Source organism: Anomalospiza imberbis, unplaced genomic scaffold (assembly GCF_031753505.1).
Source record: "Anomalospiza imberbis isolate Cuckoo-Finch-1a 21T00152 unplaced genomic scaffold, ASM3175350v1 scaffold_69, whole genome shotgun sequence".
In the NCBI taxonomy this organism is placed as follows: Eukaryota; Metazoa; Chordata; class Aves; order Passeriformes; family Viduidae; genus Anomalospiza; species Anomalospiza imberbis.
Window position 1 is genome coordinate 13,263 of NW_027100303.1, and position 69,489 is coordinate 82,751.

The following is a 69,489-nucleotide window of genomic DNA, read 5'->3' on the forward strand; positions in this document are numbered from 1 at the left end:
GCACACATTTCTGGGCACAGCTGAGCTCCCAGCTGCGCAGCGCCCCAAGGCTCCCCGTGCCTGGAAAAGCCCCAGCCGGGGCTGCAGCGTCCCGGAACCGCTCAGCCAATCCAAACGCAGCCAAAACGCGCTGCAGCCAATGGGAGCGCGAGGAGTTGAGGAGTCATCGGTTGTGCGGCAGAGCCTCGGCAATCGGTGCCCAAAAGTGCTCGGAGCCAATGAGAGCGCGCGGCGCTGCTGAGCCCGCGCTGCTCCGGACTGGTGCTGCCAGCGCAGCGCGGCCGCTCTGGGGCTGGTGCTCCCTGGGCGGCGCTGGCCATGGGGCGAGTGGCGGCAGCTGGGGCCGTACTGGTGGCACTGGTGGTGCTGGGAGCCCCCCCGGCTGCGGGCGCGGAGCTCTCGGGAGAGCGGGGGGGGCGGGAGGCGGTGGGACAGGGGGGAGAATGGGGAAAAGGGGGCGGTGGGAGCCCGAAATTGCAGGGGCAGGAGGAGGAGGGAACCCCGAAAGGAAGAGCGGGAGGGGCTGAGGATTGGGGGCAGGTGAGGAAGGGTCGGGAGAGGGTGGGAAAGTGGGGAAAAGGGGAGGGTAGGACCCCAAAACTGAGCGGGAAGGGGGCCTGGGCTTTTGGGAAATTATGTTTAAAAGGTTGGGAAAGAGGAAAAGGAGTAAATGGGACCCCAAAACTCATCTGGGGAGAGGCTGAAAGTCGGAGCGGAGAGGATGTGGAAGGGCAAAGGGGGGAAGAATGGAAAAGAGGAAGTGGCAGCTCGGGCAGGAGGGATCCATGGATGCACTGGGGCACAGGGGGTGTGGAGTGGGGATCTGGGGTGGATCCCGGAGCTCTGGGGGTGCTGGGGGGGCACTCCCGGACCTGTGTCCTGCACACACAGGGGTGTTCCAGTACGTGGAAAAGTCCGAATGTGACTTCATGAACGGCACGGAGAAGGTGAGGTACCTGAGCAGGTTCATCTACAATCGGGAGCAGTACGCGATGTTCGACTGCGACGTGGGGCACTTTTTGGGGTTCACCCCCTATGGGGAGACAGCAGCCAGGTACTGGAACAGCGACCCAGACGGTATGGAGCAAAAAAGGGCTGCGGCGGACTGGCTGTGCCGGTACAACCACGAGTATCTCAGCCCGTTCCTCACGGAGCGCCGAGGTGAGCGCGGGGCAGAGCGTGTCCCCTCGGGCCCTGCCCTGGCAATGACCCTGGAGCCCCTCAAAACCTCTCTGGGATCGGCCCAGAGCCCTCAGCCCTCCTTGTGCCCATCCCCGAGACCTTGTGTCCCTGCCACTGAGCCCCGTGGCTCTCCCAGTCCATCCCAGTCTCTCCCAGTGCCTCCCGGCTGTCCATCTCAGCCTAGCGTGGTGCTGCCGCCTCTCAGCCAATCAGAGCGCGTGTCTCTGATGACTCATCAGTTGCCAGGCAGACCCGCAGCGCCGAGTGCCCCGCACTGGACTCGGCCTCCCAGTGCCGCGCGCTTCGTTCCCAGTTCCTCCTAGTGCCGCCCCAGTCCCTCCCAGTCCATTCCCAGTTCATTCCCAGTTCACTCCTAGACCTCCATCCTCCCTCCCAGTGCTCCCCATCCCCTCCCATCTCTCTGAGTGCCACCCCAGTCCTTCCCAGTCCATTCCCAGTCCCTCCCAAGGCCACCCCACCCCTCCCCTTTCTCTCCCAGTTTTCCCCAGCTGATCCCAGTCTGTCCCCGCTCTCTCCCAGTGTCTCCAGGCGTGTCCATCTCGCTGGTGCCCTCGAGCTCTCAGCCCGGGGCTGCTCCGTGATGGATTTCTAGCCTGTCCACACCCAGCTGAGGTGGTTCCAGGGCCAGCAGGAGCTCTCTGTGGTGGCCACCGACATGGTCCCCAACAAGGACTGGACCTACCAGCTCCTGGTGCTGCTGGAAACACCCCACTCCCAGTGCGGGGTCACCTGCAGCTGCCAAGTGGAGCACATCAGCCTGGAGCACCCCCTGAGCCGGCACTGGGGTACAGGGGAGGAATTGGGGGCGCTGGGAGAGCCACTGGGATGTGCTGGGAGCAACTGGTAGGGAGTTGGAGACAGCCTGGTTTCAGCTGGGAGAGGGGCTTGGAGGTGTGGAAGGGCTGAGAAGTGGTTTCAAGGATGCTGGGGAGGGTGGGATGGGGTTCTGGGGGTCCTGGTGGACACTGGGAGGGAGTTTGGGGGCACTGGATATGACTGGGAGGGATTGGAGTGAGCCTGGAGGAGCTGGAAGGAGATTGGGGATGGAAAAGCAGAGGTTGGGATGAGGTTGTTTGCGCTGGGAAGAGACTGGGAGGGGTCTGGGTGAGTCCTGGTGGGGCTGGGAAGTGACTGGGAGTGGGTTTGGGGATCCTGGGGCTGTAGGGGAAAACTGGAAGGGGGTGGTGGGATCCTGACAGGAATGGGAGAGGCTTTGGAGGGTGCTGGGGGGGTTGGAAAGGGATCTTGGGAAGGTTTCAGGAGGTCCTGGGTGGCCTGGGGGTGACTGGGAGGGTGCTCGGAGGGGCGTGGGGTGTCTGTGAGCGGTTTTGGGGGGCCCTGACCCCTGCAGATCCCCCAGAGATGTCGCCAGACGCTGCCTGCAGCAAGATGCCAATGGGGATGAGGGACTCCGAGTTGGGCTTCATCTTCCTGGCGCCGGGGCTCGGCTTCTACCTGGGCAAGAAGGTCAGGGGGGTCCCGGGAGAGGCGTCCCCCCTCCCCCAGAGCGTGTATGCTCCTTCCCCGGGGCCCCCAGCCCAGTGTCACCCCTTTTTCTCTGCACACAGAGCTCCTGAGCCGCAGCCGGCCACAGCCCCTCCCCGTGGTCTCTGTCCCCGCGCTGATTTCGGGGGGGTTCTGTGTCCCCCCAGCCCTGCTGTCACTCTGCCCCCGGCACGGGGGCAACAGACCCAGCCTGGGCACACGGAGGGAATTTATTACCAACCAAACACAGCAGCACAAGGAGAAGGGAAAGAAATCCCTCCAACACCTTCCCCCCACCCAACGGGGATCACCCACAACAGGGCTTATCCACGATGGAGAGACGGGGACAGCCGAGTTTAGACCAGAAGCCAATTTCATTGAGGGTACCAGGTGTTTATACAGGGTTTTACTTGGGTGGTGCTCAGACAGGGCTCGATGTTTGCTAACAATTTCCCATTGGTTACGCATTCTTCATGACATCACGGCACCTGGGAACATTATCTTATCACAAAGTCTCACAACAGGTTGCTTGGTCACTTCTTGCCCAGGGAGACTTAAACTGTGTCTGTATCTCCCACAGTTTCTGCTCAGTCAGGCCTCAGATCTCGGCCCCTTTATCAGCTCCATTGTTTTCCTCCCTGTTTTATTCCCCATTCGGGGGCACCAGGGCTCTGCCCAACGGGGGTCACTGGGGATCATCCAGCCTGGATCCTCCCATGGGGGACGAAGCTGGAGAAGACCATGAAGCTCTGCCCTCACTCCAAGCTCTTCCTTCACTTGGGGCACTCACAGGGCTTCCCTTAGTGGTGTCTCCGTTGGTGTTGGGTCAAGTTTGAGTTCCTGGAGAAGCTCTTCCCACACTCCCCACACTCCCAGGGCCTCTCCCGGGTGTGGATGCGCCGGTGCCTGGTGAGGTGGGAGTTTTGCTTGAAGCCCTTCCTGCAGTTGGGGCAGCGGAAGGGCCTCTCCTCTGTGTGAATCCGCTCATGTCTGAGGAGATCGGAGCTGGTCTGAAACCTCTTCCCACACTGGGGACACTCGTAGGGCCTCTCCCCGGTGTGGATGCGCTGGTGTCTTCTCAGGTCTGAGATCCACCCAAAGCTCTTCCCACATTCCAAGCACTCGTAGGGCCGTTCCCCAGTGTGGATCACCTGGTGCTGCATCAGGGTGGAGCTGTGGCTGAATCCCTTCCCACACTCCCCACACTCGTAGGGCCGTTCCCCAGTGTGGATCCTCTGGTGCTCGATCAGCTTGGAGCTGCAGCTGAAGCCCTGCCCACATTCCAAGCACTTGTGGGGCTTCTCCCTGCCATGAGGCTTCTCCACCAGCTCCGAGTTCCCGCTGGATCTCCAGCCACCTTCCTGGCTCAGGGGGGCTCTTTCCTCCCCACAGCTCCCTGGGCTGGGTTTGCAGCCCCTCCTCCTGCAGGATCTTCGGGGCTTTTCCTCCTCCTCCATCCAGCCACACCCTGAGAATGACAAATCCTGCTTTGAGGAAAAAACATGAGGAGAGCACCTTGGACTGGAGGTTCCTCCTTGCCAAGGTTCATATCAACATATCATTGGGAATCTTGTGTCAGTAAGAACCTCCAAAACACCAAGATTCAGCCTAAAAAATCCTATAGACTTCCAGACACAGATCAAAAACTCCCCAAACATCACAAGTCAGCAAAAACCTCCTGCAAAAGATAAAGATTCAGCTGCCACATAAAACCAAAGCACCAACATTTGGCCCAAGCAAGCTCAGAAACACCAAGATTCACCCCGTGAAACTCCTGGATCCCCCTCCACAGTCACCTGCTGCATGTGGGGGGAGCAGCGCTCCTGGGGCTGGGGGGAGGCTGCAGACACAGGGAGGGGTGGAACCTTGTGCTGCTTCCTGTTTCTGCTCCTCCTCCTGTGACTCTGCTCTTCCTCACACTCCTCTTCCTCCTGCTATTCCTCCTTCTCTGGCACAATCCCACCTTCTCCTGCCACGTCCATCCTTTGACCATTTTGTTCCTCAACCCTGCTTCTCCTTCCCTTCTCCTCCTGCCCCCAGGCCCAGCACCCACTGCCGGCTCCCTCTTCCCCCCAAACCCACAGCATCCCAGCGCAGGGGCAGGGATGGAGCTGGGGCAGGTTGGGCTGGGGCAGCGCTGGGCTCTCGGCCGCTTCCGCCCGCACTCGGTCCCCACTGCAGCCGCTCCCGCCAGGACAGCGCGGGGGGGCCCGGCCTTGGCGCTGCCCCACTCCCACCTCCCCAAATTCCCCTCGCGGGGGCGATGGGGCCGAGGGGGGGGCGCAGGTGGGCTCCAGGTGGGGAACGCTGGGAGCTGCGAGTCTGCCTGGCAACTGGTGAGTCATCAGCGCCGTGCGCTCTGATTGGCTGAGCTCTGCCTGAGGGCTGGGGCTGCAGCAAAAAGGGGACACCCTGCTCCAGGGGGGATGTCCCGAAAACGGGGGACCCCCATGAAAGGAACAAGAGGAAAGTGTCTTTACAAACAGATGCTGTGAATCTGCTCCGAGATACGGCCAGGGACCTGCACATAAGGAAGTGACAGGAGAAGCCATCGGTTTCAGGACATGTTATCAATTGATGACACAGACTGCTGCTCAGCCAAGGTCCTGCTCATTCATGAACTTCCCGAAGAACAACAAAGACTTAACAGAGCCAGGAATATCGTTTGTTTTATAAAAGCAGGGAGCAAATTACAGCGGCGTGTAGCATGTGGATTGGGAAGTCTGCACCTCTCAAGTACTTCATCCAATGGGGAAAGGGAGAGGGAGATGTGGCCAGGAGAATTGGGATGAAAAGGAGGCTGTGTCCTCCAACAACTGCAGAGATCCCATGGGGAATGTCCCATGGCCTCTCCCATTTCTAGGAATGAAATTACTTTTACAGGACTCCTCTGTCTGCTTTGTGGACAGAAACCTCTGCTGATGTCAATTTTCCCACACACCCTGGGGCTCATCCGGAATTCCTTCCACCATCCGGGGCGGCGGGCAGGGAGTGCAGCTGAAGGTGCCTCACCCACTTTGGGTGATCGGCTCCCTTGGCTGGCGGCGGCACCGGGGATCGATTGGGGACCCGGGAATGACCAGGAGACAGACAAGGGACACATCAGGGGGGTCTGTGAAGAGTCAGCAGGGAGAGAGCACTGAAAATCTCAGCAGTGAGTGCACTGGGATCTTCGGGGAGTGAACATGGCAGGGCACCCAGGGAGGGGAGAAAAGGGAAAGCCAGGGAGGGGTCCTGGCCAAAGGGATGATGATCCCAAAATGTCTCTGAAGGGTCCCTTGGGAGAATGTTGAGGTAGTTTGCATATTCCTCCAGAGGTAATTAAGGACATGGACAGCCAGGGGGGCAATAAGGGAAGTGGAGAAGGGATTTGGACAACAGGGGATAGATGGTGTTGGTGTGCTGGGAAGGGATCGGGTGAAGGGCAGTGGGCAGCAATGTGGTGAAGGCAAGAAGCAGCAGGAGGAATCTATGTGGTAAGAAAAAGGATGAACGAAAAAAGAATGAAGAGAAAAATACAGAGGACTGGGATGTATTTCAGCACTGTTCTATGCTCAGAATTTGCCAGCTGATCCAGATCCTTTCCATCCCGGGTTTCCAGGACAGGAAAAGAAGGAGGTCAGGATGTCAGGGGGTTTCTCTGTGGTGGGCAGCGGCAGCACCGGGCGCAGAGGTGCGGGACCGGGAGCACGGGCTGGGGGCCTGTGGGGAGCTGCGGGGCTGGGCCAGGGCTGTGGGGCAGCCGGGGCTCAGCGCCGGGCGCTGCCTGACCCCACCAGCCCCGGGCAGGGCCGGCAGTGGCCCCCGGCCCCCAGGAGCCTGCGGGACGCCCCGGCCGCTGCCCGGCCCCGTGGAGCTGCCGGCCCTGCCCGCCGGGGGGGCCGCCTTTGGACACTGCGGCAGGACAGGGACCGGCTCTGGGATACGGGCTGGGGAGGGGACCCTGAGCACAAGGAGGAAAACAAAGATACATCTGGGAAATGCAGATTGTACATGGAAGGATCAGGATTTTCTATTAAGCATTTGCTTTGGGTCGCTGGAGAAAGGAAAGACTTTGCACAAAGCTCAGCAGCTCTCAGAGGATGAGCACCCACAGGCAGTGAGCGCGGCTGCAGGAGTGGCAGAAGAAGGCCCTGGAGCACTTGGGCACAAAGGCACAGCAGCTGAATGCAAGAAGGGATGAGCAAAAGGCCAAGCTGAAGGCAAAGGCCATGGCAAAGCTCCTACAGCCCCTCAGGGATCAACCCCAGGGCCCAAGGGGGCCCCGGCACCCAGGGGACGGGGTCGGCCACAAGCACCTGGCAGAGGCATTGCCCTCCTGGCCAGGGGAGAGCCCACCCAAACAGCCCCTGGGAAGGAGTCAGGGCTCCAGCTGCAGGGCACAGGGACGCTGGAAGCAGAGACAGCAGCACCCTCAGGAGGAGCAAGCCCACCCCTGGATGGACATGGATTGTCAGGGCTTTCACAGCTCCCATCCCACCGGGGACCCACCACACTGGAGCCCTGGAGAACATTCAGGCTGGGTCTGCAGCGAGAGGAGGCCACTACTGATGGACACAGGGGCCTCTCCATCCACTCTGAATCTTAGACCTAACGGGGGAATATTGTAAAGGAATGTTTTATTATTAAGGGAATAAATATTTTATTATTAAGGGAATAAATAATACCAGCTGAGCTGGTATGATTTGTCCAATCACTATTAGGAGCTGTGGGGGATAGGTTTGAAATAAATTAATTTCTTTTTCTTCCTACTATGATTGTAATTAACTAGGAAGGAATTTGACGGTGGCATTGTCATATTGTACAAGGTGATACAGAGGCTATTTCTGCTGCACCTTTGTGTCAAATGTCTGGCAAGGCCTATGCTGAATTTAACCCAGAGGTGTGGGCAGCCCCAGGGAAAGAGGGAAAATCTGATATGGAGCCTCTCCAAATTACTTTGAAGCAACCAGGACAAGTGGTGTCTACAAGCAACACCCTGTTCCAGGGGAGGGAAGGAAGGGCTCACAGCCTGGTACAGAGTCCCTGCTAAAGGCAGGGCTTTTGGAGCCAGGGATGTCTCCCTACAGCTCTCCTATCCTGCCAGTCAAGGAATCAGATGGCTCCAATTAGGAGGACAAGAAGGAGTGGTAGACAAAGCCTCTGTGAAATGGCTGAATTTTCTGGCCAAAAATCATCTAATGAGTATTTGAAAAAAAAAAAAGTGCAAGTGGTGGAGGAAAAGGTTAAATATTTGGGACATATTTTGACTGAAGGTTTGTGGTGGATTGACCCAGAGAGGGTCTAGGCAATCTCAGAACTAACGTTACCCAGGACAAAAAGGAGCTGCGACAATTCTGAGCATTAACAGGGAATTACAAAACCTGGATTGAGGATTCTCTGCTCCAGACAGAACATTGTAGGACTTTTTAACCCCAGACAGCCTCAACATTCTGGTATGGACAGGAGAAATAGAGCAAACCTTGAGAAAATGAAAAACCAAAAATATTGATGCCTCAGCAGTGGCTCTTCCAGTCTCAGTAAAGAAACTGGAATTGTAGGTGAATGTTAAACAGGGCCATGCCAAAGGAATTCTTGGGCCAAAATGTTGAACCCAGTGGCCAGAGTGGCCTCATTGTCTGCAGAATTGTGCAGACACAGCTTTAAGGGGAACCCAGGCCCAAAACCTGATGACAACAGGATCTCCAACTGTTCCAGTCTGCCATCAAGTTAAAGCTTTGATAACCAAAAGAGCCTCTAAATGGATGAGCAGTGCTCAGTTATTACAGTATGAAACTTGTTCAGTGGCACAGGAGGATTTAGAACTGAGGGCAGGGGAAGGGTTTAACCCAGCCTCCTGTTTGAACAGCCCACAGAGGGGCTGGGAAGAAACCCAGGACTGCATTCAAGTGACAGAGCTCCAGACCCAACCTGGGAGAAACTGATGAGACATTCCCTGGCCTGAGGGAGAAAATGTGCTCCTGGATGGCTCTTCAAGGGCAGCAGAAGGGAAAAGAGCTACAAGACACGCTGTTATTAAGGAAGGGAATCAGACAAAGCCCAGGTTACCACCCCATGGTCAGCTCAACCGGCACAGCTGTGTGTGCTTGTAAGAGCCTGGCACTGAAATGCCCTGAGCAGGAAGGCTTCAATATCTTCTGCTGACACCATACCACCGAACAGGGGGGCAAAAGCAATTCTGATTGCTCAGCAACCACTAGATCACTTATTCAGGGATTTCTAAAAGAAATAATTCCAATAAAGGGATTGTGGAAGCAACAGACTCAGACAGCAGAACTCATTTTACAGGAAAGATCCTCCAGGGGGTTATGGCAGCTTTAGGAATACAATGGGACCTCCATAACCCCTGCACCGCCAGAGCTCAGGCTGGGTACAAAGAATGAATGGGGAAAGAAAGAGACACCTTTGGAAGCTGGGGATAGAAACCAAGATGCCATGGGTACGGCTTTTGCCGTTGGCTTTGGCAAGAGCAAGGGCCAGACCCAGGGCAGATATTAAATTCTCTCCCTTGCAATTGATCTTGGGAATTCCTTACCCTGGTAATTCTCCACCCAGTGCAGGGTGGGGATAAGGGATGGACATTTAAAGCAGTCTGTGGCCAGAGTCCTGTCTCTTGTGAAATCTCTCCCACACGAAGCTGGGCTGGCACAGAGCCTGCCTTGGCACTTTGCTGTTCCCAACATCCAAGCAGGACATCGGGCCCTGCCTAAGGAGGGCAAAGCAGCACCACTGGTGGCCAAGTGGCGTGGCCCATGCCAAGTGTCCCTGAGGCCAGAAACAGCCCCCAGCACAGCTGAGCACGGGGGGACCCCTCAGCCTGGGCTCCAGGGCTCTGAAGCCCCGGAGATTTGCACTTCCTGCCTGCAGCAGGAGCATGGGAGGCCCCCACGGAGCCTGCACTGAAGGCAGCGCAGCAGCAGCCAGGGCTCCACAGCGGGGCAAGCCCCTGGGCCTGCCCACACATCCTCTGCTCAAATCCTCTGCCTGGGCACCCTCCTTGGGCATCTCCAGCCACCGGGGCCAATACTTGCTGCCACTGCTGCAGCTTCAGTGCTTTCTGGGCCTGCACTGCCACAGCTGCTGGCGAAGACAACGGCACAATTCCACTCTGGGTCTCAGCCACACTCACACACTGCGCTGCCTGGGATTGCACTGATGGAAAATACACCAGGTCATAGACTTTAACATTTCTAACATTTTATTTCTCTACTCAGCCTTGGTTTGCCTTGGCCTCGGGGAAAGAAATGGTAAAGGTTTTTCTAAGGGATGTTCCACCACTCAGTGGAGATGAGTTTAACATCTCAACACACTGGGAATGGCCCAAAAGATTCCCACAAAGATAACGCCCAGCAGCAAACAGCAACCAACACCTACCCCAGACACTGCCCCCGGCAGAGCTGGAGACACCTGCTCTGGAAAAGGCTGAGAAGGAAATCCAGCAGTTCCGACCTGATGAACACCAGAAGCCAAGAAATCCGGGTCCAATAGGAACCCAAATACTAAAAACTGCACAACTTGAAACTACAGAACATTAAACCAATGGATTTAGATTGGTTCAGACTGTATCAAGTATGGGAAAAATCCAGTTAAACCCACGTGTCATGGAACGATTTTCTCTGCACACCCGGGCTATGTGGGGATGGAATGATTTCTGTTGCAGATCCTGGCCAGAATCAAGGAATGCCTTGACTCTAACACTAAACACATTGGTGGAGTTTTGGTTGTTTTTTTTTTTTTCTTGCACTTTCAGTGCAAAGTTTATAGCAGAAGAGTATTTTTGGTAATAATCCTACTTCTATATTGCCGGTTAGGTTTCGGCCAGGGATGAGAGAATGAGTTTTTACTCCGAGGAGAAGTAGAAAAAACTTAATTGCCTTGGAATTTTTTTGTGTATGTTTGTGCATGGCTCTTAGTGGTGGCAAAGTTTTGGTCTGGGTTTTTCGACGTTCACCTTTAGGCTGCAATATGGAAAACCAGAAGAGATTTAAAGGTGACTCTTTGACTCATAAACACTAAATAGACGATTTGAAAGAAAAAAAAGCAGCAGGTTCTGGTGGGGCCACATGTGAGGCTGCTGAAGGCTGCTCTGGAAGAGAAGCTGCATTCCAGGCAGCCAGCAGAGGAGCTTTAGAAATGCAAATTAACACTGCTGGGGCAAAGTGGGGACAATGGACCTGGCTCTTCTTGCCTGGGGCAGGAATTGGGCTGATTCCCTCTGCCCCTCACCCCAAGCTCTGCCTGCCTGCACAGATGGAATCTGCACAGCTGAAGGCAGAGCCCATGGTGAGGATCTCTGACTCTGCAACAGAAATGGGTGAAGCTGCAAAGGGAAACAGCAAATGGAGAATGCTGTGAAAACTTCACTAAAATAAGGGGGGATCATCCCTGTGCCCACTCCAACATGTGCTGGCACTGTCTATGCTATACAGGGAGTATCAGAGCATTGGGGTTTTTGCTATAACAAGTTCTGGGAAATCAGTTGGAAATCAAGTATTTGATGATGTAATTAGACAAAAGCAGTCAATTGATGCAGCCCCAGCTGGAGGGAGCAACCAAAAATGGGGAAAAGATGAACGGCCACCAGAACAAACCCTACAACATCATGGACCAGCCCAGGGGAACCTGAACCAATTCATATCAGGAGACACAGAACCCATTTATCATTTCAATGTCACCATTAGATTACAAGCTGTCCTCGAAATAAGAACCAACCAGACACCTCCAGCTCCTGACCTTCCTGCCGACCCATCCACTGAAATGAGGAACACAACATTTCACCAGGGGATGGGATCAGGTTATCTGTTAACAGAAAAAACAAGAGTTTGTGGAAAACTAAATGACTCCAACTGCTGTTAGCAAAGAGACGACCATGGAAAAGTGGTGAAAAATGTAACAAAGGAAATAGGAGAGCAGTTTATATATTGGATCAAACATGGAAAGGATGGGATTGGGACACGGTTTCGCGGCTCCCTGGCACACCATGGGTTAAACGAATGCTGCTTCTCCTCTTCTGTGCTACAGCAACTCTCACCTTTTTACCATGCTCCACACCTTGGGAGTGCAGCTCATCCAGCAGCTGAGCCAGGGGATGCAGGTGGCAGCCAGGCCTCCTGATCCAGAAACGGCTACAAAAGGACAGGGAATGAGGGCACCGAGAATAATCCCAAAACCAAAGAGGACCCGGGAAGAACAAAACAGAGTCAATGAGTGAATCTCCCTGGAGATAGGGCCAGCGACTTGGAGATGAGGAAGTAACGGGAGAAACCATCCGTTCCAATAAATGTTACAAATGGACCCGGACAGCTGCTCAAAGTCCCGCTAAACTCCTCAACTTCCCGAAGAACAAAGACCAAACAGAGCCGTGAATATCGGCTGTCATCCACAAGGAGGGGTGCATATGAACGAGGACAGGCAGCAGGCGGATCGGGAAGTCTGAACCGTCCAAGTCCCTCAGCCAGTGGGCAAAGGCAGAGGGAGATGCGGCCGGGAAAATGAGCATCCAAAGGAGGCAGCGTGCTACAACAAGGGCAGAGAGCGCATGGCAAATGCCCCACGGCCTCTCCCTCTGCTCAGCAATCGAGTCACTTTGACAGGACTCCTCGGTCTCCTCTGGCCACAGAAACCTCCGGCGACGGGAATTTCCCCGCACGGGCCCGGCCACGGGGCAGCCACCTCTGTCCCAGCCACAGCAACCGGGACGAGCCAGCGCTGCTCCGGCAGCGGCTCCTGCCCAGGCAGCGGCGGGAAGGAGACCGCGGGCAGCCGCTCCCGCAGCGCCCTCAGCCCAGGGCCGGCACGGGCCGGACACGGCACCGCCAAGCCGCCGGAGCCCCCTGCCGCCCCCTCCGCCCGCAGCGAGCCCCGAGCCCCCGCAGAACCCGGCGCGGCTCCCACCTGCGCCGGGGCCGCCTCCGAGCTCCGCCAATGCCGCCTCCCCGCGCTCCGGCCGCTGCCGCCGCTCCCGGGCCCGCACAGACGCTCCGCCAATGGCGCCGCTGCCGAGCCAGGGCCGCCCTCAGGCCGCCAGCGGGGCCGTGCTTCGCCCCGCTCTCACCAATCAGCGCGCCAGAACCGCGACTGACGGCAGCAGCGGCCAATGGCAGCGAGGGGCGGGCTCTGCACACGGCACAGCCTCGCCCCGCGCTCTCAGGGCCCCCCGGGCTGTGGGAGGGCAAAGCCGGAGATGAGGAACAGCCCTGGAACGGGCCCGGGCCCGGGCCGGCATCGATCTGCAGCACCGACAAAGTTCTCCGCACCTCCCGACACGGCTTTCCCGGCCCTGCGCCTTCGCCTTCGCTGGCTCCGGCTCTGCGGGAAGCCCAGCAGCCTCACTTCTCCTGCCCCCTAATTCGGAGCATCAGCGCATCGCTTTGATTTCCCCCAAAAAGGGAAAACCGCCCCAAAGCCCTGTGGGTGAGTGGGGGAGGGGAGAGATTTCTGGCACAAAACTCCAAAAGCTCCGAGCAGGACAATGAGAAGTCAATGAGGAGCCTTGAATCCAGCTTTCCCCACGCCTCCCTCCTTCCAGCTGCACCTCTTCCTCGTCCTTCATCGCTGCCCTGCCCTTCCCTCCCTCCTCCTCCTTTAACAGGAGCAGCGACAGCCTCGGTGCCCCGTTCCCGCAGCCCTGGCAGCCCGCGGAAGTAGCGGGTATGGAGCCGGGACAGGTCGGGATAAGCTGGGATCAAACTGGGAGAGACTGGAATCCTGCAGGGAGTGAGAGAAAGTTACCAGGCTCATACTGTAACGAACTGGGCTCGTACTGGGAGAAGCCACTGCCGGCCCCGGGACCACCCAAAAACACCTCCCGGGGACCCCCCGATGTCCCCCGAGGGCCAGCTGCGGCTCGGCTTTGGAGCCCTGCCAGCTCCAAACATCCCCCCAAAAAACCCCAACCCAGGCACCCCCCGGGATATTTGGGCCGAGCTCCCCATCCCCGGGCACCTGCGGGATGGGGGGCGATGCTCCCGGGGCTGCGGCGACTTCTGGCAGCGCCAGGGCCCCGCGATTCCTTCTCTCCTCTCCTCCGGCCGCTCCCGGCTGCCGCTGCGCCTCTTCCTCCCTCCCTCCTCCTCCTCCCCCGTTCCCGAAGGCCGAACCGTGAGGGGAAAGGGGCGGAGAAAGGGCGGGAACCGTGAGGGGAAAGGGGCGGGGCCAGGCCGAGGGCGGGAACCGTGAGGGGAAAGGGGCGGGGAAAGGGCGGGAACCGTGAGGGGAAAGGGGCGGGGCCAGGCAGAGGGCGGGAACCGTGAGGGGAAAGGGGCGGGGCCAGGCCAAGGGCGGGAACTGTGAGGGGACACTCTGTGAGGCGGCGCTCTGCAGACAGAACTGCCACGGACTGAAAATGAACGGCAAAGAAATCAGTAAGTCTGAAAGTTTTATTTGCTATCAAATACATCCCAGCCACCCATCCCCACACAGTCCCCATGTCACCGCTCCAAACTGGGATCCCACTTCTCCTAATCTCCTCCCAACCCCATCTCACTCTGGAGGTTGTGGAATCGAGTGAGTTTTGGGTGGGATTGAGATTTTTGAGGTGGGAACAAGCAAATTGAGGTGGGATTGAGCCTTTATGGGTTAAAATTCAGTGGTTTTCAGTGGCATGTGAGTGGTTTTGAGGGGAAAGATCGATGCCTCTTGGCTTTTGGAGTGCAGTTAAATTGAGAAGAGAAAAAAATTAAGGTCAATAGGAAAGGAGAAGCAGCCGGGTGTGTTCCCAATGTGGATCACAGGGAATGTGGGTCACCAGGGCTGTGCCCAATGTGGGTCCTCCAGTGGGGGATGGAGTTTAGCTCTTCTCACATTGGGGCACTCGCAGCGCTTCCATTACCGGTGGCTCCGTTGGTGTTTGGTCAAGGTAGAGCTGCTGGGGAAGCTCTTCCCACACTGGGGACACTCGTAGGGCCCCTCCCCGGTGTGGATGCGCTGGTGTCTGATGAGGTGGGACTTCTGCCTGAATCCCTTCCCGCAGTCGGGGCAGCAGAAGGGCCTCTCCTCTGTGTGAACCAGATAGTGCGTGAGGAGATGGGAGCTGGTCTGAAACCTCTTCCCACACTCCCCACACTCGTAGGGCCTCTCCCCAGTGTGGATCCTCTGGTGCTTGATCAGGTTGGAGAGGCGCTTGAAGCACTTCCCACACTCCCCACACTTGTAGGGCCTCTCCTCGGTGTGGATGCGCCGGTGGATGATGAGGGTAGAGTTGTGCCTGAATCCCTTCCCGCAGTCAGGGCAGCAGAAGGGCCTCTCCTCTGTGTGAACCAGATAGTGCGTGAGGAGATGGGAGCTGGTCTGAAACCTCTTCCCACACTTGGAACACTCGTAGGGCCTCTCCCCAGTGTGGATCCTCTGGTGCTTCATCAGGTGGGAGCTCCGCCTGAAGCTCTTCCCACACTCCCTACACTCGTAGGGCCTCTCCCCAGTGTGGATCCTCTGGTGCTTCATCAGGCTGTAGCTCTGGCTGAAGCTCTTCCCAAACTCCCTACACTCGTAGGGCCTCTCCCCAGTGTGGATCCTCTGGTGCTTCATCAGGTGGGAGCTCCGCCTGAAGCTCTTCCCACACTCCCTACACTTGTAGGGCCTCTCCCCAGTGTGGATCCTCTGGTGCCTGATCAGGTGTGAGCTCCTCCTGAAGTTCTTCCCACACTCTGAGCACGTGTGGGGCTTCTCCCCATCATGGAGCTGCTCATGGACCACCAGCTCCAAGCTCCGGCTCGATCTCCGGCTGCCTCCCTGGCCCAGGGTGGGTCTTTCCTCCTCAGATCCCCGCGATCTGCGTTTGCAGCCTGTCCTCGTGCGGCATCTCCAGGGCTTTTCCTTCCCGCTGGGTTCCTGCGTCGTGGAACCGCTCAAATCAGCCTCTTCCACGAGGTTCTGCTGCAGGGATTTGTCCTCCCTGCTCTCCATCCTCAGCTCCTGCTCTGGGGGAGCAAGGACAAGGACAGGGTCTTCCTCTTCCTCGCTGCCTCCCAGGGGCTGGGAATGGGAAATCCTGGTCTGGGGAAAACAAGGGATGAGCACCTTGAGTCTGAAGGTCCCTCTGCCCGAGTCCATCTCTAGAAGTCCCTGGCCACCTGGGCTCCATAAAAACCTCCCAAACACCAAGATTCAGCCCTGAAAAAGCCTCCCAGGAGTTCCCCGTCCCTGCTCCCTCCCCTTTGCTGTTTGGGGCTCCCCCCGTCCCAGCTGCTGGGGGTCACGCTTGGATTGGGGGTGCCCCTTCTCCTCGCTGCCCGCCCTCCCCAGGCTGCTGGGAGTCCCAGCAATCCCAAAAGCTCCCCCCTCTTGGCTCTCCCCATTAAGGGCTGCCGGGGCTTTTTGGGCTCCCGGGCTCCCTTCTCCTCTTCCTCTCTGCTTTGGGCTGCAGGGGCTCCAAGGAGTCCCCCCTGCCCCTCTCCAGGCTCTTGAGGGTCCCGCCGATGGCGGCGCTCCCCCCTCTCTGGGCTCCCCACTTTGGGCTCCTGGGGGACACAGGGCTCTGCTCCTCCAGGCTGCCTCTGCCGGCAGCCGCCACCGGGACCCCCAATGTCCCCCCAAGGGACCTTTTCCGCTCGGCTTTGCAGTTCTTCATTCTCCAAACATCCCCCCAAAACAACCCGACCCAGGCACCCCCCAGGATATCTGGGCCGAGCTCCCCCTCCCCGCTCACCTGCGGGATGATCCCACAGCTGGGGGCTACGAATTCAGGGAGGGCTCGACCGCGTGTTTCCTCCTGCTGTCCTTGATCCGCCTTTGTCCCTCCTCTTCCTCTTCCTCCCGCCCCTCCTCTTCCTTCCCCCCTTTTCTTCCTCCCTAAGCCCCCCTCCTTCTCCTCCTTCATCCCTGCCCTTCCGTCCCTCCTCTTCTCCCCCTCTCCTCCTCTTCCCTAACCCCGCCTGATTCTCCTCTTCCTTCCCCCCTTCTCCTTCTCCCTAACCCCCCCTCGCCTTCTCCTCCTTCATCTCTCCTCTTCCATCGCTCCTCCTCCTCCTCCTCCTGTGTGCTATCCCCTCCTCCCTGTCCTCCTTCATCCCTCCCCTTCCATCCCTCCTCCTTCTCCTCCTCTTCCCCCTCCCTTTCCCCATCTCCTTCTCCTGTTTCCAGCCCTACTCGCTCTCCTTCTTCACCCCTCCTCTTCCATGCGATCCCAGTTTGTACTGGGATTTGTATGCTCCGTGTCTGTAGGATCCCATTCCATATCATCCCAGTCCTGTTTATCCCAGTCTCTATGGTCCTGATCCATGTGGTCCCAGTCTGTGCAGTCCCACTCTGTGCAGTCCCAGTCTGTAGGATCCCAGTCCATGTTATCCCAGTCTGGGTGGTCCCACTCCATAGGATCGCATTCCACAGGGTCCCAGTCTCTGTTTTATCCCAGTCCATAGGATCCCAGTTCCATATAATCCCAGTCCAGTTTATCCCAGTCCATAGGATTCAGGTCCATAGGATCCCAGTCCGGGCTATCCCAGTCCAGATTATCCCAGTTCATAGGATCCCAGTCTGGGCTATCCCAGTCCAGTTTATCCCAGTCCATAGGGTCCCAGGCCCTATTCGATCCCATTCCCTGTTTTATCCCAGTTCCATATAGTCCCAGTCCAGTTTATCCCGGTCCATAGGATCCCAGTTCCATATAATCCCAGTCCAGGATATCCCAGTCCATAGGATTCAGGTCCATAGGATCCCAGTCTGGGCTATCCCAGTCCAGTTTATCCCAGTCCATAGGGTCCCAGGCCCTATTCGATCCCATTCCCTGTTTTATCCCAGTTCCATATAACCCCAGTCCAGTTTATCCCAGTCCATAGGATTCCAGTCCATATTTGATCCCATTCCCTGTTTTATCCCAGTTCCATATAATCCCAGTCCAGTTTATCCCAGTCCAGTTTATCCCATTCCATAGGATCCCCGTCCCTATTTGATCCCATTCCCTGTTTTATCCCAGTTCCATATAATCTCTCCAGTCTCTCAGGCATCATGGGGAACTGGGATAACTGGGGAGCACGGGATGATGGGGAAACTGGGAAAATGGGGGAGAAACTGGGGTAACTGGGAGAGTGGGATAATGGGGAACTGGGATAATGGGGGAGAAACTGGGATAACTGGGAGAGTGGGATAATGGGGAACTGGGATAATTGGGGGAACTGGGATAACTGGGAGAGTGGGATAATGGGAGTACTGGGATAATGGGAATTTTGGGATAGTGGGAAAATTGGGAATATCAGAATAATGGGAATTCTGGCATAACAGGAATACCATTGGGAATTTTGGGATAGTGGGGACACAAACCAGGGTAACTGGGATCACGGGGATAATGGGAAAATTGGGAATGTTGGAATACCGGGATAATGGGAATTTTGGGATAACAGTGAGAAAAACTGGGATAACAGGAATTCCGGGATAATGGGAATTTTTGGATAACGTAAATTCCAGGATAATGGGAATTTTGGGATAAGGGGAATTTTGGGATAACAGTGACAAAAAGTGGGATAACAGAAATTCCAGGATAATGGGAATTTTGGGATAATGGGAATTTTGGGATAACAGAAATTCCAGGATAATGGGAATTTTGGGATAATGGGAATTTTGGGATAACAGTGACAAAAACTGGGATAACAGGAATTCCAGGATAATGTGAATTTTGGGATAACAGAAATTCCAGGATAATGGGAATTTTGGGATAATGGGTATTTTGGGATAACAGTGACAAAAAGTGGGATAACAGGAATTCCAGGATAATGTGAATGTAGGGATAACAGGAATTCCAGGATAACATAAATTCCGGGATAATGGGAAATTTGGGATAACAGTGACAAAAAGTGGGATAACATAAATTCCAGGATAATGGGAATTTTGGGATAACAGAAATTCCAGGATAATGGGAATTTTGGGATAATGGGTATTTTGGGATAACAGTGACAAAAACTGGGATAACAGGAATTCCAGGATAATGTGAATTTTGGGATAACAGGAATTCCGGGATAACATAAATTCCAGGATAATGGGAAATTTGGGATAACGGGAATTCCGGGATAACAGAAATTCTGGGATAACAGAAATTCCAGGATAATGGGAATTTTGGGATAATGGGAAATTTGGGATATCATAAATTCCAGGATAATGAAAAATTTGGGATAACATAAATTCCAGGATAATGGAAAATTTGGGATAACAGGAATTCCAGGATAACAGAAATTCTGGGATAACGGGAATTCCGGGATAACGCTGCCCGATGCCCATCCTGTTTCGGAAATGATTTGGGAATGTTTTTTTTTTTTTTTTGGAATTATGGGGCGAGGCTTGTCCAGGTGCTGGGGGGGGGGGGGTGGAATTTGGGGGGAAATTTGGGAGGAATGGGGGAGTTTTGGTGGAATTTTAGGAGATTTTGGGGAATTTTGGTGCAATTTTAGGGGATTTGAGGGCATTTTGGAGAATTTGGGGGGAATTTTAGGGGATTTTGGGGGGGATTTTAGGTGTTTTGGAGGACATTTTGGGGACATTTTGGGGAATTTGGGGGGAATTTTAGGGGATTTTGGAGGAAATTTGGGAGGACTGGGGGAATTTTAGGGGATTTGGGGGATTTTGGGGGAATTTTAGGGGATTTGGGGGCATTTTGGAGCATTTGGGGGGAATTTTGGGGGATATTTTAGGGGATTTGGGGGGAATTTTGGGAGGATTGGGGGAATTTTGGGGGGAATTTTAGGGGATTTGGGGGGAATTTTAGGGGATTTTGGGACAATTTTAGGGGATTTTGGGGGATTTTTGGGGGTTTAGGGGGTCCTTGGGGGTCTTGGAAGGTCTGGGAGGGTTTTGGGGGTCTTCGGGGACTTTAGGGAGGTCCTGGAGGTCTTGAGGTGTCCGGGGGGGTTTGGGGGAATTTTAGGGGAGTTTACGGGGGGGTCCTGGGGGGATTTTGGGGGTCCTGAGGATTCTCGGAGGATTTTGGGGGGCTTAGGGGGAGTCCTGAGGGGATTTTGGGGTCTCAGAGAATTTTCAGGGGGTCTTGAATGGATTTTGGTGGCCTCAGGGGATTTTTGGGGATCTCAGGAGGATTTTTTGGGGTCTCAGTGGGGTCTCAATGGATTTTGGGATTCGCAGAGAATTTTGGGGAGGGGTCTCATTGAATTTTGGGGATCTTGGGGGGTCCCAGGAGGGATTTTGTGGGTCTCAGGGTGAGGCTCTCCATGAATTTTGGGGTCTCAGAGAATTTTGGGGACCTCGGGGTGGGGGTCTTGATGGATTTTGGGGTCTCAGAGAATTTTGGGGGGTCTCAGGAGGGATTTTGGGGGTCTTGGAGGGGCTCTTTGGGGGTGCTCAGGATGGATTTTGGGGGTCTCAGGGCAGGGCTCTCAATGGATTTTGGGGTCTCAGAGAATTTTGGGGACCTCGGGGTGGGGGTCTTGATGGATTTTGGGGTCTCAGAGAATTTTGGGGTGGTCTTAGGAGGGATTTTGGGTGGTCGCGGGGGAGGATTTTGGGGATCTTGGGGGGTCTCTCAATGGATTTTGGGATCTCAGAGAATTTTGGGGGGTCTCGGGGGGGTTTTGGGGATCTCAGGGCGGGGCTCTCCATGGATTTTAGGGTCTCAGAGAATTTTGGGGGGTCTCAGGAGGGATTTTGTGGGTCTTGGACGGACTCTCAATGGATTTTGGGGTCTCAGAGAATTTTGGGGTGTGTCAGGAGGGATTTTGGGGGTGTCAGTGAATTTTGGGGTGTCTCGAGCGATTTTGGGGATCTCAATGTGGGGTCTCGATGGATTTTGCGGTTTCAGAGAATTTTAGGGCCTTCTTGGGGGGATTTTGGGGGTCTCAGGGTGGTCTGGAATGGATTTTGGGGGGTTTCGGGGGGAATTTTGGGGGTCTTGGGGGGGTTCTCATTGAATTTTGGGAGCTCCCAGCCCCCCTAAACCAACTCGGGGGGTCTCTACCCCCCAAAAATCTCAACCCCCCCCAAAAAAATCTCTTCCAGGCCCCCCCTGAGCTCGTTGTGGGACCCCTCCCCAATTTTGGGGACCCCCCCCCCATGGCGGCAGAGCTGGACAACGTGGAGGTCGCCCCTCTCCCCAACAACAACAACGGCCCCTGGGACCCCCCCCGGAGCCCCGAGCCTGGGGGGACCCCAAAATCTTCGAGTGCTCCCGGATCAAGACCTTGGCTGGTGGGTGAAAAAAAAAAAATCCAAATATTTCCCAAAAAATTCGCAGATTCCCCCCCGAAGAAACCCCAAGAAAATCAAAATATTCCCCAAAAATTTTCATATTTCCTTCCCCACCAAAAAAAAAACCAAAAAATGAAAATATTCCCCAAAGATTCACAGATTTCCCCCCAAAAAAACCCAAAAAAAATCAAAATATTCCCCAAGAAATTTGCAGATTCCCCCCCAAAAAAATCCAAATATTTCCCAAAAAATTCGCAGATTCCCCCCCCAAAAAAAACCAAAAAATCCAAATATTCCCCAAAAAATTTGCAGATTTCAACCCTCAAAAAATAAAAAAAAACAAAAAACCCCAAAACAAACTTCTCAAATCCCCCAAAAAACCCCAAAAACCTCAAAAAACCCTAAAAAAAACTCCTCAACCAGCCCAAAACCCCTAAAAAAAAACCCCAAAAATATTCTCAACTCTCCCCACAAAACCCCAAAACCCCCCAAAAGCCCCCAAAATTTGGGGTGACCTTGATGTCCCCTGGACGAGCAGGCCATGGTGAAGGAGAAGACCTTCACCAAGTGGGTGAACGTCCACCAGAAGGCTCCTGAGTCCCATGGGGGTCTCAGGGTGGATTTGGGGTCTCAGGGTGGATTTGGGGTGACCTCGATGTCCCCTGGACGAGCAGGACATGGTGAAGGAGAAGACCTTCACCAAGTGGGTGAACGTTCACCTGGAGGCTCCTGAGTCCCATGGGGGTCTCAGGGTGGATTTGGGGTCTCAAGGTGGTTCTGGGGTGGAATTTGGGGTGGATTTGTGGTGACCTCTATGTCCCTTCAGACGAGCGGGACGCGGTGCAGAAGAAGACCTTCACCAAGTGGGTGAAGGCCCACCCGGCGCGCGCCGCCTGCCGCGTCGGGGACCTCTACTTGGACCTGCATGATGGCTTTGTGCTCACGCGGCTGCTTGAGGTGCTCTTGGGGGAGACCATGGTGAGGAGACCCACACGGCGTCTTCATCGCCATCATTGCCATCATCATCATCGTTCTCATCTGCTGTCATCATTGCCATGAGTGGTGCATCATCATCATCATCATTCTCTGTCACCTTCATCGTCATTGTCATCATCGTCATCATTGTCATCTTCTGCTGTCATCATTGCCATGAGTGGTGCATCATCATCATCATCATTCTCTGTCACCTTCATAGTCATTGTCATCATCGTCATCATCACTGTCATTGTTGTTGCCCTCTACTGTTATCATCGCCATGAGTGGGGCATCATCATCATCATCATTCTGGTGGCTGCTGCGCTGTTGTTGGAAGGGTCGATGCCCCCAGGTGTTTGTGAACGCTGCAGGCAGCAGAGATCTCCTGTCTGGGCTGGCTTTCACTGCCAGGGCCTAAAGCGCTGCTTCTTTCTTCTCTGCTGTTTTGTCTCCAGGGCTTTCGGAACCGTTTCGAAAGGACTCGACAGGGCCACTGGAGGAGAGGTCAGTGTCAACACGCCCAGCACGTCTGGCAGCTCTCCAGGGCTCTCCCCTCTGCTGGGAGCTGTGGCTGCAGCTTTGGGGGCCAGCAGAGCTTTCCTGCACAGGCTGCTCCTCTGCAGGCAGAGCCGTGTCAGCCTGCAGAGCACAGCTGGGACAGACTTGGTCCTTCTGAAGTGCCCAAAGGAATGCAAGCAGGGCAGCGGTGTCTGTCAGAGCAGGACACGCTGGCTTGGTCTTCATATCTAAAAGTGGGAATGCATCAGTGCTGGAGACTGAGGCCCAATTTATCTTCACCCCAGCCTCAGACAGGAACACTATTTAGCAGTTTTTCCATCCTGCCTTTCATCTTCAAAGGGTACCTCAAGGCCTAAAGAGGGAGAGATCCTGCTTGGGCTCAGTTTGGGGTTTTAGTTCCACTGCAGCTGTTCACAGAGAGAGGGAGAGAAATGAGAAGATGGATGTCCAGAGCAAAGCTCTCTCCTAAACCCTGCAGTTGTGTTTGGCTCTGGGGTCAGTGACAGCCTGTGACAGGGATCACCTGAGCAATGGATGTGTGTGTTTGCTTTGTTGTGCAACCCCAACCAGAGCAGTTGCATCTGAAATCATGACCCAATCCCATAGAACTGCTAAAGGGTTCCCAGCTGTTTTGCTCTGTTTGCACAGAACCAGAATTACCCCCTGCTTGCAGAATGTGTTTGAAATATAATGAGAGTGTTGAGGCCATTTGAGAAGACTGTAGGTGCAGAGAATGTGGTTAGAGCTTGGAGGCTGACAGCTGAGGGGCCATTTCTGCAGGGCTTGCAAGGCCAAATGTCTCTGGCCATGTGTCCTGTAAGCAGCCCCCAGCGAGCAGAGCAATGGGCTGTGGGAATGGCACTTGCTGAGCTCTGGTGTCCCATCCCAAGGCAGTTTGGCACAGCCCGGCTCCGTCGCCCCAAAAAGACTCGCTCCGTGTTTGCTGCGGCCTCCTGCCACAGACTCCTCCAGTGAAAGGTCTGCAATGTCCTTTCAGGTGGCCATAAAGAAAATGAGTCTGAGAGGGCAGAACAGGGAACGAGCTGTGAATGAGCTCCTGCTCCTGAAGGACAAGAAGAACCCCAACATTGTCAGCTCTTTGGACAGGTGAGTGCCTCAGGCCTTATCCCGTGCCCGGGCCCTGCCTTAACCTTTCCTGCCATCCGTAGTCTGTAGCCTGTTTTGAAAATGCCTGACCCAGCCGTTTCTTCCCAAAACAACAGCCTGGAAGTTCGCTCCCTCCGTGTGCTTTTGTTGCTTTGGTTTGGTTTTCCCTTCAAGCTGACCCTGTTTTCTGTGTCTTACAACAAGTGCTGGTAAACCACAGCAGAAATTATTTCCCTTGGCTTCTTCTTCCCAGCCCTTTCCCATTGCTGCAGATGCCAGGAAGACCAGGTTCTTGTTCCCAGAAATGCCTCGTTTGCCCATTTGTCACTGGCCTTGCCTGTTTCTGAAGGGACTTTCTGAAAGGTTTTCTGACCCCTTTTGTCCCAAGAGCTGCCCGGCCTCCTCCCCTGGATAACCCTGGGAGCTGTGTTGCCTTGTTCTGCAGGGAAGGGTAGAACTGATGAGTTCAGAAGCTGAACCAGCTGGGGGCCAGTGTTGTGGGTCCACATTGATCTGGGCCTTTGCTAAACTGCATTTTTCACCTGCTTGCCATCTCAGGCCTCTCCTTTCTCACAGGGGTCTCCTCCTTTAGACTGTGCAGATCCCAAGGGCTGTGCAGCCTGGCAGGAATGTCTCTCCATCGGATTCTGTCCTCATTGACAAGTGGCCTGGCAACAAAACTCCACTCCAGGCTTTTCCATGGGGGAATTGAGCACTGCACATTGGTCTCCATGCCACTGCTTTCCTCTTCCAGCTTCCTTGTCGATGGAGATCTCTGGCTGGTGATGGAATACATGGATGGAGGAACTTTGCAGGACGTTGTCAGACAGACACGCATGGCTGAAGGAGAGATGGCAGCTGTCAGTCGGGAGGTGAGGGATCCTGCCTGTGACTGCCATGCCTTGGACACGATGGTCCTTCCCAGCAGGGCGTGAGAGCAGGAGTGGCTCCATGCTCAGGGCTTTGTTTCTCTGTTGTTTTTATGAGCTGGAGAAGAAAGAGCCCCTGCAGTGAACGGCCTGCCAGCAGCACTGCACTTCTACTCTGTTCTTGTTCTCTTTCCTGCTGTTGTGGCACTCTCTGTCTGTTTTGGATTTGATGTGCTGTTCTCAGCTTTGCCTTGAACCGTTTGCCTGGAGCTTGTCTGCACTGCACTCCTGGCCTGTCACAGCAAAGTCGCTGCTGGCAGAATTCTAAACTGTCCTTTCTTGTGTGATATATTCCGGCCATTGGTTTTTACCCTCGTGTTTCTTGTTCTCTCTCAGTGTCTGCAGGGCCTGGATTTCCTCCATTCGAACCGGGTGATCCACAGAGATCTGAAGAGCTCCAACATCCTTCTGGGCATGGACGGCTCTGTCAAGCTGGGTGGGTGTTCCTGGCCAGGCACGGCGCTCCCGGGGTGCGGCTGTGGGGCTGCTTCCCAGTGACGGCCAGAGCCCCACAAGGGCTGCTGGGGGCACTGCCCGGCCCCTGCTGCCAGCTGAGAGCGGCTGCCCCTGCAGAGAGCTCAGGAGAGGAGCAGGCTGTCAGGGGTGCCTTTGCTCCGGGAATGGCCCTCCCAGAGGGGCAGGAGTTGGAATCTGAAGCTGCAAGGGAATCAGTAACAGCAACTGCACGAAAGCTGAGGGTTTCTTTAAGGGTCCAGTTCAGTTCCATCTTTCCTTGGCTACAGCTCTGAGGACTTTTCCAGCTGACTTCACTGCTGCATTCTCAGACTGAGAGTGGGGAGTCTTTGTGCTTGGTTTCCTCATTCCAGCTGCCTTTGACAGTGTTTGTTTCTGTCCTCAGCTGATTTTGGCCTCAGCGCTCAGCTCAGCCCTGAGCAGGACCAGCGCAGCTCCATGGTGGGCACTGCTCACTGGATGGCCCCAGAAGTTGTCACCAGTTCTCCTTACGGCCCCAAGGTGGACATCTGGTCCTTTGGAATTGTGACCATCGAGATGGTGGAAGGAGAACCTCCTTACTTAAGGAAACGAGGGCCATGGTAAGAGGCCAATTCTCCCGCGGTTGCAGAGGCCTGTGAGCACAGGGTGACCCTGCACTGGGAGCAGCAGCTGGAGGTTTCTGCACATGGGGAAGGGAATTCCCAGAGGACTGGAGCCTCAACACAGACACATATTCTGCAGTCTCCAGACACAATTTTCTTTGGGATTTACGTTGTTGCAGTTCTTCTGGCTGTGAGGATGACCTGAAAATGTGAAGCAAGTGCACCAGCTCTTTACAATGGCTGTGGCAGCACCAGGGTTTGGGTTTTTTGGTTGGCATAGAAAAATGAGCTGTGAGCAGCATCTCTGCCAGGGAGGAAAGTGCCCCTGGAGCTGGGGCTGGGAAGCCAGGGTCGATGTGAGCACTTGTGGGTGGGAAGGAAGCTGGCAGAGCGCTGAGTTGGCTTTTCCTGCAGGCTCGCGCTCTGATCCGGCAGAACGGGACCCCGCAGCTGCAGGAGCCCAGGCGCCTGTCGGCTCTGCTGCGGGACTTCCTCGAGTGCAGCCTGGAGCCGGACGAGGAGCGGCGCTGGTCTGCCCAGGAGCTGCTGCAGGTGAATGCCAAGCGGCTGCAGGGGAAGCAGCAGCGCCAGGGAGGGGTTTTCTTGTGGGGCCCCCTCCAATGGTCTCCGGTCTCACTGCTTTCCACACGCAAAGCAAGCAGAATCCTCGCCTGGTTTGGCTTGGCAGGGGCCTTTCGAGGTCATCTGCACCTGGGGCCCCACAGCGAGCAGGGCCATCTTCAAGCAGGTCAGGTGGCTCAGAGCCCTGCCTGACCTGAGCTTGGATGTTTCCAGGGAGGAGGCACCTCCCACATCTCTGGGCACCTTCTGTCAGTGCTTCCCCACTCTCCTGCTAAAAAAATTCTGCCTCAGACCTAATCTGAGCCTGCTTCCCTCTCCTGAGTTTCAGACCATTTCCCTTTGTCCTGTTGCAACAGAGCCTGTGAGGAAGTTGACTCTGGAAAGTAACGGTTCATTTCTTTCTTTTTTCTCCTTTGGGCAGCACCCATTTTTATCATCAGCCAAGCCTCTCTCCAGCCTGACCCCTCTGATCATCACAGCAAAGCAACTGAGGCAGCAGCGGAGGAGATGAAGCACTGGAGGACAGCGTTTAGTTACAGTAGTTAGTTAGGACAACTAGTTAGTTATGGTAGTTAGCAGTGCTAGTTGGTTAAGGTAGTTAGGACAGCCTGTTTGTTATGGCTCTTATGACAGCCTGTTTGGTATGGCAGTTTTTTGAATAAAAACTCTCTCAACTTCAACTCCCTTGACGTGTCCCTTCCTTCTCCCTGTGTGACTCAGCTGCCCGGAGCAATGTGAGGGGAGAGCGGGCCCAGCCTCGCCCAGAGCTGAGCCCCAGCAGAGCCCTGGCAGAGCCCAGAGCAGCCTCGGCATCTGCAGAGTCAGCCTGGAAGGAGGCACTTGGAGCCTTCTCGGCTGCACCCGACTCTTGGTTACAAACTGTGGGTGGTGGAAAATGCCACCGGCTCTGCAAGAGGGCAGAAGGGGCCCAGGGAAGGCCCAAGTGCTCCATGCAAGGGAAAAACCTGCCCTGGGTTTGTTATAAAGAACTATGTACTTGGTGGCTTTTGCTATTATGTCTTGACTTCTGCAACTTATTCCTAATCACAACATGAAAGATGAGCTGATTTTGATATAGGACAGTTTGTAATCACTTTTAACTGCTTTTGCTGTCGTACAATTTGTCGGCTTTTTGTGGCCAATGCCCTGGCCCCTGTGTCGCTCAAATCCTCAGAACATCATTCATGGATGATATTTTAGTTTGTGGACAGTGTGAAAAACATACATTATAGTTTTGGCTTTTGCAAAGTATTGAAGTGGATGCTACGTGTTGTGCATTAGAATGTTAACTTTTGCAGAAGTTGCTGCAGTTGTGAAATAATAACTAATGCTTTTATTTTTGTAACTAACTGACAAGAATAACTCAGAGATATTTGTGAAACAGCTAATGTTGATTTAAAGTATTTGTGGAAGTAGCTAAAACCGTCTGCATGGCCAGATAACATTTAAGGAATGGGTGTGATGAGGACCCCTGCCGCTGACCCTTCGACTGTCAATAACTGTCGCCTGCTGATGTGGAAACCCAGGACACTGGGAATATTTCTCTGTCTGCTCTGGGGTGCCCTGACCCCCAGGGGAGCACTGACTTTGACCCTCGTTCATGGAGAAAACTTCCAAAGCCTCAAGGTAAACTAGAAACCACAAAAGTGTGAAAGAGATTGTAGAGATTGTAGAGAGTGGTGGAGTATGTCACATGGGTGAGACATTTAGGTTTTAGGATTTTTAGTATGTTATAGATGGGTTCAAGATGGAGGATATAGGGTGTTGTCTTGAGTTCCCTTCTTCTTTCTTCTTGCCTTTAGGTGATGTCTTGTAATTGGGTAGAAAAATCCGCATTAAAAATCTGGGTCTTTAGGGCTCAGTTATTGGGTTAGAAAGGAAAATAATTTAGGTGTCCCTTCTTAATTGGGTAGCTTAGTTTTTGATTAGATTTAAAAGGCCTTGTAACAAGAGATTGTTGGCCATTTTTGTGCTGTTTTTTCCTGCACGCAGAGTCTGGTGCAGACAGTGTGCTGAAGTTTTGATAAGGTAACAATAAACAGAAGCTGAAGACCAAAGAAGTCCAATGTGTCTCTCCTTCCTGACACAGAACTGCTCCAGGAGGGTCTCCCCTGCCAGGGGAGCCCCCAGGGAGTTGCCCAACTTGGGACCTGCAGACTCAGCTGAAACTAGGGATCAGGGGGCTGTTGTGAGGAAGTGACACACAACGCTAAGAACAACAATCCACGATTCCTGCACGTACTCTAGAAAGGCGGCTTGGGGCTCAAACCAACTTCAAGAGTTCCTGGAACAAGTAAACGAGTTCAAAGAAATGTTTGAATATGTATAATCTTTATCAATATGTTTTTGAACAATATAATGGAAAAAGTAGATAAGAGTTGCCATGGTTAACCAGTGTGCCTCTGGCCATTGCCAAGCACCCAGAGCTGTTATTGATTTGTCTCTAATTATGCCTTCTTAAAGTTTTAAAAATTCTAAAGCATGAGGCTCATTTCTCACCAAACCCAAGGTACTCACCCCTTGCTTTCTTGCAAGCCATTGCCAATCCTCAATTTCATCTGGGTGGCGGAGAATGACGCTGCAATGAAAACAAGGAAAAGGAAGATGCACTGGTGTGGAGGCTGTCACGATCCGCTTATTGCGGGGTGTCGTGATGGTTCTTTTCACCGATCCCAAAAGTACAAAAGGCAAACAACAAGTGACTATTAGTTAATCACAACAAATGCACCTTTATTAGGGGCCAAAAACAGTATATGCGATAGTGGGGATCAGAAAGGAGATAAAAGAATAGAGAGGGAGAGAGAAGAGGGGTATGGGAATAGCTACCAACACAGGCGAGATCCTCAGTGGTCCGGACGATGGGGATCCGTCTGTCGTGTCGGGGGAGTCTCCGAAGCTCTGGTCGACTCGGGGTTCCAGTTATAGTCCACAGAGGAAAGAGGGGGGAACAAGTGTAACAATGAAAGTCCATTGTAATTGCCACGGGGGAACAGGTGAGTCCACAGAAACCACCAAAGCAAGACGAATACAATGAAGAATAAGTCCATTGAAATTACTGAAGGGAAACAGGTCATGTCATTAGTGGTCAGACCACCAAATTCCCCTCCTCCCTATAGTAGAGGTCTCAGTCTCAGTCCTTGGGAGGAGGGTTCTCGTTCTTTATTTGTCACAGTGGTAATGAGGCAGATGAGGGGTCTTCAATGAAGGACCACGGGAGTCACCCCAAAAGTTCATTCGGCTTAAGAACGGAGATTAGAAGCAGGCCGCGCATCAGGCTGTCCCGAGCTGGGTCCATGTCAGGTCCTTGCCAACTCCTTGCCAAGTTCTTGTCAGGCCTTGTTCGGAACAGCTAGCATGATGGTTCAGTGGTTCCACCTGCACTGTGTCCTGTTCTCAGCCGGAACTGCAGCGGGGGAAGGGATTCTTTCTTGTGGCAATCGGAAGGCAGAATGGAGAACAAGGGGCTTCAGACGGGCTCTTACAGAGGCCCAGGAGCCTACCATCAGAATCTCAGTCCCTCAGCTGTGGAGGACTCTGAAACAGGGACCAATTATAAAAGGGTGGCTGGACAGGAACAAACGCAGATCCCAACCAATGTGGTTAATCCTACGTTCTCCCTTTATTGTTTACAGACAGTAGTTTTTATACACTTCCAGATAGTTTACAATCGTGAGCACACTGTCATTGGCAAGCAATCATTGTTTTTTTCCCTCTCTTAAGGTGACTAAAGTTTCACACTGCAGACCTATACAAATTCACACCTAGATAGCTCAGTACATGGTATTATACCTTAACATAATTTCTGACTGCGCCACAAACTTATTCTTAACTGCGCCACAGGCTTCAAGGCCTCTGTGGCCCACATCTGAGGCATAGGCTGGGGTAGGTCAACCTTCATTCCAACCATATAAATCATGAACATCCAGATCGTGACCTCTTTCTCTCAGATATTGTTCTACACATCCCTCACTCAATTCCCTCACTCCAAGCTCTTCCCTCACTCCAAGCTCTTCCCTCACTCGGGGCACTCCCAGTGCTTCCCTTACTGGTGCCACCGTTGATGTCTGGTCAAGTTTGAGCTCTGTGAGAAGCTCTTCCCACACTCCCCACACTCGTAGGGCCTCTCCCCGGTGTGGATGCGCCGGTGCACAGAGAGGTTGGTGTTTTGCTTGAAGCCCTTGCCGCAGTCAGGGCAGCGGAAGGGCCTCTCCTCTGTGTGAATCCGCTCATGTAGGAGGAGACTGGAGCTGGTGTGAAACCTCTTCCCACACTGGGGACACTCGTAGGGCCTCTCCCCGGTGTGGATGCGCTGGTGTCTTCTCAGTTTGGAGCTCCACCCAAAGCTCTTCCCACATTCCAAGCAGGTGTAGGGCCATTCCCCAGTGTGGATCAGCTGGTGCTGGATCAGGTCAGAGCTCTCTCTGAAGCTCTTCCCACACTTCCCACACTCGTAGGGCCTCTCCCCAGTATGGATGCGCTGGTGTCTTCTCAGGGCAGAGCTCCACCCAAAGCTCATCCCACATTCCAAGCAGGTGTATGGCAGCTCCCTGGTATGGATCCTCCGGTGCTGGATCAGGTTGGAGCTCTGGCTGAATCTCTTCCCACACTCCCCACACTCGTAGGGCCGTTCCCCAGTGTGGATCCTCTGGTGGCGGATCAGGTGAGAGCTCCGGCTGAATCCCTTCCCACACTCCCCACACTCGTAGGGCCGTTCCCCAGTGTGGATCCTCTGGTGCCGGATTAGGCTGGAGCTCTGGCTGAAGCCCTGCCCACATTCCAAGCACTTGTGTGGCTTCTCCCTGCCATGAGCCTTCTCCACCAGCTCTGAGCTCCGCCTGGATCTCCGGCCGCCTTCCTGGCTCAGGGGGGCTCTTTCCTCCCCGCAGCTCCCTGGGCTGGGTTTGCAGCCCCTCCTCCTGCAGGATCTTCGGGGCTTTTCCTCCTCCTCCATCCAGCCACACCCTGGGAATGACAAATCCTGGTTTGGGAAAAAACAAGAGGAGAGCAACTTGGACTGGAGGTTACTCCCTGCCCAAGTTCATCTCAAGAAGTCATTGGTAAGTTTTTGTATGTAAGAACCTCCAAAACACCAAGATTCACCCCAGAAATCCTGCAAACTTCAAGACACACATCAAAAACTCCCCAAAAAATTCATAATTCAGCAAAAACCGCCTGCAAAAGATAAAGATTCAGCTGCCACATAAAACCAAAGCAACAACATTTAGCCCAAGCAAGCTCAGAAACACCAAGATTCACCCCGTGAAAATCCTGGATCCCCCTCCACAGTCACCTGCTGCATGTGGGGGGAGCAGCGCTCCTGGGGCTGGGGGGAGGCTGCAGATACAGGGAGGGGTGGAACCTTGTGCTGCTTCCTGTTTCTGCTCCTTATCCTGTGACTCTGCTCTTCCTCACACTCCTCTTCCTCCTGCTATTCCTCCTTCTCCTGCACAGTCCCACCTTCTCCTGCCACGTCCATCCTTTGACCATTTTGTTCCTCAACCCTGCTTCTCCTTCCCTTCTCCTCCTGCCCCCAGGCCCAGCACCCACTGCCGGCTCCCTCTTCCCCCCAGACCCACAGCATCCCAGCGCAGGGGCAGGGATGGAGCTGGGGCAGGTCGGGCTGGGGCAGCGCTGGGCTCTCGGCCGCTTCCGCCCGCACTCGGTCCCCACTGCAGCCGCTCCCGCCAGGACAGCGCGGGGGGCCCCGGCCTTGGCGCTGCCCCACTCCCACCTCCCCAAATTCCCCTCGTGGGGGCGATGGGGCCGAGGGGGGGGCGCAGGTGGGGTCCAGGTGGGGAACGCTGGGAGCTGCGAGTCTGCCTGGCAACTGGTGAGTCATCAGCGCCCTGCGCTCTGATTGGCTGAGCTCTGCCTGAGGGCTGGGGCTGCAGCAAAGAGGGGACACCCTGCTCCAGGGGGGATGTCCCGAAAACGGGGGACCCCCATGAAAGGAACAAGAGGAAAGTGTCTTTACAAACAGATGCTGTGAATCTGCTCCGAGATACGGCCAGGCACCTGTGCATAAGGAAGTAACAAGAGAAGCCATCACTTTCAGGAAATGTTATCAATTGATGACACAGACTGCTGTGCAGCCAAGGTCCTGCTTAATTCATGAACTTCCCGAAGAACAACAAAGACTTAACAGAGCCAGGAATATCGTCTGCTATACAACAGTGGGGTGCATATGAAGGGGGCATGTAGGAGGTGGATTGGGAAGTCTGCACCTCTCAAGTACTTCAGCCAGTGGGGAAAGGGAGAGGGAGATGTGGCCAGGAGAATTGGGATGAAAAGGAGGCTGTGTCCTCCAACAACTGCAGAGATCCCATGGGGAATGTCCCACGGCCTCTCCCATTTCTAGGAATGAAATTACTTTTACAGGACTCCTCTGTCTGCTTTGTGGACAGAAACCTCTGCTGATGTCAATTTTTCCGCACACCCTGGGGCTCATCCGGAATTCCTTCCACCATCCGGGGCGGCGGGCAGGGAGTGCAGCTGGAGGTGCCTCACCCACTTTGGGTGATCGGCTCCCTTGGCTGGCGGCGGCACCGGGATCGATTAGGGACCCGGGAGTGACCAGGAGACAGATGAGGGACACATCAGGGGGGTCTGTGAAGAGTCAGCAGGGAGAGAGCACTGAAAATCTCAGCAGTGAGTGCACTGGGATCTTCGGGGAGTGAACATGGCAGGGCACCCAGGGAGGGGAGAAAAGGGAAAGCCAGGCAGGGGTCCTGGCCAAAGGGATGATGATCCCAAAATGTCTCTGAAGGGTCCCTTGGGAGAATGTTGAGGTAGTCTGCACATTCCCCCAGAGGTAATTAAGGACATGGACAGCCAGGGGAGCAATAAGGGAAGTGGAGAAGGGATTTGGACAACAGGGGATGGATGGTGTTGGTGTGCTGGGAAGGGATCGGGTGAAGGGCAGTGTACAGCAATATGGTGAAGGCAAGAAGCAGCAGGAGGAATCTATGTGGTAAGAAAAAGGATGATCGAAAAATGAAGGAAGAGAAAAATACAGAGAACTGGGATGTATTTCAGCACTGTTCTATGGTCAGAATTTCCCAGCTGATCCAGATCCTTTCCATCCCGGGTTTCCCGGAGAGGAAAAGAAGGAGGTCAGGATGCCAGGGGGTTTCTCTGTGGTGGGCAGCGGCAGCACCGGGCGCAGAGGTGCGGGACTAGGAGCACGGGCTGGGGGCCTGTGGGGAGCTGCGGGGCCGGGCCGGGGCTGTGGGGCAGCCAGGGCTCAGCGCCGGGCGCTGCCTGACCCCACCAGCCCCGGGCAGGGCCGGCAGTGGCCCCCGGCCCCCAGGAGCCTGCGGGACGCCCCGGCCGCTGCCCGGCCCCGTGGAGCTGCCAGCCCTGCCCGCCGGGGGGGCCGCCTTTGGACACTGCGGCAGGACAGGGACCGGCTCTGGGATACGGGCTGGGGAGGGCACCCTGAGCACAAGGAGGAAAACAAAGCAACGTCTGGGAAATGCAGATTGTACATGGAAGGATCAGGATTTTCTATTAAGCATTTGCTTTGGGTCGCTGGAGAAAGGAAAGATTTTGCACAAAGCTCAGCAGCTCTCAGAGGATGAGCACCCACAGGCAGTGAGCGCGGCTGCAGGAGTGGCAGAAGAAGGCCCTGGAGCACTTGGGCACAAAGGCACAGCAGCTGAATGCAAGAAGGGATGAGCAAAAGGCCAAGCTGAAGGCAAAGGCCATGGCAAAGCTCCTACAGCCCCTCAGGGATCAACCCCAGGGCCCAAGGGGGCCCCAGCACCCAGGGGACAGGGTCGGCCACAAGCACCTGGCAGAGGCATTGCCCTCCTGGCCAGGGGAGAGCCCACCCAAACAGCCCCTGGGAAGGAGTCAGGGCTGTAAACCAAGATGCCATGGGTACGGCTTTTGCCGTTGGCTTTGGCAAGAAGAGGAGCCAGACCCAGGGCAGATATTCAATTCTCTCCCTTGCAATTGATCTTGGGAATTCCTTACCCTGGTAATTCTCCACCCAGTGCAGGGTGGGGATAAGGGATGTACATTTAAAGCAGTCTGTGGCCAGAGTCCTGTCTCTTGTGAAATCTCTCCCACAGGAAGCTGGGCTGGCACAGAGCCTGCCTTGGCACTTTGCTGTTCCCAACATCCAAGCAGGACATCGGGCCCTGCCTAAGGAGGGCAAAGCAGCACCACTGGTGGCCAAGTGGCGTGGCCCATGCCAAGTGTCCCTGAGGCCAGAAACAGCCCCCAGCACAGCTGAGCACGGGGGGACCCCTCAGCCTGGGCTCCAGGGCTCTGAAGCCCCGGAGATTTGCACTTCCCGCCTGCAGCAGGAGCATGGGAGGCCCCCACGGAGCCTGCACTGAAGGCAGCGCAGCAGCAGCCAGGGCTCCACAGCGGGGCAAGCCCCTGGGCCTGCCCACACATCCTCTGCTCAAATCCTCTGCCTGGGCACCCTCCTTGGGCATCTCCAGCCACCGGGGCCAATCCTTGCTGCCACTGCTGCAGCTTCAGTGCTTTCTGGGCCTGCACTGCCACAGCTGCTGGCGAAGACAACGGCACAATTCCACTCTGGGTCTCAGCCACACTCACACACTGCGCTGCCTGGGATTGCACTGATGGAAAATACACCAGGTCATAGACTTGAACATTTCTAACATTTTATTTCTCTACTCAGCCTTGGTTTGCCTTGGCCTCGGGGAAAGAAATGGTAAAGGTTTTTTTAAGGGATGTTCCACCACTCAGTGGAGATGAGTTTAACATCTCAACACTCTGGGAATGGCCCAAAAGATACCCACAAAGATAACGCCCAGCAGCAAACAGCAACCAACACCTACCCCAGACACTGCCCCCGGCAGAGCTGGAGACACCTGCTCTGGAAAAGGCTGAGAAGGAAATACAGCAGTTCCGACCTGATGAACAGCAGAAGCCAAGAAATCCGGGTCCAGTAGGAACCCAAACACTAAAAACTGCACAACTTGAAACTGTAGAACATTAAACCAATGGATTTAGATTGGTTCAGACTGTATCAAGTTTGGGAACAATCCAGTTAAACCCACGTGTCATGGAACGATTTTCTCTGTACACCCGGGCTATGTGGGGATGGAATGATTTCTGTTGCAGATCCTGGCCAGAAACAAGGAATGCCTTGACTCCTACACTAAACATATTGGTGGAGGTTTCTTTTCTCCTGCAGTTTCAGTGCAAAGTTTATAGCAGAAGAGTATTTTTGTAATAATCCTGCTTCTATATTGCCGGTTAGGTTTGGGCCAGGGATGTGAGAATGAGTTTTTACTCCGAGGAGAAGTAGAAAAAACTTAATTGCCTTGGATTTTTTTGTGTATTTTAGTGTGAGAGATACCAAAATTTTGGTCTGGGTTTTTCAACGTTCACCTTTAGGCTGCATTTTGAAAAAGGAGAAGAGATTTAAAGGTGACCCTTTAACTCATAAACAGAAAATAGACGATTTGAAAGAAAAAATTAAAAAAGCTGCAGGTTGTGGGAGGCACACATGAGGCTGCTGAAGGCTGCTCTGGAAGAGAAGCTGCATTCCAGGCAGCCAGCAGAGGAGCTTTAGAAATGCAAATTAACACTGCTGGGGCAAAGTGGGGACAATGGACCTGGCTCTTCTTGCCTGGGGCAGGAATTGGGCTGATTCCCTCTGCCCCTCACCCCAAGCTCTGCCTGCCTGCACAGATGGAATCTGCACAGCTGAAGGCAGAGCCCATGGTGAGGATCTCTGACTCTGCAACAGAAATGGGTGAAGCTGCAAAGGGAAACAGCAAATGGAGAATGCTGTGAAAACTTCACTAAAATAAGGGGGGATCATCCCTGTGCCCAGGCGGATCGGGAAGTCTGAACCTTCCAAGTCCCTCAGCCAGTGGGCAAAGGCAGAGGGAGATGCGGCCGGGAAAATGAGCATCCAAAGGAGGCAGCGTGCTACAACAAGGGCAGAGAGCGCATGGCAAATGCCCCACGGCCTCTCCCTCTGCTCAGCAATCGAGTCACTTTGACAGGACTCCTCGGTCTCCTCTGGCCACAGAAACCTCCGGCGACGGGAATTTCCCCGCACGGGCCCGGCCACGGGGCAGCCACCTCTGTCCCAGCCACAGCAACCGGGACGAGCCAGCGCCGCTCCGGCAGCGGCTCCTGCCCAGGCAGCGGCGGGAAGGAGACCGCGGGCAGCCGCTCCCGCAGCGCCCTCAGCCCAGGGCCGGCACGGGCCGGACACGGCACCGCCAAGCCGCCGGAGCCCCCTGCCGCCCCCTCCGCCCGCAGCGAGCCCCGAGCCCCCGCAGAACCCGGCGCGGCTCCCACCTGCGCCGGGGCCGCCTCCGAGCTCCGCCAATGCCGCCTCCCCGCGCTCCGGCCGCTGCCGCCGCTCCCGGGCCCGCACAGACGCTCCGCCAATGGCGCCGCTGCCGAGCCAGGGCCGCCCTCAGGCCGCCAGCGGGGCCGTGCTTCGCCCCGCTCTCACCAATCAGCGCGCCAGAACCGCGACTGACGGCAGCAGCGGCCAATGGCAGCGAGGGGCGGGCTCTGCACACGGCACAGCCTCGCCCCGCGCTCTCAGGGCCCCCCGGGCTGTGGGAGGGCAAAGCCGGAGATGAGGAACAGCCCTGGAACGGGCCCGGGCCCGGGCCGGCATCCATCTGCAGCACCAACAAACTGCTCCGCACCTCCCGACACGGCTTTCCCGGCCCTGCGCCTTCGCCTTCGCTGCCTCCGGCTCTGCGGGAAGCCCAGCAGCCCCACTTCTCCTGCCCCCTAATTCGGAGCATCCGCGCATCGCTTTGATTTCCCCCAAAAAGGGAAAACCGCCCCAAAGCCCTGTGGGTGAGTGGGGGAGGGGAGAGATTTCTGGCACAAAACTCCAAAAGCTCCGAGCAGGACAATGAGAAGTCAGTGAAGAGCCTTGAATGCAGCTTTCCCCACGCCTCCCTCCTTCCAGCTGCACCTCCTCCCCCGGCAGTGCAGGAGACAGGGAATGGGGCCGTGCTCAGTTCATCCCCCGTGGCTTCTCCCTCTGCCCAGGGACAGGAGTCGTTCCCCTGCTGCAGCCTGCGGTCTCTCCCACCGGAGACTTCTCCAGGAACTTCTCCAACCGGAGTCCATCCCCTGGGGCACAGCCCCCCTCCAAGTGCTGCAGCGGGAAAAACGCCAGTCACTTGTTTTTACAACTTTTAAAAGTTTAGTGATAATGAAATGGTTATAAAAATAGCAATACAATTAGAGTAATAAAAATTCAGAGTTCATGTAATTACAGGACAATAAAAAAAAAAAGAATTACGGATGTCTGGATGCTCTCGGGCACTTAAGCAAGGACAGGCATGTTTTGTGAACAAAGGAATTACTCTTAAGATCCATTCACTGTTGCATATTCATACATACCTCATGGTTATGCATACATTCTATTTAAAATAAGAAACTCTCTCTGGAATATGTCAACTCCTTCTTTTAATCCCCACGGCATCTTCCAGTCTGAGCAAGGCCTGAAGAAATTACCTTCTTCTGATAAGAAACCCATAAATTCCTCTTCTCCCGAAGATTTGGGTGTTCTGTGACTGTTATCTTGAAGCCAGTATCTCATTATTTTTAAAAAAACCCACATACATAGTTTCTATTTTAACTACTAAAGCTTCATTTTAACTACAAAACTACATTTACCATTCTATCAAAATGTTAATACAGCACTTCTAATCAATATAATTCATATAGTATTCAATTTAATATTTGTGAAAAGCCAATCATAAAATATGCATTTTTCACAGAGGACATCCCGAGGCTGCTGCAGGGACAGTGATGTCACCGCTGTGACGTCATCGGGGATGGTGACATCATCAGGGACATCGCTGCTCTCCCCTCCCCACATGGGATTTGAGACAAATTTGGGGAATTTTCTGGGAAGTTTCATTGAAATTGTCCCAAATGCTGATGGGAATTCCTGGGTGACGTCACTGGGGACACTTGGGGACACTCTGAGGACGCTCTGGGGACACTCATGGAGGCGGGGGCGGGTCAGGGGGTGAATGACCCCCTCGGTGCCTTGCAGCAGAGGCAGCTTTCTGCTGTGGCTGCAGCAGAGCCGGGTTATGAATGACAATGGAATAATTGGCTTCTGCATTTCTGCATTGGCTTCTGCGCGTTGCTATTGATCACAAGGACTTTGCTCTGGTACTTGATATTGAGATTGATTATTGATGATTCCTTGTAGCTGCTTGCTGGTACAATAAAATCGATCCGTTTATGTGTGCACCGTGTAACCAATTTAATGCTAGAGTAACAAATAGATATTCTCTCCTAGGCCTTCAAATATTAAAAATAGATGAATTTGAAATAGATCAATAACAAATATTGAAATAGAGACTATGCAATGTTAAAATGCTTCTGTGTGGCTGACTCGGGTGGAAAACAATTCCATTGTTTCTCCCATCTGCGGCCCAGCCTCACCAGGTGATAACAGTGACACAAACCTGAGAAGCATTTATGAATTTATCAGGGGCTCTGAAACAACAGGATGGAACCAGGAGAAGAAATCAAATGTATTGACTTAATCTGCAGAATGTCCTGCAGACAAGTCAGAGGTGAGAACCAAACAAGAGTTCCTGGAACATCCAAAGCTCCCGGGAGTGTTTGAATAATGTCAAAACTCAGGGATGTGTTTGTAGCCCTGCAGTGGAACCGGATCCGGAGAACGAAGGGTTAAGTTAAGGGCGGGTTCTTTGGCCGAGCGCCAAAACCCTTTTTTATCCCTTATCAAACTTTTACAAATCTCCAAGAGTGAACTTTGTTTTTCACACCCGGCTGGGGTTTGGGGGGCCCGGGGGGGTCCCCAGGCAGCCCCCGCTGCTGAGCACTGACCCCCCCTCCCCGGGCACCGGGACCCCCCAAAAACCGCACCCGCACCCCCTTCAGTGCCCCCGACCCCCCCTCGAGCACCGACCCCCCCGAGCACCGGGCCCGGACCCCCCTTTGTGCCCCCCACCCATCACGGGGGTTCCGCCCCCTCCCCTTTGAGCCCCCGGAGCCGCGGGACCCCCGGGAGCAGCGCCGGGACCGGGGGCGCCCAGGGATGTGAGCAATGGATTTGTCAGTGTGAAAAATGCAGATTGAATGATCGGCTCTTGGCAAATATTAACTTGGATACTCTGTGTGCTGTGTTGCACAGTTATTTTGTAGAACTGTATTAATCCTTTTGAAGTAGTGTGGGAAATGCAGTTTTGGGTTATGACATAATGTCAAAATAGAAACTATGCGATGTAAGATATTTTTTGTAAAGAGCTCACGGAATGGGTAGGATAATTAAGAAATTCTTCGCACGGAGATAACAGCAAGAGTTACTGCCTCCTTCTGGGAAAAGACAAACATTCTTACACCTCTCCTTTGTAAGGAGCCACCGGGATTGAGGGGAAAAAGCTGACAAAAAGCAGAGAACACCCTTTGTTTGAAAAGAATTTATGCACCGTGGGTGAGATATTTGAATGTGCATCAGGCTATTGCTTTTAAGGGTTAACCCTTTGTTAGCCAGGCATGTTTTTGTGGCTTAGTGCCCAAACCCACCCGGACGTCTGTAAATCTTTGCTTTTTATTGTCCTTTATTGTCCTAACTCTGATTGTCCAAATTGTCATTGCTCTCACTTTTATTCCTATTTTATTACTGGTTTATTACTATTAAGCTTTTAAATTTTTAAAACAAGTGTTTGGCGTTTTTCACAGTCAAGGATTCCCAAAACCTGGCAGAAAGCTCACACAGCCTTGGACTTGTCCGTGCCAACTCTGAGATTTTATTGTGCCAGCAAGCAGCTGCAAGGAATTATCGATAATCAAAATCAGTATTGAGCAGCAGAGCAAAATGCTCGTGGTCAATAGGAACCTGCAAAAGCCAACAGAGAAATGCAAAAGCCAACAGAGAAATGCCAAAGCCACAGAGAAATGCCAAAGCATTCTGATTGTGCTCAGAATGTCCCCAAGTGTCCCCAGTGATGTCACCCCAGGAATTCCCATCAGCATTTGGGACAATTTCGGTGAAAATTCCCAGAAAATTCCCCAGATTTGTCTCAAAGCCTGCGCAGGGAGGGGACAAGTGACAGCAGCGATGTCCCCGATGATGTCATCACTCCGATGACATCACTGCGGTGACATCACTGTCCCTGCAGCAGCCTCGGGATGTCCGCGATGGCTTTTTGGCTCCGCTCAGCCACTGTGCGGCCACTGGGGCCACCGGAGCCACCGGGGGGCTTCACGAGGAGCCTGCAGATGTCCCCAAGTATCCCCAGCAGGTGACGCGTGGCCAGGCGGGCACTGGCCTCCCACAGCCGCTCGGCCATGGCCGCCTTGGCCACCAAGTCCCTGAGGACATCGGGGGCCGCCTCATTTGTTCCCTGCAGGATGGCCTCGATGGCCTCGAGCCGGCGACACATCCCCCAGACGAAACACCTGGCTCTTTTCCACGCGGCCAGCAAGTGCTCCAGGGGCCCCAGGGCCACCTCCGAGCGCTGTCCCCTTCCGGTGGCCGCCTCCTCCTCGTCGGTGGCCGCAGGCACCCGGACCCCAGGGGCGGCCCCTGCCGAGGCCACCTCCTCCCTGTCCGTAAGTCGCGGTTCTGGCGCGCTGATGGGTGAGAGCGGGGCGAAGCACGGCCCCGCTGGCGGCCTGAGGGCGGCCCTGGCTCGGCAGCGGCGCCATTGGCGGAGCGTCTGTGCGGGCCCGGGAGCGGCGGCAGCGGCCGGAGCGCGGGGAGGCGGCATTGGCGGAGCTCGGAGGCGGCCCCGGCGCAGGTGGGAGCCGCGCCGGGTTCTGCGGGGGCTCGGGGCTCGCTGCGGGCGGAGGGGGCGGCAGGGGGCTCCGGCGGCTTGGCGGTGCCGTGTCCGGCCCGTGCCGGCCCTGGGCTGAGGGCGCTGCGGGAGCGGCTGCCCGCGGTCTCCTTCCCGCCGCTGCCTGGGCAGGAGCCGCTGCCGGAGCAGCGCTGGCTCGTCCCGGTTGCTGTGGCTGGGACAGAGGTGGCTGCCCCGTGGCCGGGACCGTGCGGGGAAATTCCCGTCGCCGGAGGTTTCTGTGGCCAGAGGAGACCGAGGAGTCCTGTCAAAGTGACTCGATTGCTGAGCAGAGGGAGAGGCCGTGGGGCATTTGCCATGCGCTCTCTGCCCTTGTTGTAGCACGCTGCCTCCTTTGGATGCTCATTTTCCCGGCCGCATCTCCCTCTGCCTTTGCCCACTGGCTGAGGGACTTGGAAGGTTCAGACTTCCCGATCCGCCTGCTGCCTGTCCTCGTTCATATGCACCCCTCCTTGTGGATGACAGCCGATATTCATGGCTCTGTTTGGTCTTTGTTCTTCGGGAAGTTGAAGAGTTTAGCGGGACTTTGAGCAGCTGTCTGGGTCCATTTGTAACATTTATTGGAACTGATGGTTTCTCCCGTTACTTCCTCATCTCCAAGTCGCTGGCCCTATCTCCAGGGAGATTCACTCATTGACTCTGTTTTGTTCTTCCCGGGTCCTCTTTGGTTTTGGGATTATTCGCGGTGCCCTCATTCCCTGTCCTTTTGTAGCCGTTTCTGGATCAGGAGGCCTGGCTGCCACCTGCATCCCCTGGCTCAGCTGCTGGATGAGCTGCACTCCCAAGGTGTGGAGCATGGTAAAAAGATGAGAGTTGCTGTGGCACAGAAGAGGAGAAGCAGCATTCGTTTAACCCATGGTGTGCCAGGGAGCCACGAAACCGTGTCCCAATCCCATCCTTTCCATGTTTGGACCAATACATAAACTGCTCTCCAATTTCCTTTGTTATCTTTTTTCACCGCTTTTCCTTTGTCATCTCTTTGCCAACAGCAGTTGGAGTCATTTAGTTTTCCACAAACTCCTGTTTTTTCTGGGAAAAGATAATCTGATCCCATCCCCTGGGGAAATGTTGTGTTCTCATTTCAGTGGCTGGGTCGGCAGGAAGGTCAGGAGCTGGAGGTGTCTGGTTGGTTCTTATTTCCAGGACAGCTTGTAATCTAATGATGCCATTGAAATGATAAATGGGTTCTGTGTCTCCTGATATGAATTGGGTCGGGTTCCCAGGGGTTGGTCCGTAGTGTTGTAGGATTTGTTCTGGTGGCCCTTCATCTTTTCCCCATTTTTGGGCGCTCCCTCCAGCCGGGGCTGCATCAATTGACCGCTTTTTTTCTAATTACATCATCAAATACATGAATTCCAACTGATTTCCCTGAACTTGTTATAGCAAAAAACCCCAGTGCTCTGATACTCCCTGTATAGCATAGACAGTGCCAGCACATGTTGGAGTGGGCACAGGGATGATCCCCCCTTATTTTAGTGAAGTTTTCACAGCATTCTCCATTTGCTGTTTCCCTTTGCAGCTTCACCCATTTCTGTTGCAGAGTCAGAGATCCTCACCATGGGCTCTGCCTTCAGCTGTGCAGATTCCATCTGTGCAGGCAGGCAGAGCTTGGGGTGAGGGGCAGAGGGAATCAGCCCAATTCCTGCCCCAGGCAAGAAGAGCCAGGTCCATTGTCCCCACTTTGCCCCAGCAGTGTTAATTTGCATTTCTAAAGCTCCTCTGCTGGCTGTCTGGAATGCAGCTTCTCTTCCAGAGCAGCCTTCAGCAGCCTCACTTGTGCCCCCCCCAGAACCTGCTGCTTTTTTTCATTTTTCCTTCAAATCATCTATTTACTGTTTATGAGATAAAGGGTCACCTTTAAATCTCTTCTAATTTTGCAAAATGCAGCCTAAAGGTGAACGTCGAAAAACCCAGACCAAAATTTTGGTATCTCTCGCACAAACATACACAAATAAATTCCAAGGCAATTAAGTTTTTTCTACTTCTCCTCGGAGTAGAAACTCATTCTCACATCCCTGACCAAAACCTAACCGGCAATGTAGAAGTAGGAATTATTACCAAAAATACTCTTCTGCTATAAACTTTGCACTGAAAGTGCAAGGAAAAAAAAAAAACAAAAAAAACCTCCACCAATGTGTTTAGTGTTAGAGTCAAGGCATTCCTTGATTCTGGCCAGGATCTGCAACAGAAATCATTCCATCCCCACATAGCCCGGGTGTACAGAGAAAATCGTTCCATGACACGTGGGTTTAACTGGATTTTTCCCAAACTTGATACAGTCTGAACCAATCTAAATCCATTGGTTTAATGTTCTACAGTTTCAAGTTGTGCAGTTTTTAGTATTTGGGTTCCTGTTGGACCCGGATTTCTTGGCTTCTGCTGTTCATCAGGTCGGAACTGCTGGATTTCCTTCTCAGCCTTTTCCAGAGCAGGTGTCTCCAGCTCTGCCGGGGGCAGTGTCTGGGGTAGGTGTTGGTTGCTGTTTGCTGCTGGGCGTTATCTTTGTGGGAATCTTTTGGGCCATTCCCAGTGTGTTGAGATGTTAAACTCATCTCCACTGAGTGGTGGAACATCCCTTAAAAAAACCTTTAACATTTCCTTCCCCGAGGCCAAGGCAAACCAAGGCTGAGTAGAGAAACAAAATGTTAGAAATGTTCAAGTCTATGACCTGGTGTATTTTCCATCAGTGCAATCCCAGGCAGCACAGTGTGTGAGTGTGGCTGAGACCCAGAGTGGAATTGTGCCGTTGTCTTCGGCAGCAGCTGTGGCAGTGCAGGCCCAGAAAGCACTGAAGCTGCAGCAGTGGCAGCAAGGATTGGCCCCGGTGGCTGGAGATGCCCAAGGAGGGTGCCCAGGCAGAGGATTTGAGCAGAGGATGTGTGGGCAGGCCCAGGGGCTTGCCCCGCTGTGGAGCCCTGGCTGCTGCTGCGCTGCCTTCAGTGCAGGCTCCGTGGGGGCCTCCCATGCTCCTGCTGCAGGCGGGAAGTGCAAATCTCCGGGGCTTCAGAGCCCTGGAGCCCAGGCTGAGGGGTCCCCCCGTGCTCAGCTGTGCTGGGGGCTGTTTCTGGCCTCAGGGACACTTGGCATGTGCCACGCCACTTGGCCACCAGTGGTGCTGCTTTGGCCTCCTTAGGCAGGGCCCGATGTCCTGCTTGGATGTTGGGAACAGCAAAGTGCCAAGGCAGGCTCTGTGCCAGCCCAGCTTCCTGTGGGAAGAAGGTTCAGTGTCAGATTCCTGTGTCTAAGATTTAGAATGGATGGAGAGACCCCTGTGTCCATCAGGAGAGGCCTCCTCTCGCTGCAGACCTAGTCTGAATGTTCTCCAGGGCTCCAGTGTGGTGGGTCCCCGGTGGGATGGGAGCTGTGACAGCCCTGACAATCCATGTCCATCCAGGGGTGGGCTTGCTCCTCCTGAGGGTGCTGCTGTCTCTGCTTCCAGTGTCCCTGTGCCCTGCAGCTGGAGCCCTGACTCCTTCCTGGGGCTGTTTGGGTGGGCTCTCCCCTGGCCAGGAGGGCAATGCCTCTGCCAGGTGCTTGTGGCCGACGCCGTTCACTGGGTGCCGGGGCCCCCTTGGGCCCTGGGGTTGATCCCTGAGGGGCTGTAGGAGCTGTGCCATGGCCTTTGCCTTCAGCTTGGCCTTTTGCTCATCCCTTCTTGCATTCAGCTGCTGTGCCTTTGTGCCCAAGTGCTCCAGGGCCTTCTTCTGCCACTCCTGCAGCCGCGCTCACTGCCTGTGGGTGCTCATCCTCTGAGAGCTGCTGAGCTTTGTGCAAAATCTTTCCTTTCTCCAGCGACCCAAAGCAAATGCTTAATAGAAAATCCTGATCCTTCCATGTACAATCTGCATTTCCCAGATGTTGCTTTGTTTTCCTCCTTGTGCTCAGGGTCCCCTCCCCAGCCCGTATCCCAGAGCCGGTCCCTGTCCTGCCGCAGTGTCCAAAGGCGGCCCCCCCCGGCGGGCAGGGCCGGCAGCTCCACGGGGCCGGGCAGCGGCCGGGGCGTCCCGCAGGCTCCTGGGGGCCGGGGGCCACTGCCGGCCCTGCCCGGGGCTGGTGGGGTCAGGCAGCGCCCGGCGCTGAGCCCCGGCTGCCCCACAGCCCCGGCCCGGCCCCACAGCTCCCCACAGGCCCCCAGCCCGTGCTCCCGGTCCCGCACCTCTGCGCCCGGTGCTGCCGCTGCCCACCACAGAGAAACCCCCTGGCATCCTGACCTCCTTCTTTTCCTCTCCTGGAAACCCGGGATGGAAAGGATCTGGATCAGCTGGCAAATTCTGAGCATAGAACAGTGCTGAAATACATCCCAGTTCTCTGTATTTTTCTCTTCCTTCTCTTCTCCATCATCCTTTTTCTCACCACATAGTTTGCTCCTGCTGCTTCTTGCCTTCACCATATTGCTGCACACTGCCCTTCACCTGATCCCTTCCCAGCACACCAACACCATCCATCCCCTGTTGTCCAAATCCCTTCTCCTCTTCCCTTATTGCCCCCCTGGGTGTCCATGTCCTTAATTACCTCTGGGGGAATGTGCAAACTACCTCAACATTCTCCCAAGGGACCCTTCAGAGACATTTTGGGATCATCATCCCTTTGGCCAGGACCCCTCCCTGGCTTTCCCTTTTCTCCCCTCCCTGGGTGCGCTGCCATGTTCACTCCCCGAAGATCCCAGTGCACTCACTGCTGAGATTTTCAGTGTTCTCTCTCTGCTGACTCTTCACAGACCCCCCTGATGTGTCCCTCGTCTGTCTCCTGGTCACTCCCGGGTCCCCAGTCGATCCCCAGTGCCGCCGCCAGCCAAGGGAGCCGATCACCCAAAGTGGGTGAGGCACCTTCAGCTGCACTCCCTGCCCGCCTTCGCGGACGGTGGAAGGAATTCCGGATGAGCCCCAGGGTGTGTGGGAAAATTGACATCAGCAGAGGTTTCTGTCCACAAAGCAGACAGAGGAGTCCTGTAAAAGTAATTTCATTCCTAGAAATGGGAGAGGCCATGGGACATTCCCCATGGGATCTCTGCAGTTGTTGGAGGACACAGCCTCCTTTTCATCCCAATTCTCCTGGCCACATCTCCCTCTCCCTTTCCCCATTGGATGAAGTACTTGAGAGGTGCAGACTTCCCAATCCACCTACTACATACCCACTTCATATGCACCCCAGTATTGTATAGCAGAGGATATTCCTGGCTCTGTCAAGTCTTTGTTGTTCTTCTGGAAGTTCATGAATTGAGCAGGACCTTGGCTGAGCAGCAGTCTGTGTCATCAATTGATAACGTTTCATGAAAGTGATGGCTTCTCCTGTCACTTCCTTATGTGCAGGTCCCTGGCCGTATCTCGATGCAGATTCACAGCATCTGTTTGTAAAGACACTTTCCTCTTGTTCCTTTCATGGGGGTCCCCCGTTTTCGGGACATCCCCCCTGGAGCAGGGTGTCCCCTTTGCTGCAGCCCCAGCCCTCAGGCCGAGCTCAGCCAATCAGAGCGCAGGGCGCTGATGACTCACCAGTTGCCAGGCAGACTCGCAGCTCCCAGCGTTCCCCACCTGGACCCCACCTGCGCCCCCCCCTCGGCCCCATCGCCCCCGCGAGGGGAATTTGGGGAGGTGGAAGTGGGGCAGCGCCAAGGCCGGGCCCCCCCGCGCTGTCCTGGCGGGAGCGGCTGCAGTGGGGACCGAGTGCGGGCGGAAGCGGCCGAGAGCCCAGCGCTGCCCCAGCCCGACCTGCCCCAGCTCCATCCCTGCCCCTGCGCTGGGATGCTGTGGGTCTGGGGGGAAGAGGGAGTCGGCAGTGGGTGCTGGGCCTGGGGGCAGGAGGAGAAGGGAAGGAGAAGCAGGGTTGAGGAACAAAATGGTCAAATGATGGACGTGGCAGGAGAAGGTGGGATTGTGCAGGAGAAGGAGGAATAGCAGGAGGAAGAGGAGTGTGAGGAAGAGCAGAGACACAGGAGGAGGAGCAGAAACAGGAAGCAGCACAAGGTTCCACCCCTCCCTGTATCTGCAGCCTCCCCCCAGCCCCAGGAGCGCTGCTCCCCCCACATGCAGCAGGTGACTGTGGAGGGGGATCCAGGATTTTCACGGGGTGAATCTTGGTGTTTCTGAGCTTGCTTGGGCTAAATGTTGGTGCTTTGGTTTTATGTGGCAGCTGAATCTTTATCTTTTGCAGGAGGTTTTTGCTCACTTTTGATGTTTGGGGTGTTTTTGATCAGTGTCTTGAATTTTGCAGGATTTCTGGGGTGAATCTTGGTGTTTTGGAGGTTCTTACATAGAAAAACTTACCAATGATTTGCTGAGACGAACTTGGGCAAGGAGGAACCTCCAGTCCAAGGTGCTCTCCTCTTGTTTTTTCCCCAAACCAGGATTTTTCATTCCAGGTTGTGGCTGGATGGAGGAGGAGGAAAAGCTCCAGAGATCCTGCCGGAGGAGGGGCTGCAAACCCAGCCCAGGGAGCTATGGGGAGGAAAGAGCCCCCCTGAGCCAGGAAGACAACCAGAGATCCAGCCGGAGCACGGAACTGGTGGAGAAGCCTCATGGCAGGAAGAAGCCTCACAAGTGCTTGGAATGTGGGCAGGGCTTCAGCCGGAGCTCCAAGCTGATCGAGCACCAGAAGATCCACACTGGGGAAAGGCCCTATGAGTGTGGGGAGTGTGGGAAGGGGTTCAGACACAGCTCCACCCTGATACAGCACCAGGTGATCCACACTGGGGAACGACCTTATGAGTGCTTGGAATGTGGGAAGAGCTTTGGGTGGAGCTCCGAACTGAGAAGACACCAACGCATCCACACTGGGGAGAGGCCCTACGAGTGTGGGGAGTGTGGGAAGAGCTTCATGCAGAGCTCCCACCTGATCCAGCACCAGCTGATCCACACTGGGGAACGGCCCTACACCTGCTTGGAATGTGGGAAGAGCTTTGGGCGGAGCTCCAAACTGAGAAGACACCAGCGCATCCACTCCGGGGAGAGGCCCTATGAGTGTCCCCAGTGTGGGAAGAGGTTTCACACCAGCTCCAATCTCCTCCTACATGAGCGGATTCACACAGATGAGAGGCCCTTTCGCTGCCCCGACTGCGGGAAGGGCTTCAACCAAAACTCCAGCCTCACCGTGCACCGGCGCATCCACAGCGGGGAGAGGCCCTACGAGTGTGGGGAGTGTGGGAAGAGCTTCTCCAGGAGCTCTCACTTGACCCAACACCAACGGAGGCACCACTAAGGGGAAGCCCTGGGAGTGCCCCTAGTGAGGGAAGAGCTTGGAGTGAGGGAAGGGAGTGAGGGCAGAGCTTCGTGGGCTGCTCCAGCTCCATCCCCCATGGGAGGATCCGGGCTGGATGATCCCCAGTGACCCCCGTTAGGCAGAGCCCTGGTGCCCGGGAATGGGGAATAAAACAGAGAGGAAAACAATGGAGCTGATAAAGGGGCCGATATCTGAGGCCTGACTGAGCAGCAACTGTGGGAGACACAGACACAGTTTAAGTCTCCCTGGGCAAGAAGTGACCAAGCAACCTGTTGTGAGACTTTGTGATAAGATAATGTTCCCAGGTGCCGTGATGTCATGAAGAATGTGTAACCAATGGGAAATTGTTAGCAAACATCGAGCCCTATCTGAGCACCACACAAGTAAAACCCTGTATAAACCCCTGGTACCCTCAATGAAATTGGCTTCTGGTCTAAACTCGGCTGTCCCCGTCTCTCCATCGTGGATAAGCCCTGTTGTGGGTGATCCCCGTTGGGTGGGGGGAAGGTGTTGGAGGGATTTCTTTCCCTTCTGCTTGTGCTGCTGTGTTTGGTTGGTAATAAATTCCCTCCGTGTGCCCAGGCTGGGTCTGTTGTCCCCGTGCCGGTGCTCGGGGCGGGATCTCTGCCGTTGCTTCTCTCCAGACCCGGGCCTCTCCTCAGCCAATGAGAGAACGCGATGGACAAGAGTCAGCCAATCAGAGCGAGCGGGGCTGATGACTCACCAGTTGCCAGGCAGACCCGCAGCACCCAGTGTTCCCCACCTGGACCCCACCCTCCCTGCCCAGTCCCGGCCCCCGCGTGGGGTCCCCCCAAGTCCCTCCCCACTGCCCCCCATAACCAGGGCTGGGTTTAACTGGGAAGCTTTACAGGGAAGACTGGGAGCAGGCGGGCAGGGGCAGAGAGACAGCAGGGTTGAGGGGACACACGACCCCCCCAAAATCAGCGTGGGGATGGATCGGGGGGTCCCGGCCGGGCCCGAGACCACGGGGAGGGGCTGCAGCCGGCGGCGGCTCAGGAGCTCTGTGAGCAGAGAAAAGGGGGTGACACCGGGCTGGAGCCCCGGGGAAGGAGCACACAAGCTCCTAGAAGCTGAGCCCCAGCGCCAGGAAGACGAAGCCCAACTCGGAGCCCCCGATCCCTGACAGCATCTTGCTGCGGGCGGCATCCAGTGGCATCTCTGGGGGGTCTGCAGGGGTAAGGACCCCCCAAAACCTCTCAGAGACACCCCAAGCCCCTCCAAGTACCCTCCCAGTCACCCCCATCTCACCCAGAACCCCCTGAAACCTTCCCTCGATCCCTTCCCGGCCTCCCCAGGACCCACCAAAGCCTCGCCCATCCTTCTCAGGATCCCACCACCCCCTTCCAGTTGTCCCTGCAGCCCCAGGACCCACAAACCCTGTCCCAGTCCCTTCCCAGCCCCACCAGGACTCACCCAGACCCCTCCCAGTCTCTTCCCAGCGCAAACAACCTCATCCCAACCTCTGCTTTTCCATCCCCAATCTCCTTCCAGCTCCTCTAGACTCACTCCAATCCTTCCCAGTCATACCCAGCACCCCCAAACTCCCTCCCAGTGTCCACCAGGACCCCCAGAACCCCATCCCACCCTCCCCAGCATCCTTGAAACCACTTCTCAGCCCTTCCACACCTCCAAGTCCCTCTCCCAGCTGAAACCAGGCTGTCTCCAACTCCCTCCCAGTTGCTCCCAGCACATCCCAGTGGCTCTCCCAGCGCCCCCAATTCCTCCCCTGTGCCCCAATGCCGGCTCAGGGGGTGCTCCAGGCTGACGTGCTCCACTTGGCAGCTGCAGGTGAGCCCGCGCCAGGGGGGTGTTTCCAGCAGCACCAGGAGCTGGTAGGTCCAGTCCTTGTTGGGGACCATGTCAGTGGCCACCACAGAGAGCTCCTGCTGGCCCTGGAACCACCTCAGCTGGGTGTGGGCAGGGTAGAAATCCATCACGGAGCAGCCCCGGGCTGGGAGCTCGAGGGCACCAGCGAGATGGATACGCTGGGGGGCACTGGGAGAGAGCGGAGACAGACTGGGATCAGCTCGGGGGAACTGGGAGAGAGAGGGGAGGGATGGGGTGGCCTTGGGAGGGATTGGGAATGGACTGGGAAGGACTGGGAATGGACTGGGAAGGACTGGGGCAGCACTCAGCGAGATGGGAGGGGATGGGGGGCACTGGGAGGGAGGATGGAGGTCTAGGAGTGAACTGGGAATGAACTGGGAATGGACTGGGAGGGACTGGGGCGGCACTGGGAGGAACTGGGAACGAAGCGCGCGGCACTGGGAGGCCGAGTCCAGTGCGGGGCACTCGGCGCTGCGGGTCTGCCTGGCAACTGATGAGTCATCAGAGACACGCGCTCTGATTGGCTGAGAGGCGGCAGCACCACGCTAGGCTGAGATGGACAGCCGGGAGGCACTGGGAGAGACTGGGATGGACTGGGAGAGCCACGGGGGTCAGTGGCAGGGACACAAGGGCTCGGGGATGGGCACAAGGAGGGCTGAGGGCTCTGGGCCGATTCCAGGGAGGTTTTGAGGGGCTCCAGGGTCATTGCCAGGGCAGGGCCCGAGGGGACACGCTCTGCCCCGCGCTCACCTCGGCGCTCCGTGAGGAACGGGCTGAGATACTCGTGGTTGTACCGGCACAGCCAGTCCGCCGCAGCCCTTTTTTGCTCCATAACGTCTGGGTCGCTGTTCCAATACCTGGCTGCTGTCTCCCCATAGGGGGTGAACCCCAAAAAGTGCCCCACGTCGCAGTCGAACATCGCGTACTGCTCCCGATTGTAGATGAACCTGCTCAGGTACCTCACCTTCTCCGTGCCGTTCATGAAGTGACACTCGGACTTTCCCACGTACTGGAACACTCCTGTGTGTGCAGGACACAGGTCCGGGGGTGCCTCCCCAGCACGCCCAGAGCTCCGGGATCCACCCCGGATCCCCACTCCGCACCCCCTGTGCCCCAGGGCACCCATGGATCCCTCCTGCCCGAGCTGCCACTTCCTCTTTTCCATTCTTCCCCCATTTGCCCTTCCACATCCTCTCCCCTCCGACTTTCAGCCTCTCCCCAGATGAGTTTTGGGGTGCCATTTACTCCTTTTCCTCTTTCCCAACCTTTTAAACATAATTTCCCAAAAGCCCAGCCCGCCCTTCCCGCTCAGTTTTGGGGTCCTACCCTCCCCTTTTCCCCACTTTCCCACCCTCTCCCGACCCTTCCTCACCTGCCCCCAATCCTCAGCCCCTCCCGCTCTTCCTTTCGGGGTCCCCTCCTCCTCCTCCCCCTGCAATTTCGGGCCCCCACCGCCCCCTTTTCCCCATTCTCCCCCCCTGTCCCACCGCCTCCCGCCCCCCCGCTCTCCCGAGAGCTCCGCGCCCGCAGCCGGGGGGGCTCCCAGCACCACCAGTGCCACCAGTACGGCCCCAGCTGCCGCCACTCGCCCCATGGCCAGCGCCGCCCAGGGAGCACCAGCCCCAGAGCGGCCGCGCTGCGCTGGCAGCACCAGTCCGGAGCAGCGCGGGCTCAGCAGCGCCGCGCGCTCTCATTGGCTCCGAGCACTTTTGGGCACCGATTGCCGAGGCTCTGCCACACAACCGATGACTCCTCAACTCCTCGCGCTCCCATTGGCTGCAGCGCGTTTTGGCTGCGTTTGGATTGGCTGAGCGGTTCCGGGACGCTGCAGCCCCGGCTGGGGCTTTTCCAGGCACGGGGAGCCTTGGGGCGCTGCGCAGCTGGGAGCTCAGCTGTGCCCAGAAATGTGTGCCCGGCTGCGCGGGGTCTCAGGGGTGCCCGTGGCGAGGGGTGACGCTGGCCCCATGCCAGGCACCCCCCAGAGCCACTCTGTCCCTGCCCCCCGCAGCCGCACAGGGACAGCAAATGGAAACGAGGGTTCCTGCCTGGGGACAAGGAGCGGGAGAGATCCCTCAGCAAATCCGGCACGGGCACAACAGACCCGGCCCGGACACAGGGAGGGAATTTATTACCAACCAAATCACACCAGGACAAGGAGAGGGGATAGAAATCTCTCCAACACCTTCCCCCCACCCAACCGGGATCACCCAGAACGGGGTCACCGGGGCTCTGCCCAACGGGGCTCACTGGGGATCATCCAACGTGGATCCTCCCATGGGGGATGGAGCTGGAGCAGCACACGAAGCTCTTCCTGCACTCGGGGCACTCACAGGGCCTCTCCCTGGTGTGAAAGTGCTGGTGAGGGACGATCTCTGAATTCCACCTGAAGCTCTTCTGACATTCCAAGCACTCATAGGGCCGTTCCCCAGTGTGGATCCTGTGGTGCTTGGTGAGGTCAGAGGTCCCACTGAAGCTCTCCCCACACTCCCCACACCCACAGGGCCTCTCCCCAGTGTGGGTGTTCTGGAGTTCCACCAGGGTGGAGCTGCAGCTGAAACCTTGCCCACATTCCAAGCACTTGTGAGGCTTCTCCCTGCCATGAGGCTTCTCCACCAGCTCCGAGCTCCGGCTGGATCTCCGGCCGCCTTCCTGGCTCAGGGGGGCTCTTTCCTCCCTGCAGCTCCCTGGGCTGGGTTTGCAGCCCCTCCTCCTGCAGGATGTATGGGGCTTTTCCTCCTTCTCCATCCAGCCACACCCTGGGAATGACAAATCCTGCTTTGGGGAAAACCAAGGTGGGAGCGCATTGGAGTAGAGGCGCCTCACTGCTCAAGTCCATCCCTAGAACTCAGCAGGAGTCTTGTGTCCATGGAAATCTCCACTATATCAAGGTTCAGCCCAAAACAACTCTCCCAGGACTTCCCGATCTCTGATCTCTCCACTTTTGGCGTTCCAGAGGTTTCCTTTCCTTGGGATGATGGGGGTCCAATGGCTCCAGGGGTTCCCCCTTCTCCAGCCTCCTGCTTAGGGATGATCCAGGGGCTTTTGGGTGTCCATAGGGTCCCTTCTGCCATGATGCTCTACTTTGAGATCCCAGGGGTCCCAGGGGTCCCTCCTCTCCAGGCTCCCCCCCTTTCCAGCCAGCCGGGGGTCCCCCAGCTCCAGGATCACCCCTCTCTTCTCTCCCCACTCTGGGGGTCTCAGGGGTTCCCCTCCTCTGCTCCCCTTGGGGTCCCCACGACCAATGTCTTCCCCCTGGTGGCCCTGGGCAATGGCCACGTGGACTCCCAAAGATCCCCCCATGGGGCTCAGCTCTGGGGTCTTGCAAGACCCAAACCTACACACACACACAGAGAAAAACAAAAAACAACAAAAAAAAAAACCAAAACAAAAAAAAACCCTCCCAGGGTTTATTTGGGCCTCCCAGACGACATTTGGGGCTCAATTCCACAATCTGCAAGCTCCAAACACACCCCAATAAAAAAACCCTCTCAGGGACTCCCCGACAGATTTGGGACGAGCTCCCCCTCCCCTCTCACCTGCAGGATGAGCTGGGGGCAATGGTCCCGGGGCCAAGGGTGCTGCGGCCACAGGGGGCACTGGAACCTCCTGTTTCTCCTCCTTTTCCTGCTCCTGCTCCTCCTCTTCCTGCTCCTCCTTTTCCTCTCTCCCTCCTCCTCCTCCTTCCTCATCCCACCTCCTGCCCAGTTCCTGCCTTCTCTACATTTAGAGTGGAGAACCTTGTTTGTTTTTAGAACGAGAACAAAGATCCCAGAGGGAACACGGCTTGCTGGTTTTAGCCAGAAGTGTCAGTGACTAAAGGTCATGTTTGCTCTGCTTTGGTGCCGTCCTTGTTCCTCCTCAGTGTTCAGGCTGGGCTATGGGGTGTCCTTGTTTGCTGCATTTTCAGAGCTCCTCCTGGATCCTTTGGGCAACAGGCTGTGCCCTGGGAGGGTTCTTTGTGCTCCTTTGTGACACAGGAGAACCTTCCAGGCGGTTTCTGCGTGAGCTGCTGCTGTGATGTCACAGGAGCACTGCCACGTCCCCGAGGTGTTCCCGTTGCTGTGGCACACGGAGGCCTCAGTGTCCAGAGTGGCTCTGGGCACTGCTCGTTGCCGGAGGATCCTCCTGCCCGAGGCATTCTCAGCAGCCAGCCCAGCCCTGACGGGTGTCCTTCTGTGCTTGCAGGGCTACAGTCTGCAGACGTGTGCAGCGCAGCCAAAATGATCCAGCACGTGGCTGCTGCAGTTTGCACGCTGTACTCTCTGGCGTATGCAGGGTATTTTTTAACCCACTTGGCACGTAAGTCGAGGTTTTCCCTCGGTGCTGTGGCTTTGGGCTTGCTGTGTGCTTGCTGTTCTTCCTCTGGGCCTGAGCTGACTTTGTAACCAAATTGCCATGAAGACACCATTGCTTTGGGAGAGCTCCTGGCAGCAGCTGCAGCTGGAAAAGGGGGTGTCTGCAGCCAGCGGGGCGTGCACAGCATTTGCAATGAGCCCTGGCGGGTTCTGTTCCCTCAAGCGGGGAGTCTGTGGCAGCAGAGCCTGGAACTGCCTGTCCAGCCAAGAGCTGACCCAGCCCAGTATTTTGTGCTGTTCTCTTGCTGTGTGAAGGGACTGTGGCTCCTGGAGGGACGCTGTGAAAGCAAAATGCTCTCTCGGGGTTGCCTTGCTCCGGAGCATTCCCACCACAGGCAGTTGTTTTCCTGACAGCATCTGGTTCATGTTCCCTCTTCCCTTGCAGGGCACCTCATGAGTGGATCCCGAGCAGCTCCTCCTTCGGTGAGTGGGAAAGGAACCTTTGGTGTTTGGAATTGTGCAGCAAGTTGTGAGCTCGGCATGTGGCAGCCGAGTGCCAGCCTGGGAGGCTGAAGGAAAGTTCCTGCCAGTGTCCTTGCAGCAGCAAAGGGATCCCTGGGAGTTTTCTCCTTTTCTGCTGAAGAGCTTTTGAAGAGCTGCAGGTCCGGTTTTGCAGGCAGAGCATTGCTTGCTGGCTCTAGCCATGGTGGAATATGGAATTCCCAAGAATAAGGGGCAATGTGGACTTTAGCCCATTGTTAGTTTGAACAGCTCCGAACCCAATTTCTGCTTAGTGCAGCTGGATGTGCAGCTGAGGGTAAATAAGGTGATAACTGAGACAGAACTTCCCGTCCCTCACGCTGCCATCTGTCCACAGGGCACAAAAGCGGCACCAGCACCTCCTCTGGCTCCCTCTGCTTCCAAAGAGGAGGCCAAAGAGGAGGAAGGCAGCAGTGAGCTTCCCGCTGTTCCGGGGGACGATGGTGAACGTCCCTCAGTGCCGGGAGATGACAGTGAACTTCCCGCTGCTCTGGGAGACGAGGGCGAACATCCCGCGCTGTGGGAACACAACGGCGAGGCTCCTGCAGTGTGGGACAAGGACAGTGGACATCTCCTGGAGTGGGACGAGGACAGAGGATATGCTGTGTCTTGGGAAGAGGAGGGTGAACTTCTCCCAGCATGGGAAGTGGACAGTGAACGTCCCCGGGCTTGCAAAGATGATGGCGAACCTGCAGCGTTTTGGGAAGAGGACGGAGAAGCTCCCTGTGCTTGGGAAGAGGACACTGAACCTCCCTCGGCTGTGGGATCCTGGGCTGAACATTCTGACAGCAGCACAGCCCTGCAGCCAGAGGGGAGAGGGGAGTGGTGCCTGATGCAGCTGAGTACGTCTGCTCTGTTCCTGTGTGCCAGAGCAGGGTGCTGTGTGTGTGTCTCGGCATCAGCTGCACCCAGTGCTGCTCTGCAGCTGAATGTGCCAGGGTCATTTCTTGTCCTTCCCCAGCTGAGACCAAGGGGCTGACGGCCCCAGGGAGGGGGGCTGCATTCTGGCTCTGCTGCAAGGCGGGGTCTCACTCTGGGAGGGAGCGTCTTCCACGTGGTTTCTTTCAGGGAACACCGTGAGCCTGGCGGAGCCTGCCGAGAAATACCTGGAAGTGGAGCAGATTGGCCAAGGGTAAGTGCACGGCAGTTACTTCTGCACAAGCAGGCCCAGGTGTTGTGCTGGTGCAGGATCAAGTGAGAAGTCAGGAGAGCTCCAAACACCTCCAGACACTGGGGTACCATCCTGCTGTCCCTCAGTCCTGATCAGAATTGATACCTGTGCTCCGAAGGCACCGTCAAAGGCCCCTGAGGCTGGCAGTGTCCTGCCTGCAGCAAGGAGCAGGACCTGGAAGATCTTCTGTCCCTGGAATTGGATTGCCTAAAAGAGCCACTCACCATCTGGTGACTGTCAGAAAAAAGTTCTCAAGGAGATTCCTTTCAAATATTTTGCTTCCAAAAATATCCTCGGGTCAGGATTATCAACCTAATAGTTTTGAAACAGAAACCAGAGCTGAACTAATAAGTGCTCTATTCTAGCACAGGTAGTAGAGCCCAGACATTCAGTAACAGACACAGAGCTGATGCACTCTGGGGGAAAATGCATCACCTGCCTGATGGCAGGGCCCTTGTGGATCCTGCAGGTCTTAGGCAGGAAATGGGAAAGGATGGAATGCATTCTTTTCCAGTTCTTTAGACACCCATTGCTCACTTCAGGTTTTGAACTAAAGCAGTGCAGCATGGACATTTGGGATTTGCTCCAGCCCAATTCCTTGGTGTTGGGTCTCAGTTTTCCCTGGCACACCTTGCATGGCAGAGGGCTGGTGGCTGCTGCGCTGTTGTTGGAAGGGTCGATGCCCCCAGGTGCTTGTGAACGCTGCAGGCAGCAGAGATCTCCTGTCTGGGCTGGCTTTCACTGCCAGGGCCTAAAGCGCTGCTTCTTTCTTCTCTGCTGTTTTGTCTCCAGGGCTTTTGGAACCGTTTCTAAAGGACTCGACAGGGCCACTGGAGGAGAGGTCAGTGTCAACACGCCCAGCACGTCTGGCAGCTCTCCAGGGCTCTCCCCTCTGCTGGGAGCTGTGGCTGCAGCTTTGGGGGCCAGCAGAGCTTTCCTGCACAGGCTGCTCCTCTGCAGGCAGAGCCGTCTCAGCCTGATGAGCACAGCTGGGACAGACTTGGTCCTTCTGAAGTGCCCAAAGGAATGCAAGGAGGGCAATGGATGTGTGTGTTTGCTTTGTTGTGCAATCCCAGCCAGAGCAGTTGCATCTGAAATCATGACCCAATCCCATAGAACTGCTAAAGGGTTCCCGGCTGTTTTGCTCTGTTTGCACAGAACCAGAATTACCTCCTGCTTGCAGAATGTGTTTGAACAATAATGAGAGTGTTGAGGCCATTTGAGAAGACTGTAGGTGCAGAGAATGTGGTTAGAGCTTGGAGGCTGACAGCTGAGGGGCCATTTCTGCAGAGCCTGCAAGGCCAAATGTCTCTGGCCATGTGTCCTGTAAGCAGCCCCCAGCGAGCAGAGCAATGGGCTGTGGGAATGGCACTTGCTGAGCTCTGGTGTCCCATCCCAAGGCTGTCTGGCGCAGCCCAGCTCCGTCGCTTCAAACAGACTCGCTCCGTGTTTGCTGCGGCCTCCTGCCACAGACTCCTCCAGTTAAAGGTCTGCAATGTCCCTTCAGGTGGCCATAAAGAAAATGAGTCTGAGAGGGCAGAACAGGGAACAAGCTGTGAATGAGCTCCTGCTCCTGAAGGACAAGAAGAACCCCAACATTGTCAGCCCTTTGGACAGGTGAGTGCTCCAGGCCTTATCCCGTGCCCGGACCCTGCCTTAACCTTTCCTGCCATCCGTAGTCTGTAGCCTGATTTGAAAATGCCTGACCCAGCCCTATCTTCCCAAAACAACAGCCTGGCAGTTCGCTCCCTCCATGTGCTTTTGTTGCTTTGGTTTGGTTTTCCCTTCAAGCTGACCCTGTTTTCTGTGTCTTACAACAAGTGCTGATAAACCACAGCAGAAATTATTTCTCTTGGCTTCTTCTTTCCAGCCCTTTCCTATTGCTGCAGATGCCAGGAAGACCAGGTTCTTGTTCCCAGAAATGCCTCGTTTGCCCATTTGTCACTGGCCTTGCCTGTTTCTGAAGGGACTTTCTGAAAGTTTTTCTGACCCCTTTTGTCCCAAGTGCTGCCCGGCCTCCTCCCCTGGATAACCCTGGGAGCTGTGTTGCCTTGTTCTGCAGGGAAGGGTGGAACTGATGAGTTCAGAAGCTGAACCAGCTGGGGGCCAGTGTTGTGGTTCCACATTGATCTGGGCCTTTGCTAAACTGCATTTTTCACCTGCTTGCCATTTAAGGCCTCTCCTTTCTCACAGGGGTCTCCTCCTTTAGACTGTGCAGATCCCAAGGGCTGTGCAGCCTGGCAGGAATGTCTCTCCATCGGATTCTGTCCTCATTGACAAGTGGCCTGGCAACAAAACTCCACTCCAGGCTTTTCCATGGGGGAATTGAGCACTGCACATTGGTCTCCATGCCACTGCTTTCCTCTTCCAGCTTCCTTGTCGATGGAGATCTCTGGCTGGTGATGGAATACATGGATGGAGGAACTTTGCAGGACGTTGTCAGACAGACACGCATGGCTGAAGGAGAGATGGCAGCTGTCAGTCGGGAGGTGAGGGATCCTGCCTGTGACTGCCATGCCTTGGACACGATGGTCCTTCCCAGCAGGGCGTGAGAGCAGGAGTGGCTCCATGCTCAGGGCTTTGTTTCTCTGTTGTTTTTATGAGCTGGAGAAGAAAGAGCCCCTGCAGTGAACGGCCTGCCAGCAGCACTGCACTTCTACTCTGTTCTTGCTCTCTTTCCTGCTGTTGTGGCACTCTCTGTCTGTTTTGGATTTGATGTGCTGTTCTCAGCTTTGCCTTGAACCGTTTGCCTGGAGCTTGTCTGCACTGCACTCCTGGCCTGTCACAGCAAAGTCGCTGCTGGCAGAATTCTAAACTGTCCTTTCTTGTGTGATATATTCCGGCCATTGGTTTTTACCCTCGTGTTTCTTGTTCTTTCTCAGTGTCTGCAGGGCCTGCATTTCCTCCATTCGAACCGGGTGATCCACAGAGATCTGAAGAGCTCCAACATCCTTCTGGGAATGGACGGCTCTGTCAAGCTGGGTGGGTGTTCCTGGCCAGGCACGGCGCTCCCGGGGTGCGGCTGTGGGGCTGCTTCCCAGTGACGGCCAGAGCCCCACAAGGGCTGCTGGGGGCACTGCCCGGCCCCTGCTGCCAGCTGAGAGCGGCTGCCCCTGCAGAGAGCTCAGGAGAGGAGCAGGCTCTCAGGGGTGCCTTTGCTCTGGGAATGGCCCTCCCAGAGGGGCAGGAGTTGGAATCTAAAGCTGCAAGGGAATCAGTAAAAGCGACTGCACGAAAGCTGAGGGTTTCTTTAAGGGTCCAGTTCAGTTCCATCTTTCCTTGGCTACAGCCCTGAGGACTTTCCCAGCTGACTTCACTGCTGCATTCTCAGACGGAGAGCGGGGAGTCTTTGTGCTTGGTTTCCTCATTCCAGCTGCCTTTGACAGTGTTTGTTTCTGTCCTCAGCTGATTTTGGCCTCAGCGCTCAGCTCAGCCCTGAGCAGGACCAGCGCAGCTCCATGGTGGGCACTGCTCACTGGATGGCCCCAGAAGTTGTCACCAGTTCTCCTTACGGCCCCAAGGTGGACATCTGGTCCTTTGGCATTGTGACCATCGAGATGGTGGAAGGAGAACCTCCTTACTTCAAGGAAACGAGGGCCATGGTAAGAGGCCAATTCTCCCGTGGTTGCAGAGGCCTGTGAGCACAGGGTGACCCTGCACTGGGAGCAGCAGCTGGAGGTTTCTGCACATGGGGAAGGGAATTCCCAGAGGACTGGAGCCTCAACACAGACACATATTCTGCAGTCTCCAGACACAATTTGCTTTGGGATTTACGTTGTTGCAGTTCTTCTGGCTGTGAGGATGACCTGAAAATGTGAAGCAAGTGCACCAGCTCTTTACAATGGCTGTGGCAGCACCAGGGTTTGGGTTTTTTGGTTGGCATAGAAAAATGAGCTGTGAGCAGCATCTCTGCCAGGGAGGAAAGTGCCCCTGGAGCTGGGGCTGGGAAGCCGGGGTCGATGTGAGCACTTGTGGGTGGGAAGGAAGCTGGCAGAGCGCTGAGTTTGCTTTTCCTGCAGGCTCGCGCTCTGATCCGGCAGAACGGGACCCCGCAGCTGCAGGAGCCCAGGCGCCTGTCGGCTCTGCTGCGGGACTTCCTCGAGTGCAGCCTGGAGCCGGACGAGGAGCGGCGCTGGTCTGCCCAGGAGCTGCTGCAGGTGAATGCCAAGCGGCTGCAGGGGAAGCAGCAGCGCCAGGGAGGGGTTTTCTTGTGGGGCCCCCTCCGATGGTCTCCGGTCTCGCTGCTTTCCACACGCAAAGCAAGCAGAATCCTCGCCTGGTTTGGCTTGTCAGGGGCCTTTCGAGGTCATCTGCACCTGGGGCCCCACAGCGAGCAGGGCCATCTTCAAGCAGCTCAGGTGGCTCAGAGCCCTGCCTGACCTGAGCTTGGATGTTTCCAGGGAGGAGGCACCTCCCACATCTCTGGGCACCTTCTGTCAGTGCTTCCCCACTCTCCTGCTAAAAAAAATTCTGCCTCAGACCTAATCTGAGCCTGCTTCCCTCTCCTGAGTTTCAGACCATTTCCCTTTGTCCTGTTGCAACAGAGCCTGTGAGGAAGTTGACTCTGGAAAGTAACGGTTCATTTCTTTCTTTTTTCTCCTTTGGGCAGCACCCATTTTTATCATCAGCCAAGCCTCTCTCCAGCCTGACCCCTCTGATCACCGCAGCAAAGCAACTGAGGCAGCAGAGGAGGAGATGAAGCACTGGAGGACCGCGTTTAGTTACAGCAGTTAGTTAGGACAACTAGTTAGTTATGGTAGTTAGCAGTTCCAGTTAGTTATGGTAGTTAGGACAGCCTGTTTGTTACGGTTCTTATGACTGCCTGTTTGTTATGGCAGTTTTTTGAATAAAAACTCTCTTCAACCTCAACTCCCTTGACGTGTCCCTTCCTTCTCCCTGTGTGACTCAGCTGCCTGGAGCAATGTGAGGGGAGAGCGGGCCCAGCCTCGCCCAGAGCTGAGCCCCAGCAGAGCCCTGGCAGAGCCCAGAGCAGCCTCGGCATCTGCAGAGTCAGCCTGGAAGGAGGCGCTTGGAGCCTCCTCGGCTGCACCCGACTCTTGGTTACTAACTGTGTGTCAGGACTCACCCCCAGATTGGGGTGGCCCTGAAAGATGGAAAAGTCTCTCCTCCAACCCGTGCCTTCAAAGAAAGACTCAGTAGTCTTCAGTCGTCCGGTCTCAAGGTAGTTTATTGTGTGTTATCTAAAAGATTTTCTTCCTGAGCTGCTGCGGTCCGTTCAGCAGGTCAGACAAAGGCACACACTGACTCCCAGGGGCCTGGTGCCATCTTTTATATCATCCATGACGTGTTGAATGTTTATGGTTTTACCCCAATTCCTATCACCTATATTGAATGGTGACTTTCTACACTAAACCAATCCGTGAGTGCCAACATCGCCATGAACATGGAGGTTAGGAAGGAGAAAGAAGGAGGACAGGGCACGCCCAAGTCCCTTCATCTTAGAACTTCTGACCCCCATGTACAAAACTCAGTCCCCTCTGTACAAGGCCTAAAACCCCCCTGTACAGCACTCAGAAGTTCTTCTTTTCACTTTGTGACTACTTCTACTATAATATCTAAACTTGTGTGATTTCTTGTTCTTCCTGCAAGGTTGGTAAATTGTTCCATGGGTCAGATTCAAAGCCACAGGAGTTTCCAGCTGCATGCCAGGGTCTCAAATGCTTCCGACCTGTGCCCGGAATATCCAAGAGTGTCCAAGGGACATTCTGGGTTCCGACAAGAACAGGATAATGAGAAGTCAATGAAGAGCCTTGAATGCAGCTTTCTCCACGCCTCCCTCCTTCCAGCTGCACCTCCTCCCCCGGCAGTGCAGGAGACAGGGAATGGGGCCGTGCTCAGTTCATCCCCCGTGGCTTCTCCCTCTGCCCAGGGACAGGAGTCGTTCCCCTGCTGCAGCCTGCGGTCCCTCCCACCGGAGACTTCTCCAGGAACTTCTCCAACCGGAGTCCATCCCCTGGGGCACAGCCCCCCTCCAAGTGCTGCAGCGTGGGTCACTGTGCCACGGGGTCAGTCCTTCCAGGACAGGCTGCTCCAGCGGGGGCCCCTCTGTCCACGGGGTCACAGCCTCCTCTCAGGCATCCCCGTGCTCCAGCCTGGCTCCTCCAGGGGCTGCAGGGGGACCTCTGCATCCCCATGGATCTGCAGGGCGATCTCTGCATCCCCATGGATCTGCAGGGGGATCTCTGCATCCCCATGGATCTGCAGGGGCATCTCTGCAGCCCCATGGATCTGCAGGGGGGTCTCAGCAGCCCCATGGATCTCTGCATCCAGCACTCCTGTCTTTGGAGGCACCAGGAATAGGCTGAGCTCTGCCCGAAGCTCTTCTCACATTCCCCACACCCTTCCCGGCACAGGGAGGGTTTTCCCTCCTCACAGCTCCCCGGGCTGGGTTTGCAGCCCCTCCTCGTGTGGGATCTCTGGAGCTTTTCCTCCCCATTGCATTCCTGCACCGTGGAGCCGTTCCAAATGGTCTCTTCCATGAGGTTCTGTGGCAGGGATTTGTTCTCCCTGGTCCCTGTCCACAGCTCAGCGACTGGGGCAGGAAGGACAAGGAGAGTTAGAAACAGGGAGAAGGGAAAAGGAAAAGCCAGGAGAGGAAGGAAGAAGAAAGAACGAGGGAGGAAGGAGATGGGAAAAAACGTAGATGAATGAAGGAGAGAATGAGGAGAGGAAGCAGGGCAGAGAAGAAGCTGGGATTTGCCTCCGTGCCAGAGGGAAGGGGAAGGAGATCCCCTCAATCCATCCCTGGCAGGACGGCGTCAGCAGCGAGGTTGTCCTGCAGCCAGGGGCAATGCTGGGCTGGGAGATGGAGCAGGAGAGAGGGGCAAAGGGGCAGTGACTTCCTCCTCACCTGCCTGGCTGTCCCAGTCTGTAGCGTCCTGGCACTACCAAGGCCCTTGGAGCGTCCGGCACTGATGAGCCCAAAGCTCACGGCGACTTTATAAAGCTGACAAAGTAGGCAGGATGGGTCTTTGTAGGATCTCCAGCAAACTGGTTTATTGGAACAGGAACAGGGCACAGAGCTGAACAGGCTCCAGGGACAAAGAGAGGCTGCAAGCTGAGGGCACAGGGGGTTTTTATATGGGGTAGTGAGGGTGGAGCTGAGGGTCAGGGTCCAATGGATATGGGGGAAAATGGTGCAAAGGAGGGGTTAAGGGTCGTGTCAGCTAATAGGGAAACAGAGGCAGGGAAATGCAGTAAACTTGGGCCAGTGGAGGGACAGAGAGAGGAGAACATTCTATGGACTAACCAAAATAGGTGACCGGGGTTGAACTAGGGTAATTAGGCCAACGGGCCAATGGGGTAACATAACTTTACAGAAATCAGCATGTGCCTGCAAAGATCTATGGGAGAAGCAAGCTTCTCCCCATAACCTTGAAATCTATTCTTGTTTGGGACCAGTCCTCCACAGCTGAGGGACTGAGATTCTGATGGTAGGCTCCTGGGCCTCCACAGCAGTGCATCTTCCTTTTCCTTGTTTTCATTGCAGCGTCATTCTCCTCCATCCAGATGAAACTGAGGATTGGCAATGGCTTGCAAGAAAGCAAGGGGTGAGTACCTTGGGTTTGGTGAGAAATGAGCCTCATGCTTTAGAATTTTTAAAACTTTAAGAAGGCATAATTAGAGACAAATCAATAACAGCTCTGGGTTCCTGGCGATGGCCAGAGGCACACTGGTTAACCATAGCAACTCATCTACTTATTCCGTTGTATTGTTCAAAAATATATTGATAAAGATTATACATATTGAAAGATTTCTTTGAACTCGTTTACTTGTTCCAGGAACTCTTTAAGTTGGTTTGAGCCCCAAGCTGCCTTTCTAGAGTAAGTGCAGGAATTGTGGATTGTTGTTCTGAGGGTTTTGTGTCACTTCCTCACAACAGCCCCCTGATCCCTGGTTTCAGCTGTGAGTCTGCAGGCCCCAAGTTGGGCAACTCCCTGGGGGCTCCCCTGGCAGGGGAGACCCTCCTGGAGCAGTTCTGTGTCAGGAAGGAGAGACGCATTGGACTTTTTTGGTCTTCAGCTTCTGTTTATTGTTACCTTGTCAAAACTTCAGCACACTGTCTGCACCAGACTCTGCGTGTAGGAAAAACAGCATAAAAATAGCCAACAATCTCTTGTTACAAGGCCTTTTGAGTCTAATAAAAAACTAAGCTACCCAATTAAGATGTGACATGTTGTTTTGTGTTTTTATACCTCTGTAACTGTTCTGTAATGGTTTGCCCCTTCACCCCCATTTTCTCCCAATGGTTTCACCCCGAGCTTTCCTGCCTTTCCCTCAATGCCTCCCTGAAAATGCTCAGTCATTCCCCTGTCCCCTCCCTGGCACCCTGTGCATCACTTGGTTCCCCATCCCACTCTCCCAGAATCTTCCACCTTGGGCAGAGTGAGTGGACGAGGGCCAGGGGTCGCTCCCTTAAACTTCCCCCATTGGTTTGTGTGTCTGTCTGTCCCTCCGCCTTCCACTCCCCCAAATCCCCCCATTGGGTGGTGGGCGTCCCTTCCCCCTGGTCACCATCCTGGTACTTAAGACAATTGTGAGAGCCTCGAGAGCGTTTTTGGCTGTCGGGACAATGGCATTCGTAGCTCCTCAGAGCTTGGATTAAACTTGAGACTTTCTCCCGGCCTTGAGTCGACTCCCTCATTATCTCCTAGGACGCTGCCTCTTCTCCTTACAAGGCAGACAGAGAAGCGCTCTGTCTTAGCCACTCCCCGAATCTTCTCGAGAAACAGGGGCATGTCCCCCGCAGCTGACTGTGCCTCGGCTGGGCAAGCGAAGCCAGGGAGCTTCAGGGTAGGCACGGCAGCAGTGACACCTAAATTATTTTCCTTTTGTCCCAGAAATGCAAGATGTTATTCATTTCCCATCTGTGAGCAGTATCTTCTTACCTTTTCTACCTGCTCCTTATCTCTTATCTTCTTATCTTTCCCTCCCCCGGGAGGATATCTGTTGTTAATGGCCCATTCAATGTCACTGCATGACTGTTGAAATTACATCATCCCATTGTGGGATGCTCTGCCCAGAGGGAGGAGACAAGCATTTCCTGACTGAATATAATCTGGGCAGTTTACCACTGGGAACAGCTGGGGTTTCTCCAGTGCACTGTCAGAGGAAGATTACACCCTTCTACAAGACCTGACAGAACCACATCGGCCACTTTGGGAAGACTGAGGCCATTCCAGTCTGGACTCCCACCACCACCAGAGTGTCAGGTTGTATTCTGACTCTGTCAGCGGTTGTTTTCTTTCCTTTTGTATTATTGCATGTATTTAGGGTTTTTTTCTTTCTTTTCCTAAAAAATTGTATTTCTGACTTGAAGTCTCTCACTGGCTTTCCTTTTCAAACCAGAACACCTTTCTAACCCAATAACTGACCCCCAAAGACCCGCAATGCACATTTTTCTACCCAATTACAAGATACCACCTAACCCAAGGAGAAAAAGGAAGAAGAAGAAAGAAGAAGGGAACTCAAGACAACACCCTATATCCTCCATCTTGAACCCATCTATAACATACTAAAAATCCTAAAACCTAAATGTCTCACCCATGTGACATACTCCACTACTCTCTACAATCTCTACAATCTCTTTCACACTTTTGTGGTTTCTAGTTTACTGTGAGGCTTTGGAAGTTTTCTCCATGAATGAGGGTCAAAGCCAGTGCTCCCCTGGGGATCAGGGCACCCCAGAGCAGACAGAGAAATATTCCCAGTGCCCTGGGTTTCCACATCAGCAGGCGACAGTTATTGACAGTCGAAGGGTCAGCGGCAGGGGTCCTCATCACACCCGTTCCTTAAATGTTATCTGGCCATGCAGACGGTTTTAGCTACTTCCACAAGTACTTTAAATCAACATTAGCTGTTTCACAAATATCTCTGAGTTATTCTTATCAGTTAGTTACAAAAATAAAAGCATTAGTTATTATTTCACAACTGCAGCTACTTCTGCAAAAGTCAACATTCTATTGCACAACACGTAGCATCCACTTCAATACTTTGCAAAAGCCAAAACTATAATGTATGTTTTTCACACTGTCCACAAACTAAAATATCATCCATGAATGATGTTCTGAGGATTTGAGCAACACAGGGGCCAGGGCACTGGCCACAAAAAGCTGACAAATTGTACGACAGCAAAAGCAGTTAAAAGTGATTACAAACTGTCCTACATCAAAATCAGCTCATCTTTCATGTTGTGATTAGGAATAAGTTGCAGAAGTCAAGACAAAATAGCAAAAGCCACCAACTACATAGTTCTTTATAACAAACCCAGGGCAGGTTTTTCCCTTGCATGGAGCACTTGGGCCTTCCCCGGGCCCCTTCTGCCCTCTTGCAGAGCCGGTGACATTTTCCACCACCCACAGTTTGTAACCCAGAGTCGGGTGCAGCCAAGAAGGCTCCAAGCGCCTCCTTCCAGGCTGACTCTGCAGATGCCGAGGCTGCTCTGGGCTCTGCCAGGGCTCTGCTGGGGCTCAGCTCTGGGCGAGGCTGGGCCCGCTCTCCCCTCACATTGCTCCGGGCAGCTGAGTCACACAGGGAGAAGGAAGGGACACGTCAAGGGAGTTGAGGTTTAAGAGAGTTTTTATTCAAAAAACTGCCATACCAAACAGGCTGTCATAAGAGCCGTAACAAACAGGCTGTCCTAACTACCCTAACCAACTAGCACTGCTAACTACCATAACTAACTGGCACTGCTAACTACCATAACTAACTAGTTGTCCTAACTAACTACAGTAACTAAACGCTGTCCTCCAGTGCTTCATCTCCTCCACTGCTGCCTCACTTGTTTTGCTGCGGTGATCAGAGGGGTCAGGCTGGAGAGAGGCTTGGCTGATGATAAAAATGGGTGCTGCCCAAAGGAGAAAAAAGAAAGAAATGAACCGTTACTTTCCAGAGTCAACTTCCTCACAGGCTCTGTTGCAACAGGACAAAGGGAAATGGTCTGAAACTCAGGAGGGGGAAGCAGGCTCAGATGAGATCTAAGGCAGAAATTTTTTAGCAGGAGAGTGGGGAAGCACTGACAGAAGGTGCCCAGAGATGTGGGAGGTGCCTCCTCCCTGGGAACATCCAAGCTCAGGTCAGGCAGGGCTCTGAGCCACCTGAGCTGCTTGAAGATGGCCCTGCTCGCTGTGGGGCCCCAGGTGCAGATGACCTCGAAAGGCCCCTGACAAGCCAAACCAGGCGAGGATTCTGCTTGCTTTGCGTGTGGAAAGCAGCGAGACCGGAGACCATCGGAGGGGGCCCCACAAGAAAACCCCTCCCTGGCGCTGCTGCTTCCCCTGCAGCCGCTTGGCATTCACCTGCAGCAGCTCCTGGGCAGACCAGCGCCGCTCCTCGTCCGGCTCCAGGCTGCACTCGAGGAAGTCCCGCAGCAGAGCCGACAGGCGCCTGGGCTCCTGCAGCTGCGGGGTCCCGTTCTGCCGGATCAGAGCGCGAGCCTGCAGGAAAAGCAAACTCAGCGCTCTGCCAGCTTCCTTCCCACCCACAAGTGCTCACATCGACCCCGGCTTCCCAGCCCCAGCTCCAGGGGCACTTTCCTCCCTGGCAGAGATGCTGCTCACAGCTCATTTTTCTATGCCAACCAAAAAACCCAAACCCTGGTGCTGCCACAGCCATTGTAAAGAGCTGGTGCACTTGCTTCACATTTTCAGGTCATCCTCACAGCCAGAAGAACTGCAACAACGTAAATCCCAAAGCAAATTGTGTCTGGAGACTGCAGAATATGTGTCTGTGTTGAGGCTCGAGTCCTCTGGGAATTCCCTTCCCCATGTGCAGAAACCTCCAGCTGCTACTCCCAGTGCAGGCTCACCCTGTGCTCACAGGCCTCTGCAACCACGGGAGAATTGGCCTCTTACCATGGCCCTCGTTTCCTTGAAGTAAGGAGGTTCTCCTTCCACCATCTCGATGGTCACAATGCCAAAGGACCAGATGTCCACCTTGGGGCCGTAAGGAGAACTGGTGACAACTTCTGGGGCCATCCAGTGAGCAGTGCCCACCATGGAGCTGCGCTGGTCCTGCTCAGGGCTGAGCTGAGCGCTGAGGCCAAAATCAGCTGAGGACAGAAAGAAACACTGTCAAAGGCAGCTGGAATGAGGAAACCAAGCACAAAGACTCCCCACTCTCAGTCTGAGAATGCAGTAGTGAAGTCAGCTGGGAAAGTTCTCAAGGCTGCAGCCAAGGAAAGATGGAACTGAACTGGACCCTTAAAGAAACCCTCAGCTTTCGTGCAGTTGCTGTTACTGATTCCCTTGCAGCTTTAGATTCCAAATCCTGCCCCTCTGGGAGGGCCATTGCCAGAGCAAAGGCACCCCTGACAGCCTGCTCCTCTCCTGAGCTCTCTGCAGGGGCAGCCGCTCTCAGCTGGCAGCAGGGGCCGGGCAGTGCCCCCAGCAGCCCTTGTGGGGCTCTGGCCGTCACTGGGAAGCAGCCCCACAGCCACACCCCGGGAGCGCCGTGCCTGGCCAGGAACACCCACCCAGCTTGACAGAGCCGTCCATTCCCAGAAGGATGTTGGAGCTCTTCAGATCTCTGTGGATCACCCGGTTCGAATGGAGGAAATGCAGGCCCTGCAGACACTGAGAGAGAACAAGAAACACGAGGGTAAAAACCAATGGCCGGAATATATCACACAAGAAAGGACAGTTTAGAATTCTGCCAGCAGCGACTTTGCTGTGACAGGCCAGGAGTGCAGTGCAGACAAGCTCCAGGCAAACGGTTCAAGGCAAAGCTGAGAACAGCACATCAAATCCAAAACAGACAGAGAGTGCCACAACAGCAGGAAAGAGAACAAGAACAGAGTAGAAGTGCAGTGCTGCTGGCAGGCCGTTCACTGCAGGGGCTCTTTCTTCTCCAGCTCATAAAAACAACAGAGAAACAAAGCGAGCCACTCCTGCTCTCACGCCCTCTTGGGAAGGACGATCGTGTCCAAGGCATGGCAGTCACAGGCAGGATCCCTCACCTCCCGACTGACAGCTGCCATCTCTCCTTCAGCCATGCGTGTCTGTCTGACAACGTCCTGCAAAGTTCCTCCATCCATGTATTCCATCACCAGCCAGAGATCTCCATCAACAAGGAAGCTGGAAGAGGAAAGCAGTGGCATGGAGACCAATGTGCAGTGCTCAATTCCCCCATGGAAAAGCCTGGAGTGGAGGTTTGTTGCCAGGTCACTTGTCAATGAGGACAGAATCCGATGGAGAGACATTCCTGCCAGGCTGCACAGCCCTTGGGATCTCCACAGTCTAAAGGAGGAGACCCCTGTGAGAAAGGAGAGGCCTGAGATGGCAAGCAGGTGAAAAATGCAGTTTAGCAAAGGCCCAGATCAATGTGGAACCACAACACTGGCCCCCAGCTGGTTCAGCTTCTGAACTCATCAGTTCCACCCTTCCCTGCAGAACAAGGCAACACAGCTCCCAGGGTTATCCAGGGGAGGAGGCCGGGCAGCACTTGGGACAAAAGGGGTCAGAAAACCTTTCAGAAAGTCCCTTCAGAAACAGGCAAGGCCAGTGACAAATGGGCAAACGAGGCATTTCTGGGAACAAGAACCTGGTCTTCCTGGCATCTGCAGCAATGGGAAAGGGCTGGGAAGAAGAAGCCAAGGGAAATAATTTC

The 69,489-nt window shown here is 55.0% G+C and overlaps 3 protein-coding genes across 3 annotated transcripts; 1 reads left to right on the forward strand and 2 right to left on the reverse strand.

The window, feature by feature from the left end:
* Positions 1–3,474: 3,474 nt before the first annotated feature.
* On the reverse strand, positions 3,475–52,613 carry LOC137467596 (zinc finger protein 585A-like). Its single transcript, XM_068179073.1, is given in 7 exon segments — positions 3,475–4,156; positions 13,223–13,395; positions 14,519–15,605; positions 21,999–22,110; positions 28,499–28,559; positions 29,983–30,780; positions 52,184–52,613. Coding segments are annotated over 7 exon segments (3,318 nt in total). The 5' UTR covers positions 52,603–52,613; the 3' UTR covers positions 3,475–3,488.
* LOC137467574 (zinc finger protein 154-like) lies at positions 47,164–48,418 on the forward strand. Its single transcript, XM_068179059.1, has one exon. The coding sequence runs from the start codon at positions 47,164–47,166 to the stop codon at positions 47,986–47,988; it is 825 nt and encodes a 274-aa protein (XP_068035160.1). The 3' UTR covers positions 47,989–48,418.
* Positions 49,964–50,867, reverse strand: LOC137467581 (H-2 class II histocompatibility antigen, I-E beta chain-like). The gene is made up of 2 exons (XM_068179061.1): positions 50,608–50,867; positions 49,964–50,025 (listed from the first exon to the last, which is right to left on the reverse strand). The coding sequence occupies exons 1-2, from the start codon at positions 50,837–50,839 to the stop codon at positions 49,964–49,966; spliced, it is 294 nt and encodes a 97-aa protein (XP_068035162.1). The 5' UTR covers positions 50,840–50,867.
* Positions 52,614–69,489: the final 16,876 nt, after the last annotated feature.

Excerpts from the sequence above, each read along its gene's own strand:
- LOC137467581 (XM_068179061.1), bottom strand. The coding sequence starts at position 50,839 with ATGAACGGCACGGAGAAGGTGAGGTACCTGAGCAGGTTCATCTACAAT. Across the intron at positions 50,026-50,607 it reads GTTCCTCACGGAGCGCCGAG|TGCCCCCCAGCGTATCCATC; the intron begins GTGAGCGCGGGG and ends GCTCTCTCCCAG.
- LOC137467574 (XM_068179059.1), top strand. The coding sequence starts at position 47,164 with ATGGAGGAGGAGGAAAAGCTCCAGAGATCCTGCCGGAGGAGGGGCTGC.